This window comes from Camellia sinensis, chromosome 3, assembly GCF_055761805.1.
Source record: "Camellia sinensis isolate YWXY chromosome 3, ASM5576180v1, whole genome shotgun sequence".
Lineage (NCBI taxonomy): Eukaryota > Viridiplantae > Streptophyta > Magnoliopsida > Ericales > Theaceae > Camellia > Camellia sinensis.
Genome location: NC_138963.1, coordinates 53778211 through 53850299, shown reverse-complemented (window position 1 = coordinate 53850299; position 72089 = coordinate 53778211). Strand labels below are relative to the sequence as shown.

General features: G+C 35.4%; 4 protein-coding genes and 1 long non-coding RNA gene across 5 annotated transcripts; 1 reads left to right on the top strand and 4 right to left on the bottom strand.

The window, feature by feature from the left end:
• Nucleotides 1–12086: 12086 nt before the first annotated feature.
• On the bottom strand, nucleotides 12087–12847 carry LOC114281316 (histone H2B.9). Its single transcript, XM_028223772.2, has one exon. It carries the CDS (start codon nucleotides 12713–12715, stop codon nucleotides 12269–12271), a length of 447 nt encoding a protein of 148 aa, XP_028079573.1. The 5' UTR covers nucleotides 12716–12847; the 3' UTR covers nucleotides 12087–12268.
• Nucleotides 12848–20344: 7497 nt separating this feature from the next.
• Nucleotides 20345–24375, bottom strand: LOC114281317 (actin-depolymerizing factor 2-like). Its single transcript, XM_082917471.1, has 3 exons — nucleotides 24140–24375; nucleotides 20884–21149; nucleotides 20345–20791 (listed from the first exon to the last, which is right to left on the bottom strand). The coding sequence occupies exons 1-3, from the start codon at nucleotides 24140–24142 to the stop codon at nucleotides 20638–20640; spliced, it is 423 nt and encodes a 140-aa protein (XP_082773597.1). The 5' UTR covers nucleotides 24143–24375; the 3' UTR covers nucleotides 20345–20637.
• Nucleotides 24376–26777: 2402 nt separating this feature from the next.
• Nucleotides 26778–32331, top strand: LOC145821524 (protein FAR1-RELATED SEQUENCE 5-like). Its single transcript, XM_082918046.1, has 10 exons — nucleotides 26778–26879; nucleotides 28972–29114; nucleotides 29177–31091; nucleotides 31188–31256; nucleotides 31356–31424; nucleotides 31561–31623; nucleotides 31718–31780; nucleotides 31875–31937; nucleotides 32032–32154; nucleotides 32239–32331. Exons 1-10 carry the CDS (start codon nucleotides 26778–26780, stop codon nucleotides 32329–32331), a joined length of 2703 nt encoding a protein of 900 aa, XP_082774172.1.
• A 766-nt stretch (nucleotides 32332–33097) lies between these two features.
• On the bottom strand, nucleotides 33098–35428 carry LOC114281318 (uncharacterized). The gene is made up of 2 exons (XR_003635872.2): nucleotides 35287–35428; nucleotides 33098–33593 (listed from the first exon to the last, which is right to left on the bottom strand). It is a non-coding gene; the product is annotated as an uncharacterized LOC114281318 (long non-coding RNA).
• Nucleotides 35429–42871: 7443 nt separating this feature from the next.
• LOC114281313 (uncharacterized) lies at nucleotides 42872–51315 on the bottom strand. Its single transcript, XM_028223768.2, has 3 exons — nucleotides 50878–51315; nucleotides 49181–49602; nucleotides 42872–43312 (listed from the first exon to the last, which is right to left on the bottom strand). Exons 2-3 carry the CDS (start codon nucleotides 49577–49579, stop codon nucleotides 43049–43051), a joined length of 663 nt encoding a protein of 220 aa, XP_028079569.2. The 5' UTR covers nucleotides 49580–49602; nucleotides 50878–51315; the 3' UTR covers nucleotides 42872–43048.
• Nucleotides 51316–72089: the final 20774 nt, after the last annotated feature.

Sequence of the window (72089 nt, the reverse complement as noted above, 5' to 3'; positions counted from 1 at the left end):
CGGCTACAGCTCTCCATTGGGCCTTGCATGGCCGACTTATCTAGGGCTAGCTGATGGACCTGGTATGGCCGACATGTACATGGCCAGTTCATGAATCTCTAGATTTCATTTATTCGGCCACCACAATTCTCTCCCGAACATCCGATTAACATCTGTTATTCGGCGTGGTCGACCTCTATACTTTTCGGTATATAAAGTTGCACAGACCTCGAAAGTTGGAAATACGGCGCACGCGCGCCTCTGAGTATTGATACCTCAGATCAGACGCGATACGGAATCATCATTACTTCCCACCTCTTCGTAGTTTGACATTCATTTAATGCGATTTGAAATTTGTATATGTTGAACCTTGGCTCTTTGGCATTCTTCTCACCATTCTTCCTTCCTCTTTACAAGACTCCTGCATTTTTAACTTTGCTCCATATCGCTCATTCGCTTTGCTTCCTCGTTCTCACCTGTAAGTCCCTCGCACTTTTCCACTTTTGTTCGCAATCCAATTTCTTTGGGTATTTTTATTTGTATATCTTCTATTACGTCTAGAATGGCAACTCATTTGAAAGCTCTCCTCTCTAAAGAGCAAGTTTCTGCCTTCCGTCGTCATTTTTTGATCCTAGACAATGTCCACCTATCCCTCATTGTAAATAGTGCGGTTGACATGGAGAGGGTTGATGTGAACACCATTGTCTTCTCTCTCCTATTAATTGCTGAGGGCGAGGTCCATTTCCCCTTACACCCTTTCCTCAAAAATTTTCTGTGTTACTAGGGGCTCAATCTCTCTCAGCCCAATGTGAATTTTTACCATATAATCATGAGCATATTGGAATTGAACCACTGACTTGGTCTTAACCTGGGAATCCCAGCTATTCGGCATTGCTATGTCATGACGAAATCAACTGGTCGTCAGGGCTGTTAGTTTCTTAGAGCTAAGGACATAGATTACCACTTGGTGACTATGCTTGCCAGATCTGGAAAAAGAGTGGACGATGTTATGGTCACCATTCAGAGCAATTGGGAATTCGGCGAGGGAGAAGATTGCCAAGACCCTGTACCGAGAGGGAAGGGCGAGCCAAGTGGTTGAACGTAATTACTAGTTAAACGTTATATTTGGCACTAACAGATTACTAACTAGTTTTGTTGTGCAAGTAACGACTTGAAGAGAGTCATCATATTGACAGACGAAGCTGTTCTTAATCAGGTGAAGACGGTCCTTAGGTACAAAAGGCGCCCCAACCTTCAAGGACAGGGGTGTACTGCGTACATTCTGTTAAGATATGACCCAACCTACTCAATGTTTTCGGCGACAGATCATATTCCCGTACTGAGGGGAGATCAGCAATTTACGGCACTCATATTCCCCAACTTCAAGAGCCTAAGAGAGATTGGCCTTGAGGGTTCAGATGCCGAAGAGGCTAAACTAGAGGGCTGTTTAGAAAAAGAAAGTTCAAACGCCGAAGATGCTGGACAAAGGGGCCATTTAGAAGAACAAGAATTAAACAAGGAAATTGAGTTGGCCTTTGAGCAACTTAACCCAGAGGGCAACGGCCAACCCTCTACTTCTAGCCGAATGGCGATTACTTCTCTAGAGGATGACATCTTTACTGAATTAGGAGATGTACCTGGGGCCGATTTTGAGGAAATAGGTGGAGAGTCACTTGCCCAGTTTTCTAGATGAAGGAATGCCAAGAAGATGATGGCAAGAAGGAGAGCCAGTGTTGGGGAGGACATAGAAACTCCCCCTCCAACGGCCATTCTAGAAACAACACATGAGTTAATTGTGGCCGTTGACGTCCCTGATCCGGTCCCTGATCGGCAACCAATGGAAACTTCAGTCTCAGATCAAACCAATCAAATAGGTGAAAAAGCGCCCTGCCGAATTCCTTGTCGAATCACCAAAAAAACTGGTTGATAAACGGCAAAGGATAGAGGTGCTTTCTCTGGACTCAGCCGAGCCGTTCGTCATCCAACCAAGAATGAAAAGTGCGCCGGTTCTGGCTAATGGGTCGGCCATTAAAGATCCCACTATGGCTTTAAGTGTAGCATCATTGCTTTCGATTCCATCGAACAAAATTGCATTCCATGCTGAGCCAAACGTTATCTCTGTTGCCTTGGCGGCCTAGTCGGCTATATTGGTAAGTAGCATGTACTGGGATGTGTCTTTTTATGCCCTTTTTATGTTGACTAATATGACTACTATATCATGCTTGTTAGGCGGCGGACAAGATAGTAGAAATCGGTCATCGGCACTATGATGTCATGGAGAAACTCAGCGTGATAAAAGGCCAACTTGAGGGTGAAAGAAATAAGGTCGCTGCTGCGATGGCCAATTTGATAGCGGCGACTACAAAGGCAGAGGGCAAAGCCCAAAAAGTAGAAGATGAGTGGGCGAGGGCTGTTGCCGAAGAGAAGAAAGCAAGACATGTTGATTTACTTTGGCGAGCCACCGAGAAAAGGGCTACCTTTATAGACGGCGAGTAGAAGTTGGTCAAAGCAAAGAATGCCAAATTAATAGCCGAATTAGAGGAGTCGAAGAGAACCTAAGAGCGCGTGGAGGCAAAAGCGGCCAAGGCATTTGATGCCGGAGAGCTTAAAGCCAAAGAGTTATATACAAACGAAGCATTGAAGTTTGAAAACTAAGGCTTCAAGCATGGTTGGCTTAAGGCCTTGGCGGCTGCCAAAGTGACTCTCAAACTACCGATTCCATACGAGTAACTGGAAGTTGAACCTCTGGAGTCAGACCCAAAGGACTTTGAAGATAGTTTGTTTATTTTTGTTGTTCTTGAAATTGTATTAGTATTAGTAATGTTTTGTATTAGGGCAGTTTTCATTGATAAAGTGATACTTGTTCGTATATAGTTTATGAATGAAAAATGCCTGTTCTGAGAAGTAACTTGTGAATGAAAATGAAATTAGTAATGTTTTGCATGCTGTGTTTTTGTATGTTGTGTTTGTGTATGTTGTGATTAGATAAGCAGTCCAAAGCACCAAACTAAGCATAAAGCAAGAAACGAACTTCAGAAAATGGTCAGGTGGGGCAGTGAAGTAATTCGGCCTAAGATAAATAAGCCAAACAGATTCACAAATCTGTTTTTGCCCCATTTGAGCATGAGTCCTCCGATGAATACATTGAATGACCTCACTGGTCAAGTGGGGCAGTGGAGTAATTCAACCTAAGATAGATAAGCCGAACAGATTAACAAATCTGCCCTTGCCCCCATTTCAACATGAATCCTCCGCCGAATACATTAAGTAACCTCAATGGTCAAGTGGGCAGTGGAGTAATTCGGCCAAAGATGGATAAGCCGAATAGATTCACATATCTGCCATTGTCCCATTTGAGCATGAGTCCTCCGCTGGATACACTAAATAGCCTTAATGGTCAACTGGGCAGTGGAGTAATTTGGCCAAAGATGGATAAGCCGAATAGATTCACATATCTGCCCTTGCCCAATTTGAGCATGAGTCATCCGCCGAAGACAGACGGGGACGGCGAGCGCGTCATTAGTGGTGCATTTTGTAATTAAACATTTAGGATGGCTGAATAATTGAGATTTAGAGATTCATGAACTAGCCAAGTATAATGGTATTTAATTAAACATTTAGGCCTCGTTTGGGAAGCCGCCGGTTTAGCCAAAAAGTCAAAAAGTTACTAAAAAAATCAAAAAGCCAACAACCCATACGAAAAAGTCAAAGATTCTCTTTTCTCTCTACTTTTTGCACATCTTTTCGTAAAAAGTCAAAAAGTCATCCCAAACATATTAGTTTTTTTTAGCTCATATTTTAGCCAAATAGTCAAAAAGTTACTAAATTAGCTTGTTCCCAAACGAGGCCAGGGTGTCACACCAGGAGTCTCTGTTTTGTCGGCCAACCATTGTGCCTCCTGAGAAGGTTCCGAAAAGAGTTCAATGGTCGAGTTTTGTAAACCAAGACATAGCTTAAGACTTTTGTTGTTTCATGACCTGTTTTTTTGTTCTACTTTGTGTTTAATGACAAGGTTGGATGAACGTATATGATGTCATATATGTTTATATATATACACAAGGTTTTAAATTATCTGTCCCCCGTATGTCTGCATAACTCTATGGACTATGTATGTTTCTATATTTACTTCCTCAGCCCTTTATTACGTGATAATCTGTTCGGAGGCCTTTGGTAATCTGAGGATTACTGGCCGGTTACGACGCTAAACCTATAAGGGCGGGTTTGGGTTGTGACACACAAGTTCATAAACACGCATCTAAATAACCCATTGATTGTCACCTTCAATTTCAATAGAGTTCAAATTAAGAGCTTGAGTCATTAAACAAGCCAACCGAATGGCATGAGCCTCGACTTGGAGAGCAGATAAGGCCTCTATGGATTGAGTCCTTCCCTCGACAAGCTTACCACGCGAATCCTGAACCACAATAGCAATTTTGGCTAAAGAGGAGTGCTTGTAGAAAGCTATATTATAGTTAATTTTAAGATGAGGTTGCCTCCACCTATCAGCAGCAGGTTGATCAGAGGCAGGATGGAAGGAAACACCAGCCCTAGTAGAGTGAAGGCGAAACAGCCTTTCATGCCAGGTTTGTGATATTATGTGACACGTAACAAGTGAATCCATTGGGAGGTGATTGAAACAAATTCATTTCTAGACTTCCAAATAAACCATCCTACAGTGGCCACCTGACTAAAAAGAGTCCTGGTATCTTTTTGAGGCTTATGTTGACAGAGGAAATTATAGGTCCACTGAGCCACATTCGGAATAGAACCTTTAGTAATTCTGAGAGAGAGATTGCTTCCAAACCAAATTGCATGTGTCCAAGAGCAGTCAAAAAGCAGGTGTTCAACTGTTTTAATTCCTTCGAGATAGATAGGACAAGTAGCCATGGGGGTACACCTTTTATGCAACCCAGCTTTGGTGGCTAGAAGGTTTTGACAGGCTCGCCACCAAAAGTGGCGAATTTTAGGAGGTGTATCAAGACTCCAAATGAACCTCCAGAGTGAATCTCTAATGATAGTTGACGAAGAGGGCCTGCAATCTTGAAAAGAGTTACATTCACTTTGAGCCAAGTCATAGCCTGATTTAACTGAATAACAGCTTGAAGAATTTGGATGCCAAATCAGGGTATCCTCTCGATGAACTGCAGCAATATGGATGGCTAGAATAGTGTTTGTTTCCCCTGTAGTGAGATGGTGCTGCAAAGAAGACAGATTCCAAGACTTGTTAGTACGATCAATTGCATCAGCAAAAGTATCTTATGGCCCTTAATAGACGGAATCCAACTATCGTCCCAAAAATTAATGCGCTCACTATTATGAACCTGCCATCAGAGTCCCTTTATTAGAAGATCTCGACCTTTAAGTAAACTAACCCATACCCAAGATGGTGAAGTCCCTCGAGTAGCCTGACGGAAACTGGAGTTTGGGAAATAAAACCCCTTGTATATCTTAGCCCAAAAAGAGTTTGGATTAGTGATAATCCTCCATCCTTGCTTAGCTAGCAGGGCTTGGTTGAAACTGCGAAAATCTCTAAAGCCCATACCTCCCCTAGCTTTCACCCTAGTCATGGTGGACCAATTTGCCCAGTGTATGCCATGATTCTCAGGACCATCTTTCCACCAAAAGTTTCGGATGAACGAATTAAGTTTATGGCAGAGACTTTTAGGTAATTCAAAACATGCCATGGCATAGGTGAGAAGTACTTGTACAACTGATTTTATCAGTACTTCCTTCCCTGCCTGGGATAGCAGTTTTGTCTTCCATTCTTGACGTTTAGCAAGAGCTTTCTCTAACAAGAAGAAGAACATTTGAGCTTTTGATCTACCCCATGACCATGTCAACTTATTTTTGGGGTCCTGTTTTGATAATATAAATGATTCGCATTTTAAGTTTACTGAGTATATTATTTCTATAAAAAAATCAAGTCAATCGAATAATGGGAACCATGTGTTTGGATCAGTTTTGTATAGAAAAAAAAATGGACGGTGAAAAAAAAATGATTCATACAAAATTGATTTGAACACATAGTTTCCATTATCTAATCGACTTGATTTTTTTCAAGAATAATGTACTCGACGAATTCTAAAATGTTAACCGTTTGAATTATCAAAATGGGATTCAAAAATGAGTCCATTGGACCGGACTAGACTATCTAATCTAATTACGAACTAGAGATGGTCCAATCCTAAAAATTATTTGATGGTTTTGGACCAAAGTTCACATGGCACTCCAATTTAATTTTTATTGATTAATATAACGAGACTCAATACTTTTTGTTCAATTTAGGAGAGACAATATGACAAGTATCATTTGTTGAATGGTGGGAAATATTCATAGTGATAGTTTTTGTGAAAATTATTCATGATCCATTGCAATTACTCAAAGAATAGCAAAATATAAGTGCCCTTACAATGGTACACTTCACAAATGGCAAATAAGAAGTGAGGAACCCTTGGGGTGTTTTGGGAACTCGATTTTTAGCCACTTTTTTAGGTTTGTAACAAAAGTTAAAAGTTGATTTTTTTTGTATTTAAAGATATATAGGAAGTTAGTTTTTAGCCACTGGTGAAATTACAATTCTATCCCTTATGGGTCAAAATGTGCTACACGGGTGAAGTTGTAAATATTTTACATTGAATGGGGATAGTTTGGTCATTTTATTGTGATTTGACATCATAAACAAATATTAATCAAAAAATTCAAAAGTAACTTTTTACCAACTTCCCAAATCATTTCTCTAAAAAAACCAAAAGTTTGGTTAAAAGTCAAAAAGTCACTTTTTACCATATTTCCAAAATAGGCATCAAAAAAAAAAAATCGAGTGTAGTTTTATGTTTTTAAAAGTAATTTTTTGAATTTATATTTTTATATTTTTAATAATTTTTAAAATATTTTAATCATTTTTAAAAAAAAAAATTAGATTCACTTAATCTTAATATATGTAAAAAGTTTTAAAAAAATTGTAAAAAAATCTTTAAAAAATTCATTGAATAAACAAAATACGAAAATGTATTGAATTTTTATTTTTATTTTTTTGTACTTTTTGTATTTGGTGAATTTTTTAAATTTTTTTACAAATATAATACTTTTAAAGATATTTAGATTAGGTGTATCTAAAAAATTTTAAAAAAAAATTGCATAAAATATTTTTAAAAAGCACTAAAAATAAAAAAAAATATATATGAAAAATAAAAAATTTAATTTTCTGAAAAGTGAATTTAATTTTTTGAAACCAAACATGGTGGCACTTCACAAGGCATGAAATTGCTTTGATGTGCCCAAACAAAAGGTAAACAATCCATCTCTCCCTCTTTCTTCAAAGAAGAATTTCCAAAGCAACCACAACAACACAAATGTTCACACATAGAAACATTTTTTGAGATTGTTGCTGTAAACACACGCCATTACTTTTATTCTTTGTACAACCCATAATTATGGAATAATCTCCTCAATGAACAAATAACTTTTTATCAAGTAAAAAAAAGTTTCCAAAACAATTCCCCCATTCAAGTGTCCCACTTTCTAGTGGGGTGCAAAAGCAAAACTGACATTTCCGTGATGTTTTTGTATTGCGTGGATTAAAAGTGTTCAACACTCATTGCTGTAGTATTACTCCCCTCCATCAGTTAGAGGTTCAAGTTTGTCATTGAAGACACATAATTCACCAGTACAATCCTTAAATTTGCTTTAAACATATAAAATATGTCTGAATCTACTATTTTCGCTGTGTATTAATTTGCTATAATATGGCTTGAAAGAGAGATTGGAGGAGAATTTGAATTGGTAATTTTCTAGGTGTGACGCCCCCAAAAGTTTTTTTTTTTGGGAACATCATAGGAAATTAAATAACAAAATAACTTATTACATTGAAAATGTAACATCTTAATAGGAAAATTTCCATTCTCAAACAACCAAAAGTTTAACAACACTAATAAATTATAAAAATTAAAAGTCCAAATACAACATTAAGCAATATTATAGCATCCTTAATCATTAATACATAAGATCGTAAAATTTTATTTTGCTAAAGTCATGGCTTCAAGTTAGCCAAGGTTCTATATTGGCAACGGCTCCAATTTCAGTTTCCACTCCTTCCTCATCAAAATCTGGTTAGTTTTTATATTAATCACAAATAATTACAAATTTCAATCACCATAAATGTTATACCATTTCATTAAAATTCTCAATAGAAAATATTACACATATGTTATACAGTAATCAATCAATGTACAATTTGAACCCAAAAAAAATCTTAGTAAGCCCAATTTAAATTTATAAATTTTAATTCTTATTATATTCTAATGTGAATTTACTAATAAGGACAATCTATATTAAACCTTAAAATAATATTTTGAAGCAATCCATCAAAGAGGAGGTAAGCATTCATATAAAAATCAAAATATTTTCTTGATTATCACTTTCCTCCATTGTTTGATTGTTCAAACTTTCGTCTAGGGTTTAGGGTTTTAAAATAATAAACAAACAATGATATTAATGATAATGGTGAGTTTCGATAAGGTGGATTGGAGTTTTGGGGTGAGAAAGAAAAGAAAGAAGAATAATACAAGCTAACTTTGATCTCTTGAGGAAGAAGATGTAGAGATTTAAATAGAAATAATAGATTAGGGTGTACCATGAGAAAAAAAAGAAATTATTTTACGGTTTAATATGAATTGTCCTTATTAGTAAATTCACATTAATATATAATAAGAATTAAAATTTATAAATTTAAATTGGGCATACTAAGATATTTTTTAGGTTCAAATAGAATGCCCCTACAACCACACACTTGCATGGACTACTAATTTATAGGATTTAATTAATTGGACTAGCGCAATATTTATTTTTAGTCCTAATAAATAATTGAAGTAATAAGGTTGGTTCCTTCTCAATTTGCTTAGAAAATTTCAGAACATACTTTTCATAAGTAAAATTATAAATATATTATTTATACAATTCTAAAATTCATGGAATTACATGAAATATTCAACAAACATGTTATGGTAATTTTTCAGAAATAAATTTCCAAAAATAAGTTATAAATAATTCTGTAAAATTTCAAAAAATTCCATGACACAGATTCGTCACATTTTCTTAAAACAATTCCACACTTAAATCTATAAATCAATTCCATAATCTAAAAATTTATTATGAAACTAGGGTTCTCAAATTTCATTTTTTATTTATAAATTACCAGATTTGGTTTAATATAGGATTTTTAATGATTTTTCAAACATGCAGTACAGTTTCAAATTTAATTAAAATTTTGTATAAATTCGTACAAAACTAGAATAATTGTTACAAAAATTCTTGAATGAACTAGACACCATTCTTAACAAATTTGTAGAAGAAATCATCTCAAAATTTTGAGTATAAAATTGTCTAAAAATTCGTACAAGTTTCTGGCAGATTTAAGAATCATATAACTAAATCAAATAAAATTTTTAATCATCTCTTTAATGGCACAAACTACACATGCAAGTCTAATTCCAAAATTTCACCATGATTTTAAGGCTACTAATAACTTTAAAATATTTGATATATAAATCACAAAATTTACATACAACTATAGATAAAATTCTATCTACAATCACATGAACACAAATCTGAAAATTTCAACAAAAAAAAAAAAAAAAAGAGAGAGTTGAAAGAGTTTTTTTACTTAATAGTAGGATTGAAATAGAAAGTTGAAATGGTAGGAAAAACTTCTTTGATCTTCTATTCTTCTACTTCCTACTTTAGTTTACTCACATAAATTTTTTTTATATATTTTATATATTTTTTATTTTATTTTCTCCAATGAGAGAAGAATGCAAGCATATGTATATATATATATAGGAGTTACTGAGGCTCTCTCTCTGTCTTTCTCTCTCTCTCTCTCTCATCATTCTAATAAGTCTCATCATATCTTTCAATTCCAAGATATATAATGAGCCTATTTCCCTACTATTACATGCATGCATACAAGTGTTGGTAATTAATTACCCACACTGCCACCGAATTTCTTTATTTATTTATTTATTTATTTATTTGTGTTGATTTTTTAAAATTAATTAATTCAGATTTGCAACTAAGGTATTTAGTAAAAATAACTATTATGTTAAATCCTCGTTAAATTAAATTATAAATAATAAATATTAAATACTCACAAAATTATTATTCCTAACAATATTTTTGTTAGTGATTGAATTAGATTGGTTTAAAACTAACTTATACATTAACATATATTTTAAATAGACTTTAAATAAAAGTAATTTAATATTCAAATCTTATGATGTAAAATTATTATTATTATTATAATAATAGAATAATTAAATGCGGGTTCTCACAATAGGAACACATGATTTTTCATATTATTTTTTGTTTCTTAATATTATGTTTGATTAAAAAATGTAGATTAAACTTACTATACCATCATATTGCTAGTCTCCCAAACTAGTGAGATTAACAATACCACGTCTCACGACATTGCCCATTCCATGATGGTAAACTCAGTTACATCACTACATTTAAAGACAAAATAATCATTTCTCTCTTATCCCATGCTATATTATAATCAAACACAATACAAATACAGCATATATGATATCATCTTTTGTCCTACTTATTACTAAATTCAATCTTAGTCCCAAAGTATTATCAATATCAAATAACACTAACACCACCTAACACATCAAATCTGTTCCAAGAGATAAATAAAGCAAATACACCATATTCAATAGGGGGGAAAAGGGAAAGCATAATCTGTGCTTTCCTATTTGTTGGGTCACAGCCAGCCAGACACCCAAAGTGAGTAAAAGCAAACATGCAGAGCAGTTGGTTGGGTGAGCTAGCAATTTCTCAAATTTCTAGAAATCAGAAAAAACATGAAGCAAACCCAACAAGCAGCTCATTTTTTCCTCTTCAACAAACAACATTGAATTAAAAGCAACACTGTTGATACAATGGGTCGATTGGCTTCAATCCACTTTAATATTGTTATTCAATTGCACCTCATACCATATTCATAGTGAACTAGTTAAAATTGTTTGTGTTGTGTAGATATGTGCAGAAATAGTACTCAATTTTGTGCAGCATTAGCTTATGTAGTGACTACATGAGTGCTCTAATAGGATAAATTTAGTGTATGATAAAAAAAAAACTCCCAATGACCATTCTACTTTGCAATCCTTACTCCCTCCTACTCAAATTTGAGTAAAAACTCCCACTTCGCCGTATTTCTACTCAAACTATATAGACTCCCCCTGATATAAGAAAGAAAAGTACACTTGGTCATATCACAAAATACTTCATGGAAATTTGAGCTGACAAAAAATCTCCCCGTTCATTTTCAATCCTTATATTTTTTTTTTTTGAATACCCCTTCCATCCCAAAATAATGGTCTTTTTTTGGAGAATTTAACTTTTTTTTGATAGTACAATTATTGAATTTTTAAAAAGTTAACTTTCCAAAATTACCCTTTTGATAATACATTTTTTGAGAAAATCAATGTCATAATTGTACTTTTTATATTATTTATTAATTTTAAAAAAGGACAAAATAAAAAATTTATATTACTTTTGTACTTGATTTTTAAAGAGTGACTAATATTTTAAAACAATAAAAAATAGAATATAAGACTAATATTTTAAGACGGAGGAAGTAAAAATTTGAGAGGGGAAAAAATTGAGCACAATCCACTGTGAAAATTTCAATCAAGGAGATAAGTGGAAAGTTTGAACAAATATGTTCCATGATTTGGGCAAATATTTGAATAAAAGTCAATCAGGAAAGTCGTCCGAGTGGAGGGTGTCTTGCTTAATATTTACCCAAATTCAAATTTGATTATGACTTGAGTTAAAAGATTGAAGATCCCTAATTTCAGTAAATTTTTGCAAATTTTTGCATAACTTTTAAAATGTGTTGCGTTTTTGCCCAAATTTGATTTGATATAGATAAAATGGCTAAGAGTGTTAAGTAATCAACAAAGAAAGCAAGAAACACAATTCCACAAACAATCTACAGATTCAACACGGTAGTTAATCAAAACAACTCTTTTTGAATGCCAAATTCATATTCTACCTCACCTTATCACATACACACATCCATAACAAACGCAACAAAGAGATTAGACAGTAAAATTACTTTCATTCCTGAATGAAAACACCAGTACTTACATGATATCCATTCAATTCAAGAACAAATTAAGAGGGAAAAATTAGACATAGCAACAGTAAATAGTAAATAGTAAACTGAAACACTAACCCTAAATGCCTAGCCCCAAAATCTCCGCAAACAAACCCTAGAGATTCAAGAACTAGTAAACTTCGTCACCGCCTTCGTACCCTCCGACACCGCATGCTTCGCCAATTCACCAGGCAAAACAAGCCTCACCGCAGTCTGAATCTCCCGAGACGTGATCGTAGGCTTCTTGTTATACCTAGCGAGTCTAGAAGACTCCTGAGCGAGCTTCTCGAAGATGTCGTTGATGAAACTGTTCATGATACCCATGGCCTTGCTCGAGATCCCGATGTCAGGATGAACCTGCTTCAGAACCTTGAAGATGTAGATCTTGTAGGTCTCCACACTCTTCTTTGACCTCTTCTTTTTCTTGTCTCCAGCAGCGCCGCCCTCCTTCGGCAGTTTCTTGCCGGCCTTCGGCTTCTTCTCCGCCGGAGCTTTCTCCGCCGCCGTGGTCTTCTTCTCCTCCGCCGGCTTCTTCTCCGCGGGCTTTTTCTCGGCCGTCTTGGGTGCCATCTGAATTTTCTCGGGAAAACAGAGGAATTTGAGAGAGAATAAAAGGGAAATGAAACGCAAAGGAGATTCTTGAGATGATAAAGTAAATGAGTAGCGTTTCGTTTTTTATAGGTGATTGGGATTAGTTTTGATTGGGAGATATAAATCGACACGGATTGATAACCTGGCATCGTTGTGGCCGTTTATTTGATCGATTTTGAAAGTGAGGATCGACGGCTTAGATAGAATGCGTGTTCGTGCGCTGTTCCAAGTCTTTGGCGATGACGTGGTTACGTTTCATTGGGGGAATGACTGCCACCAGGATCGCCGAGCTGAACTTCTACAAATTTACACGCATGGAAACTAATAAATATTAAGGGTTGGTTTAAAGTATTTCAAATAAATATATTTTTTTATTTTTATAAAAGATACGTAAAATAGTAGGGAGAAGATGTTATCAAGCCATTCAAGCAACGAGGGCAATTTGGATAAAGAGTAATTCCACCTTTATGCAAATTCCACTTGATCGAAAAAATATTATGAAGACATTTCTAAACAAATATAGTACCATTTTGGTAGAATCTTAAGCCCCCATAACCAACTCTACAAAGTATTAATTAAGATCTCGTTTGACAAGTGACGTTTTTTAGTTAAAAAATTATTATAAAAATTAAAAAATAAATGATTCATACCAAAAAATTAAAGATTTCATTTTCTCTTTATTTTTTGTACATTTTTTTGTAAAAAATCAAAAAGTTATCTCAAATATATTAATTTTTTTTACATCATATTTTAGCTAAAAATTCAAAAAATTACTAAAAAAACTTGTTCCTAAACAAGACCTAAATGAGGTTGAGATCGAGTATTACTTAATTCCAATGCTTGCAAATAACCTAACTTGATTGTGTACTCCCCAGTTTTAGTAGGAGTATCCTAAATAAATGCTCTTTTTGTCTTTTTAGACTAAAAAGTAGAGGAAAAAAATATGAATATTTGGATTAACTTTTTGACTTTTTACGAAAAAATATGTATTAAAATATTGTATAAAATTGTAAAATTACGAAATTACCCTCGCTGACACAAGCAGAAGTACTGGCAGTGCACTTTCTGTCTCTTTTCAAATTATTTTTTTTTTTAATGGCATGTGTGGCTACAAGTGTGTCACGTTTTCCATTGACTTTGATGTGTGGCTGCACAGTTTTGTGCAGTGCTGTTTTCCCTTTTCGTTTTTTTTCTTTTTTTTCAATTGACAGATTTCTCACCAAAAAAGAAATAAATAGTATAAAATTTTTTACTTTTTTACTAATTTTTAAAAAAAAAATTGATCATACCAAACTAGCCCTTAATTTATCATTTCTACTCTACGTATGTAAATGAATTCCTTGGACACGTGAAAGACATTCAGGATGGAAGAACAAACAAACAAAAAAAATCATGCTCTGGCAATGGGTGTTGCCATCTATAAAGTGAGATCAGGATAAACAAGAGAACTAATGAGATAAATCAATCACACTTACGGATTTAAGACCAATGGGATCCAATGATCTTTCAAGGAATTTATAGATTACCCATCCCCTACTACCTATCTCAAACTTGAAAACAAGAGATCTTTACACAATTAAATTGAACATAACATTTTGCACTTCACATTATACATCCGATCTCACTTTGCTCTGTGGACTTTTAATTGTCTCAATCAATTCCCAAATTTTGAGTCAATTAGTAATTTGGTCCATTTGCATAATGCCATTTTAAAAACTAACTATCACGACCCTAACCTATCCCTAGAAGTTAGGAAGGTAATCGATCAGTAATCCTTGATTACCAAAGGCCTACCTTAACATAACCCAAAAGATTTATGGTGTGCTTGGTTGGAGGATTTGGAGAGGGATTTGCAAAGGGAAAGAGAAAAGGTGTGTGAAACTATGTGAAATTTAGACATGTTTTATTTATATTTCACCTACCTTTTCCATTTCCCTTTCTAAATTCCTCCTCAAATCCCTCAACCAAATACAACATTAATACATTTATATAGGACTAATAAAGGAACATCCATTATTTATTAAGTCCATAGAGCAGTGCATAAGTAATATGAAAAAACACACAACTTTATTGCTTAATTTCTGTAGAATTTACATCATCCACATAACAAAAGAGAAAAGTACAACATATCATCCATAACTACCAAACTTGTTTATATACAAAACTCATATCTCAAAAAAACTTTCTTCCAAAAGGATATAACAAAATAAAAGAAGAAAATAAATAAGGTTTCATAGCGAGTCCACATTCTCTAATGAGTTCCAAACATTTACGAAAATCCATTCCATTTCACAATTCCAAAAACGTTCAAATAGTTCATAATTAAAAGCAGGATAACATGGTACATCCAATAGAATAAACCATCCAACCATACGTGGTTGTCATAAAGAGATCTCAATAATCACCCTGGCACAAAACATAAATGTCCTCCAATGGTTAGGACTCTCTAAAGGATGTCACTACTAGATTTACAGAAATATAGAACATTCATTCATTCCGAATAAAATAAACATTTCATAAACAAGGTACTTTTCATTTAACAAAACACTTTTCAAACTTGACTTTATAGAGATATTACTCATAAATGGCTCGTGGTCGACAAACTCCTTATTAGTTAACTTACCTTTAGTTTTTCTTTCTAAACTCAACTCGATTTAGATTTTGTACGGGAAAGAAATAAACATTCTCGTATAATCCTGTTGATCAAGTCCACGCTCCTCCAAACGTCGTCGCTTTACTCCTTGAAAACACAAACGTGAGCTAGCCGACGGGTGTGTGCCGGATACCTCTCCGATGCCTAAGTCAGCAAAATAGACAAATAGACAAAAAGCTCTATGTATTCGGGAATCAAAGTTGTGTTACCTCTCCATAGGTGATGTTATGAGCTTTTATAGGTTCCGTGTGGCACAATCCTAGTAGGACTTTTACTTCTCCATGTAGAGTCCTCCTAGGAATCACATTCTTGAAAGATAATGCTTATCCTTCAACACCCCCCTCACTGCTTAAACCAAGTGAGATGGTTCTACCATGGTTGGATGTCCATACGACTGAGATAACATGGCCACGCTAAAGCTGCAGACTAGACCGAGCTCCAGCTAGCTCGGTTCTTTCTTTCATTGAACGTGTACCTCGCCTGACACTCCAACTGGGTTGTCCGAAACTGTGCTATCCACCATGAGCTTGGACCGAGCTAACCAGTAGCAAGGTTCTGAGGAAAGCTCAACATACCTCGGCCCAACATAGTATGACCGAACTAACTGCAATATGCCACGACCGAGCTATTTCTGCGTGTGGTGACCAAGCTACCTGTAAAGCTCTCATGGACCGAGCTTAACTCCGAAGCTCTCTCTGGACCGGGCTATCTCCAAGCCTTTTTTACTATGGCCCACAACGGCCCATTACCCAGCTCGGTCCAATTTACCTATAAATTACCCTCTCAGATTTGTTTCTAGATGTACAAGAGTATCCGAGGGTCAAAGAAAACGAAATGGGCAAAAGCCCTAAAATCTGCACGTGCAATTTATGCAATCTCAAATTTGGTTTCTGGGTTAGGTTGCCACACATGCGGGGACCAATTCCACATGTACAAGGAATCTGCCGCACATACAGGAAAACTGGGCAATTTGGGGATTGGCTATTCTCGAGTGTTCTTGGCCTTCAAAACCTATTTTTCATACTTTCAAAACCCAAAACATGTTCCATAACATCCTAATATGCATATATATGATGTAAAACTAATCAAAACTCATGTATATGTATTGATTTTGAGATTAAAACAAGTAAAAGATGGATTTAATTCCTATTTCTCCTCTTTTCAAAACTTCTCTTAGTTCATTTGTTTTCAACATCCTAGGACAAGATTTGAAGGCTTGTAAGTATAAGAAAATGGTGTAGGTTTATGTTGTAACATTTGTATTACTCAAGTCTGTGGCAAAAACAACTCAAAACACAATTGTTCAATCAAATCTTCAAACCTTTTTCTTGTTTTCAAACTTTTCCTTTTCCTTCCAAAACTTGTTTCTAATGAATTTTCCTCTAGGTTTTGATATCAATTTATGGAAGAGGAGTGAGTTTATTACCTTGTAGAGATTTTCTTGGGATTTCTAGGATCAAACCTTAGCTCCTTTGAATGTTTCTTTGATTTTCTCTATTTTTCTCTTCTTTTCTCCCTTGATCTCTTTCCTAGCTCAAGAACTCTCAAATGCTCTCCAACTCTCTCAAATCTTCTAACTTTGCAGGATAGAATTAGATTAGTTGTTAATTACCTCATTAGGTTAGTTAATTAAGCTTAAGTCTAATTAACCTTTGCTTAATCTTAATATTGGTTAACCTAATTAACCTTACTTAGGTTTATGCTAATCTTGTATAATTTTTGCTAATCCTACTTAATTTTTGCTAATCTTGTTTAATTTTATGCTAATCTTAATTTTTGTTTAATTTTTATAAGTTATCTAGGCATTCAATAATCCAATTCAAACAAATTCCCTAACTTTCCATTGTTGCCTAGTTTTCCATCCTTAAGGGGTGTTTTGGGAAATTGGTAAAAAGCTGACTTTTGATTTTTTACCAAGCTTTTTAGCTTTTTGGAAAGTGATTTGGGAAGTTGGTAAAAAGTTGGCTTTTTGCTCTTTAGTTTAATATTTATTTATGGTGGCAAATCAAATTAAAATGACTAAAATACCCTTACTCAACATAAGAATTTTTTTATTTTTTATTTTCATAAGCCCTAATTTGTAATTTTACACTTGCGTTTTTGGACATTTTGTCCAAAAACGTGACTTTTTATTTTGTTCCCAAAACGGCACTTAGTCTTCGTATTCAAGTCCTTCAAAATTTACTAAGGTTTCCTACTCACACTCAACAAAACCCAATTCCTAACATAACAAACATATCATATGCATTATGCACAAGCAATACAAGTATTTCTTAGCATATGAATGTATTATGCATGCTCGGCTAACAAACTAACAGAGAACAACCATGTGGTGGTATTAATTACACTTTACACTCTGCATTTTTATTAAAATTTTACTTTAGTCCTTCCATGTTAACACCCTTGTACTTTTATCAAAATATCACTTTAGCTTTTATATCTTAGTTTTCTTAAATGACATTATTCCACTAAACCCAATTGTAACTTGGTTAGAAGTGTAAGGAATCAACTGAGATAACCAAAAAGTCAGAGCATAAAATGAGATTAGATGTGAAATATAATGGTGCAAATTGTAATTTGCCCTAAAAGATGTCATGGATACACCCATGAACTCTTGATTTATTTTGTCTTCCACTCCAATTGCTAGTTATAAATAAGATTAAATTATAAATATGTCTCCCGAAGTTGACAGAAAAATTAAAATTCGTAACTATCAATAAGCAAAAATGTTAATTGAAATATATTGTTAACTAGCATAAGCATGGGTATAAATAATCAAAAACTAATTTTTAAAATTAAATAATAATCTAAAAAATTTATCTAGAATATTTAGCAAAAATAATTTAGAATCAATTAAATTTTATTCATTTTTATCACAGTTACATATAAATTTTTTTTTTTTTCATTCTTATGTCATTAATTGTGTGCTCTAAGTTCTTAATAATAAATACATGTCATAATTTAATTGGTAAAAATTAAAAAATAAATCACAAAAATTATATTTATGATAATTGACTTAATGATTGATTAATGAAAAGGGTTATTTGCCATGCGACTTGAAATTTTTAAGGGACTGGACGTAATTTATAAAATCATGGGGAATAATTAGTATTTTTAAACAAATCTTAAGAGATGTATTATAATTCACCCTATAAATAATGAGTGCCACTAGCATCAACTCACTCACAGTGAACACAAATTTAGGCGAAAACTTGAGGAGCAAATCTTTGAATGTTGGCACAATAACATGTTAGTCTATGCGAAGGTAAAATCTCACCTCGGATAAAGAGTAAAAGAGACGAGTCTTAATATACATTAGATAGACTTTCCACTTATAGGCTTAAGCTATTAAATAGGTATAAGTTCTAAATAATGTTTGTTGGGCCTTGATGTGGCGTCTATGGACTTTACAATTTCTCCCTATAGATTAGGATGGTATTGATGTGCACTTGTAGGCTCTCTGATTCCCTAACAACTGTCCTGATTCCCTAACAAATGATATTAGAGCCAATAGCAGACGATCTATGGGAAAACTCTTCCGAAGTATCGATGTTGGTGGACTTGGGCTTGCACAGAGACTCTTGATGGAGCAAGAAAAATCCATAGTGACTCTTGATGGAGTAAAGAAAATTCCTAGTGCACGTAAGGTTGGACCGCAACAAAGTGGCTCTCAATAGAGTATGATGGCTCACGACGACGTGTGTGCAAGTGGCTCAAGGTAGACTCAATATTGGAGAGTTATAAATCAAGATTAAGGTGGAGTGTGTAATGATCTACGATAAACTTGCTGATGATAGATCAAGACTCGAGAGGGAGTAAGGCAAGACCTAATATTTGGTTCACACATGAATGGGTACATTGTTGGAGCATATGTGAAGATAAAGTTTCATATCGGATAAAGAGTAAAAGAGATAAATCATAGTATACATTAGATGAATTCTCCACTTATAAGCTTAAATTTTTAAGTGAGTATAAGTTTTAAATAATGTATATTGGGCCTTGATATGACGTTTGTGAACTCTAAAATTTCTCCTCAATAAATTGAACTGATATTATTATACACTTGTAGACTCCCTAATTCCTTAGCACTAGCCATTTACAAAGACTACCCACAGTAGGCCTTGTTTGCCATGATCTAAAAAAGTCAAAAAATCACTATCATATTTAAGTCACATCACTTCTCTACCACATCACTTCAAACCCAATCCATATTTCATAAAAAGTTAAAAAATACACTTATTTAGAACATCCCAAACCACCCCTCAAACTCACAGAATAAAAAGTCTCAAACCAAGAAAAAAACAAAAAACAAAAAAAATGATGACATATTTGTCAACTTTTCCACCATCAACTTTGCCTTACATACACCCTTCCTTGTCTTTCGCATCAACTTTGCCTTGCATACACCCTACCTTGCCTTTAGGTACCCAAGCATCCGCCATAAGCCCTTCCTTGTTTGAATGATTATAGCAAAGATTTATATTTGTTTATAAACTCTCTTGCCAGATAAGTCACACCTGGAGTATGCAATTTGTGTATATATATTCTAGATGAGTGAAAAATATATATATTTATATTATCAATAAAAAGAGTAGATATAAGATGTTTAATCAAAATTAATGAATCGGTGAAACCAGTTGGAGGTCCCATTGGAGTTCTTGGTTATGCCTGGCTCACCCCCTATATCTTTGGTGGAGTTTTGACCCAATCTCCACAACAACAACAACAACAAAAAAGGCCCACATACACAAAAATATAACAGGGTAAAAAACTAATCCAGCTGCGATGATGGCTAAAAATACCCATACTCATCCATCCTCTGTTCTATTAACCTAAAGAACAGAGAGGAAAAGCAAACACAAGAATCACATCTGTTAATTATCCATCTTGGTGCAAACTCAGCCAAACAGCAATCTAAAAAGGAAAGGGCTTCCCTTCATGGGAAATCGGAAGGATTATGAAAAGGGTCATACATTCATTGCAAAGTAGAAAGAAGAACAAAACAAAAAATGTCAACCAGCCCAGATAATGATACACACTATCTTGTAAATGACACTCCTCTCATAAGTTCCGCACAAAATGAAATCATCAAATAAGCTCAAAATCACTGAAATTGTTCATATTATAACGTAAAACTCGAACAACAAACCAATATCATATCTTAATCAGGTTCCACTGTCCCACAACTATTAACATTTATCTCTAGTAAGGCATATAGCATGTCGGACTCAATTGCAAGACCAGATAACTATTTATCAACGCGGCTTTTAATAACATCAAGACCAATTTCAGTTGGGTCAGTTGCTTGCAGCTCCACCTGAATGCCATCTAGTTCCCTCTTGAATCTGTCCTTGGAGCTTGCATAAATCATTTTGCTCCTCACCCGTGATGTATCAGGGGACCTTTGTGCAAACAATAAATAAATCAAACATAAACGATAATGGTAATAGAATCAGGGCTCCAGAAAAGGAACAAACTGATAAGATAACATTACCACGCAATGAAGAAAATCCGGCTCTTTTGGCAATTCTCTTCTGTCACAAAGTCATAATCATAGACAGCATACCGACACTCATCAGCAGGAAGGCTTGCAGTGAAATCCTCATAGCTCTCAGCTGGCTCGCCAACCTTTTCCACAATAACCTGCTTTTGCTTCTCCTCAATCTTGAATACTATGAACCGATAAGTTCTTTTTGCCTTTAACTCCAGAAACTTCAGCTTGCAGTCATCATGCACAGCCATCCCTGACGCTGCATTAGCCTGTACACAGGATGGACAAAAGCCAATATGACAACGAAAATGCAAATGAGTACACTAAATTTGCAAAGTAAGCTTCCCACAAGTTCTCTATGATACTGCCAAATCAACTTCCCATTAGTAAATAACATTGATCTCCCTCAATCCTTTGTTTTAATCAACATCTACATCATTCTGTTTCATTTTTATTTATTCCTTCCTTAAAAAAAAAATTGTTTTTCCTTTTTTCTTATCCTCAATGATGGCGTGAGCAGTGAAGAATCAAACAACCTCATATGATGTATTTTAGTACCTAAATCAATTGACTTAATTACAGCAGAAGAAAGCAAATGCAGAGTTGAAACACAAGGGGATTCAATTTTTGTTATCTTCCAATACCGTTCTGACAACAAACTGAGATGCGAGGAAAATTCTCAAAAGATGAGGAACATAGAAAGAAATTAGGATTTGGTTTTCAAGGACAATAAAAAGTACTGCTGACACCACACCAGATAACTACTCCAAAAAGGCTCAAAAGACGGTACAATTTTTTTAATTGGTTATAAATCACAAAATAAGTAGAAGTTTTTTGTTCACAAAGTCTACAGTTGACCCTTTTTTTCTCCAAAAAACCCAACTTCAAAATCTCTAGCTCTTTCAACATGTAACCAAACTCCAAAGGTATAAAAATATATGTATCCTAGTGTGGACATTTGTATTACATCTATGCCTCTTACTATGTACAAAATATATTAAAAACTGTTATAAACTAATCCAACTCCATTTCCTACTAAACAAAAGCTGGGGGCCTACAATATCACATTGTAAAGGGTAGCCATTTTGCCCAAATAATTATAGTACATAGAGATGAAGGAAATTTCAACGCCTAAGAACAAGGAACTAGAAAGATTGAACTGCAGGCCCCTAAGCAAATCATGTTCACACTGATTTTAATTTTTTCTTTCTACAACTTACTAATTTAATCAGTCAGCCAATTAATTAATCAAGAAAGTTAAAAAAAAAATAATTTGTTTCCACTTTGTCAGTTCAAATTTTACAAGTGCAGGCCTGTCCTCACAAAATTTCCATATCTTCCACCTAAGAAGTACCAACACGGATACAGATGCGGACACGGATGCGAACATGGGACATGGATGCGGACACGGGACACGGCGGGGACATGCCAATAAAATATGTTTTCGTATACTTTTATTTACTATCTAGGTTAGTATTACATACACAAATAATCAATATTAACAAAAACTAACAGTAAATTCTATATTTTTTTTAAAAAATGCACTTTTACATTAACACTTAAAGTTTTATATCCTTTTTTAGGGATCATCTATTAAGTATTTAAATATAAGAAAGTAATAATAAACATTCAACATCCAACATTCATCAAAAGCACTAAAGAAATACGAGTTTTTGTATATTGAAATCATTGCATAATTGTCACATTACAGTGTTATCAAACACCTCATTTTTCAATGTATGTGATAAAACAATTATTCATCCATTAATCGATCTCCTGTTCGATTGTACAATCAAATCTTTATAAATTTCATGCTAAAAAGTCTCTAATGCCTCGTTTGGGAACATATTTTTTTAGTAACTTTTTGACTAAAATATGATGTAAAAAAAATTAGTATGTTTGGGATGGCTTTTTTATTTTTTATGAAAAGAAGTGCAAAAATTAGAGAGAAAATGAATCTCTGACTTTTTGTATAGATTGTTAGCTTTTTGATTTTTTTTAGTGACTTTTTGACTTTCAGACTAAAAAGTGATGTTGCCGAGGCCTGAAGAGATAGACCCTTTGTATCCAATGTCCCCTATCATCTTGTTCTAAACATTCTCTCTATCACATGATCAATCTCTTGAACACTAATTATGTGGTGGTTTTGAATTAGAAACACAGAAGAGAATGGGATAGAGATGATTTGTACGGTTAAGAAAAGCTAATTTCATAATCAAGTAATTGAAACTTAAAAAAAATTGGTTTTGACTCTTTGTAGTGGGTTCAATTTGTATAAATTAGCCGAGTCAATTTTACTTTAAAATATAAATTTTTTTTAAAAAAATCTACTGATTTTTCAAAACCTAGTGGGGTCAATTGACACCACGACACCACAACTCCATGGTGTATAAATTTTAATATAATTGTTGTTATTTTATTAAACAAACTAAAATCATATAATTTATATTTTCAAGTTATAGAGGTAACACAATACAAAACTTACAAGTTACAACTACATATAAAAATTATGTTCAATCTTTAATGTTGAGTGAACAAATAAAAAACTAGAAGTTGAAAGATGAGAGAATGAACAAAAAATTGACCTTTAAATGTACTCGTCACCACCGTTACAAAACAGCTGTAACATCCCATTATTCGCATTACGTAAGGGTGGTGGCTGTTACGGCTATGAAATTCAAACACACTGCTATAACGGCTGTAATAGGCAGCGGTAACTAGCAATATGGTCATGTAATGGTTACAGCCCACTTATAAAACCATAACAGAATTGAACCATATAAAATTGAATTCAGATACAAAATCAAACGTTTCCAACAACAAGAATCACAAAGAAAATCAACTTCGTTTCCTAATAGTCATAGAACTAGTAAGTCCATCGAGTAACAATCAAATCTAAAATATACATATCTACTATACGAAATATACACCTAAAGTCAAAATCAACCCATAAATCCCAACAAACCCCATCATACAAATCTGAATTAACACGACATTGAGATCAACGGCCAAAACTAGTTCAAATCATATCTATGAGCTGAAAATTGAAGTTATACACAATCAATCAAGGCCGAATCAGAGAAGTATTTTTAGGGTTTCTCGGTACAAACCACGGAGATCACAGATCAACAAGAAAAACACCAACAAATTCAAAGTACTAATATGCCTACATAAAGATTATTAGCATATGTACATACAGCATACACATTTAGCAGAAAAAAAAGATGTTAAATGCGCCGTTATAGTTCGAAAGACTCACCATGGTGTAGAGTTGTGATCGGAGAAGATCGAGGGGTCGATTGAATGGAAATGGAGAGAGAAAATTTAGGGCAAAGATGATATGGAAATGTAGAGAGAGAGAAAGAGACAGTTTGAGTTGTTCTCACAGATAACACAGGGAGAGAGAGAGAGAGAGAGAGAGAGAGAGAGGACTCTGGAATTCAGGTCTTGGCTTTCGGTGGCTCACCTATATCATGAATCATGATGGTGGATGGTGGTCACAACAGCAACAATAGAGAACCGTAGGGCCAATGGGAATGGAACACGTGGTCAAAGGTTAAATGTCGAATATACCCCTAACCCCGTTTGTTTTCCAGAATAGAATTGTGGGAAATGTTAATGAAATGATTAAGGGGTCTTTTGGGAACACATTAAAAAAGTTAATTTTTTGATTTTTTAATTTTTTAACTTAAAAAAGTCAAATCTTTTACTTAAAACAATTCAGTTTTTTGTCAAAAAAAAATCAAAAATTAAAAAGTCAATATTTTACTAACTTTTCAAAACATCACTAAATAAAATTATATTTGTTTTTGATAATAGTGGTTAGTTTAGTGATGGTTAAATTATTACTTTATAAAAGAAATATAAAATATTAAAACAAATAAAATTATAATTTTTACTTAACAAAAAATATAAAAATATTAAATATTAATGTTTAAAAAAATGCCCAATATATAAAAAATAAAAAAGCGAAACGGAGGACTAATTTCTTAATACCACCTCCAACTATTCCATCTCAATCCCAACACCAAGATTCATCCTAATCCCATGAGATTATGAATCATCTCTTCATCTCCCAAAATAAACACAAGTCTCACCTCCATCTCAATCTCATTCTCACATCTATCTTCCAAAATAAACGGGCCTAGAGAAGAGAATGTGCTCCATGACCATGATTGTTTTGCTTCCTGGTAAAAAAATATAAAATATTAAAAAAATAAAATTATAATTTTTACTTAACAAAAAATATAAAAACATTAAACATTAATGTTAAAAAAAATATCCAACATGTAAAAAATAAAAAACCTAAACTAGATGACTAATTTCCTAATACTATCTACACATCTTCCGTCTCAATCCCAATACCAAGACCCATCTTAATCTAATGAGATTATGAATCTACTTTTTATCTCCCAAAATAAACACAACATATGGTGATTTTTACCTCTATTTTAATCCCATTCTCGCATCTATCTCCCAAAATAAACCGGGGCTGGAGAAGAGGATATGCTCCATGACCATGATTGCTTTGCTTGTTCAATTTGGCTTCTGATTTGGAACCAAGAAAAGGATAAGGAAATGAAAAAGATTTAGGGAAAATATAAAAAATATTGTAGGTAGAGAAACTAATTATAAATAGGTGAAATCTTTTTTAAATTGTAATAGAGGTGGGATGGGAGAAAAATAATTATAAATAGATGGAATTTTTCTTTTCTTTTTTCTTTTATCTCTATCCGTCTCTCTAGTAACCAATGTGTATCCTGCTCTTATTACCCTTATTCTCATGAAAATATAAATTGATGTAACAATAACATTATTTTACGTAGTGTCACCAGGTAATACAAAAAAAGGTTATTTACATTAATAGTCCTTATAGTTTGGGACTTATATCACTTTATTTTTTGACTTTTCAATTGTGACACATTTGACCTTGAATTTTAAATTTTGTTCCAAATAAAGACAATTGAAAATATCATTAGATTTTTCAAAGGTAAAATTGTCAATTTGATAAAATATAAACTAATTTGACAAAAATAAATATCAAAAAAATATTTTTAACTTTTTAAAAATTATTTTTATCCACCAATGATAAAATTATGTAAAATTAATAAAAATTACATGATTAATGTTTTTAAATTAATTTTACATGATCATCATCCAAATACATAATAAAAATTAATTTGATAAAAATAAATAAATGTCTAAAAGATTTATCAATTTTACATAATTTTATTTTTAGTAGGTAGAAATAATTTTTAGAAATTTAAAAATATTTGTCTGACACTTATTTTTGTCAAATTAGTTTATATTTTATCAAATTGACAATTTTACTCTTGAAAAATCTAATGATATCTTCAATTGTCCTTATTTGAAATAAGATTCAAAATTCAGTGGTGCTTCTAATTGAACACACCTAATTCACTTTTTACACATCCTTCTTAGTTCACACACCTTAAAAAAATAAATAAATAAATAAAATTTACTTATTACACACACTTTTATTCCAATTATATCCTCATACACACAATTTCCAACCCTCCCAATCCACACACCTTCCACACCAACGATCACCTCGCCGGCGGCGACGCAGCACCACCGTTCCCTTTCACTTCCAGTCGTCATCCCCACCCCTTCCTCCACCACCGGCGACACTACCGCGACCCTCACTTCATCCCCTCTCTCTCTCAGTCACTAAAATGGGGTTTCGGAGGTTGATAGTCGAACCAAATTCGTCTTCTTTCAGATTTAGGTTCTCCTCTCTCTCTCTCTCTCTCTCTCTCTCTCTCTCTATGTGGGTGTGCCGAATTGAGGGTCGCGAAGGGATGGGAGTTGCGGCGGCGATGGTGTTATGTTCCGAAGTGAGAGGTTATGGGGGTGGTGGGGAGGGTGAGTGAGCGATGAACGATAGGGTGGCGTGGGGCTTCGATTCAAGAAGAGGGAGGCTGGAGGGAGGGACGGTGTTGAGGAAGGAGATGACCGAAGGGGAGGGATTGTGTTGGGTATTAGGGTTAGGGTTTTGATTGAAGAAGAAAGGGATATTTTGGTAATTTTATTTTATGATGGAAATGTAATAAAAAAAAATATCATTAAGTGTGTGAGGAGAGAGGAAGTGGTGTGTGTAAATAGAAGCTCCCAAAATTCAGGGTCAAATGTGTCACAATTGAAAAGAAATGGACCAAAGTGACACAAGCCCTAAACTATAGAGACTATTTGTGAAACTTGCCCTAAAAAAAAATCATTTCTCATATACATCTGTAAGTGTTAACCATATGTGGGTCATTACCCTTATCACATGCATGTGTACATGTATTACACTTACATTGCACCATGTTTCTGCAATGCAGATCCTCGGTCGCCCTTTCCTGCGGCCCTCCCTGCCGCCCTCTGCAAAACGACGCCGTTTTGACCAAAACGACGTCATTTTGGTTGAATAGTTATTATTTTTATTTTTTTTTTAATTTCTTCCCCAAAAATTGAATTTCCCGTTTCTTTCATCTTCACCCAACAACTCTATGTTTTGTTTTGTTTAGTCCTGGCGAACTGAGAAAGAAACGGTAAACGAAGAGAGAGAGAGAGATAGTGGACGGGTGCAATGGCGATAGCTACGGCGAAGGACGAAGGATAGTAGAGGGGTGCGACGGCGAAGGATGAAAGATGGCGGAGGGAGGAGATGACGACCATGGCGAAGGACGGAGAATGGCGGAGGCAGGCGACGGCACGACGAGGTAATATCGCGGCGATGACGAGGTAAAATAAGCAACAGAAAATAACAGCCCATTTCATTAATCACGATCATCATTTCAGATTTTTATCGCTGATATATACATATATATAGATATCTATATATTTGTCTTTGTTGTCGGAAATTTCTGAGATTTCCAAAGCTATGTGTGCATTTTTGTGTTATTTGTGATCGCCATTCATGGGTATTGTTTGATTATATTGTGATTTTCCATTTGAATTAAGCCTAAAAAAAATAAACCAAACACTACTTGCACAGTTATCCACCGAAAAAAACAGAGCTCAAGCATATATATATATATATAATTATGCATATACTCCATTATTTTAATACTATAATAATATTCAAATAACATTTTGATTTGTGGAATAAATTATTAATTATGCTCAAGAGTTGGGTAGGATTTATTAATAATATTCAAATAATATATTAATTATGCTTGAGCTCTGTTATACAACGTAAAACTGAACTAAAATGTTATAATATTAAAATAAATGGCTTGAGTGTTTCTGATGAGCTTAAGCTCTGTAATAATATTCAAATAAATTTTTGATGAACTAAAATGTAATAATATTCAAATAAATTTGTGATATGCTTCAGTTCTGTTTGACTATGCTTCAGCTCTATTTCTGATGAGCTCTTTTGATATGCTTGAGTGTCAATTATGTGAATGTGGCTACAAACACAAGACAAAAACAAAATAACTACACAGTTCCTCAGCTTTAATGACAAATTTCAACAAAGGCCAGCGTAGGTGGTATGAAAATTATAACTGGAAGCAGCTGTTTTATATGTATACAAACCCGTAGGCCAAGAAAATTCTCTAAGAATCAGCATGGTGGGACAAATCAAATTTGTAGTCATTAAATCAAGTTGCTATAAAGTTTCCCAACTCAAATGAATTGCTAAAAACAATCCAAGGAAATTATGAATACAAAAAGGCAATTAAAGCAAAAACTCAATTCAACATATCGAGATTTTGTAGGTTTGATAATTTTCAAAATCACAAACTTTGACTTCACCTGATTTTATTATCATAATACTGGATGAACTGATGTAATCTTAACAGACTCAATGTCAAGCCTAGAGTTCCACTAGTGGACCATGAAAAGTAGTACATCAGTTTATTCTTTTGTTTCATCCTCATTTCTTCTGATTATCTTACTTCCCATATCTTTTAGTTTATTTCTCAATTTAATCAATTTCATGATGGCTTTAAATCTGAATTGTTTCTTACAAATAGAGTTACATAATCTTTTGTTTTATTTGTAGGCCCGCTTCTAAAAAATCCTATCCATCAATTTTTGGGAATTAGCTTATCTTATTAGTTGTATGGTACTCAATTATAGGTAATGGAAGAAAATAATGTTGTTGATGAGTTGGGTAATTGTGGTTGGAAGCCAAAATTGGGCATGCCATTTGACTCTGAACAAGCTGCGTATGAGTTTTACAATAACTATGGCGGAAAGGTGGGCTTTGGTATTAGGAAGTCGTATGTACACAAGAACAAACAAACTAAGGAACTAACTTCACGGACTTTTGTATATTATAAAGAGGGAAGTCGGGTATTGATAAGCGAGACCCACTAGTCAAATTTCCGAGACAAGAGGTGAGATGTGGTTGTGGTGCCCGGTTGAGCATCAAGTTAGATAGAAATTTAGGAAAATATGTTGCAATTGATTTTGTTGAACATCATAATCATGAGCTTATGCGTCAAGAGTGCATTCATATGTTGTCATCCCAAAGAAAAATATCTACCACCCAAGCAATTGAAGTAGAATTGGCTTCAGAATCTGGAATTCCTCTTAGGTCTGCTTATGAGCTATTGGGTAGAGAATCTGGTAAAAGAGCATCACTTGGCTTCACCAAATTGGACCAAAAAAATTATTTGAGATCGAAGAGACAAAAAGATTTGGAATATGGAGAAGCGGGTACTGTGTTGCAATACTTTTGTAAGAAAACTATGAAAAATCCATCCTTTTATTATGCAGTCCAATTAGATTGTGAAGAGCGAATAACTAATATATTTTGGGCCGATGCTCAAATGATAATGGACTATGCTCAATTTGGTGATGTAGTGACCTTTGACGCTACTTACAAATTAAATAACGAGTATAGACCTTTTGGGACCTTTGTTGGATTTAATCATCATCGAGAAATAGTTATATTCGGTGTAGCGTTGATGTATGATGAGACTGCCGAATCATTCATATGGTTGTTTCAGATTTTTTTGGAGGCAATGTCAAACAAAGCTCCAAAAACTATTTTCACAGATCAAGATGCTGCGATGGCTAAGGCCATTCCAATTGTCATGCCTTATACAAACCACCGACTTTGCACATGGCATTTGATGCAAAATGCTATGAAGCATGTAAGTTCTCTTTTTGGAGATGTAGGGGTGAAGGGTGTGTTTTCAAAATTTATGCATGAAATTGATGATGAAGAAGAATTTAGAATACAATGGGACCAAATGCTTGATAGGTATGATGTACACAACAATAATTGGTTAAAGCAAACTTTTGGTGTGAAGGACAAATGGGGATGGCCATATATTATGAATTCTTGGGCAGCTGAAATGAGTACTACTCAACTAAGTGAATCATTCAATGCATGTTTGAAGGATTATATCAATTGTGATCATAACTTGATGAAATTTTTCACGCATTTTGAGACGGTGCTCTATGACAAGAGGTATAAAGAATTGGAAGCCGAATATAATTTGTCCCAAAAATTGTCAAGGGTTTCCATTCCAACTTTGATGTTAAAGCAAATGGCAGATATTTACACGAAAATAATTTTTGAGGAATTCCAAAATGAGTACGTGCAATCCATTGAAGCATCCATTGTAGGCACTCGTAATGATGGTGAGAGTACCATATTCACAATTCGAACGATGGTAGATGGAAAAAAAGATAAGAATGTGATAATGGATAGAGATGGTTCTTTGAGTTGTAGTTGCAAGAAGTTTGAAGTGAAGGGCATAGTGTGTCGACATTGTTTGAAGGTGCTTAGAGATATATTTAATGCAACGGACCTTCCTGCACAATACATATTGAAACGATGGACTAAAAAAGTAAGGGCTAAAAGTGTGAAAGATAGCCGTGGGTATGACGTCAAGACCGATGTGAAACTACATCAAAGCGATCGATATAGGTCATTGATGAATATGTTTAGAGCAATAGCAAGTAGAGCCGCTAAAAGTGAAGAAGCTTATCATTTGTTACTTGCAAAAGGTAAACAATTAAGTGTAATGGTTGAAGACAAATTAAGTATGCACACTTGTGGTCAAGTCGAGGTCACTGAATTGAGAAATTCCTCAACTAACACATGCCCACAGAGTGATGAAATAGATTGTCCAATCCAAGCTAAGAGACTAAAGAAAAGACAAGCAACTAGTAAGGGAAGGAGGAGGATCAAGGGCGGGATGGAAAAATCTATTGCAAGGAAGAAAAGAATGCAATCTAACCATGTAATTAATTTTGTTATTTGTTATGTGATATGTGTTATCAATTTTGTGTTATGTGTGTTTGGAAAATAATGAATTAAATAAATTGGTTGTTTGCAGGGTGATGGTTTTTGTACTCCTGAAGGTCAATCTGAGCCTCATGTCACCATGGGTAATATTTGTAGTCAGGTAATATTTACTATTGTGTGCAACTTTGTATCAATCTTGTTGGATTGGTATTTTATGCAACTAGTAATATTTAATTTGGGTCTTTTGTGATACATGCAGGGTGGTTCTTTTTCTGCTTCTCAAGGTCAATCTCAACCTTCTTTATCATTGGGTAATCATTCAATACAAGTAATATTTAATTTTGTATGCAACCTTTGACATGCATAGACCTAAGGGAAATTGAACCTCATACGGAAATTGAACCTCATGTGAATTTTGTATGCAACCTTTCACTTATTTGTTTCTTTATGTTGGTTTACTTTAGGGTGTTTACACTGCACAAGGCCAATCTCGACCTCTTTTTGCCATGGGTAGTAATTATGTTGAGGTAATATATCATATTGTTGGTTTTTTAAAATGAAAATGCATTATTAATTTTTTTTCATTTCACTTATTCTTTTCTTTATGTTGGTTTACTTTAGGGTGTTTACACTGCACAAGGTCAATCTCGACCTCCTTTTGCCATGGGTAGTAATTATGTTGAGGTAATATATCATATTGTTGGTTTTTTAAAATGAAAATGCATTATTAATTTTTTTTCATTTCACTTATTCTTTTCTTTATGTTGGTTTACTTTAGGGTGTTTACACTGCACAAGGTCAATCTCGACCTCATTTTGCCATGGGTAGTAATTATGTTGAAGTAATATATCGTATTGTTTGTTTTTTAAAATGAAAATGCATTATTAATTTTTTTTCATTTCACTTATTCTTTTCTTTATGTTATTTTACTTTAGGGTCATGGTCGTGCAATCTATATTTCTCAATGTCAATCCCAATCTCGACCTGAATCCCAATCTCAACCTCCCTTTGCCATGGGTCGTACAAGTGTTCATGATGTCGTGTATCCTACATATGATGTGAGTTGTAATTGCTTACATACTTTACATTGAAATGGTAGTATAGATTCTATAAATATTTTAATAAATGTACCACTATTGCAGGGAAATAACACGCCTCAGTCCAATGCCGCCTCATTCAATGCCTTTAGTGTATCCCACTCACACATCGTTTCAGGAGTTGCTTTGAGGTACTAGTGTCCAACTGTTGCAAGCTTCACATAGTCCTGCTGACAGTCATGTGGATGGACATCCTTGGAAGGCTTGCACCGAACAATGATCTTATTATATTTGTGGATTTGGGTGTATTTTTTTATATTTGGTGGGATTTGGATATTTTTCATGGACATCTTCTGTATATATTTAATGTTTGGTGGGATTTTGAATTTTTGATTGACATCTTCTGTATGTATTTTTAATGTTTGGTGGGATTTTGAATTTTTGATGGACATCTTTTGTATGTATTTTTAATACTTGGTGGGATTTGGATATTCTTGATGGACATCTTTTGTATATATTTTTAATGTTTGGTGGGAATTTAATATTTGTTATGGACATCTTTTTCAAGTATTTTTAATGTTTGGGAACAATGTTCTTTTGTTCATGTGTATGCATATATAAAGTTCTTATTATTTTCGTCTACAATGCTTTTATTGTGAGGATCACATTAATGTTTGTTTTAGTCAATATTTTGTAGTGGTTGGTGATTAGGGAAGTTGGACAGGTTAAATTCCTTGTGGCACAGGTTCAATTCAAGTGGTACAGATTCAATTCCTTGTTGTTTGTACAAGCAGGCTTTGCCTTCATTTCCTGTTATTTTGCTTGTCTGAACTTGTTACTGTTTCACAGCATGGACAAATGTTTAGGAGTTGAAGAAGCTAGGCATTTTATGATTTCACATAACATCACATTCACTTTCTTTTCATAGCATCAATCTTCATACATCATATACATGACACCCAATTTCATTAATTAACACAATTGACATAGCATAGTAACTTCATTAAATAAACATTGTTTGGATTTTACATGCACATATAAAAGTTTCAAAACTAAATACAAGTTCTACAAGTAGTGGCTTACACTCAGTACAAATACAAGTTCACTTAAACAGCACCACTAGCATGATAAAACCAAGCATCACTATGGTTGTCAACATCATGAATTTGATAGCTTCAAGTCGTTCTCGTTGGTTTGCGTCAAGTCGTTCCAAGATATTCACAACTTCATTGTTTCTAGCAAAATCATAATCATCCCCGCTCTTTTGGATATTTGATCCATTCCCAGTAGGAGGCACTCCCCACGCAAAGTAGTCACAAGCCTTATTTGCACACTTGAAATACAACTTCCCTGGATTTTTCTCTGATTCTGATATGTACACTCCTGTTTTTTCCCCAAATTTGCATCTTTTATTTTGAAAGAATCCAGCATCATTGTTTGAACTCGTTGACATGTCAATCCTAATTACAAGTAAACACAAAAGTCAATTTCAAATGCAACACAGATCTAACCACAGTTGAAGTTAAGAGATGTAGGTAACAAGCATAAGATCATATAACTTCATATTACTAGCCATCAGTTTTCATCAACATCAGTTTTCATAAGCATACTCCTTTACTCTTGGATTTCCTAAACGTAGACTGTCATGTATTTCTAATGTTAGACTGCCAACTCTAGTTTTCATAAGTTTTCATCAAGATTTTTATCAAATGTATTAATTTTTATAAGTATAAGCATAAGCATAAGTTTTCATAATGTTAGACTGTCATGTATTAATTTTTATCAAATGTATAAATGGTGACAAAAGTGATCTCAAGATTGTCATGTGTTTATAGCTGAGTTAGTTGCATTTACAAACTGGAGAGACAGAGCCATCAGAATGCAACAGCTACATCAGAAAAAGAAAAATGGAAAGAAAAAAAAAAGGGCCGTTTCCATCAATTAATTCTTCCAATATTTAGCAGTTGGCATGTCTGCTATCAATCTCTCAGTATTGGTAGGTGATCACGGTCAAGAATCTTTGTCCACAACGTCTCTCTATGTCAAAATATTCACAGCCATTAGATCAAACTGAATTAAATATGATTAACATTTATAAAATTGTTGATTATAAAATTATCAATCCCATTAGCTTGACCTGGAAGAGAGTAAGTTATCCAATTAATTTGAACCTGCCCTTAGTTCCCATTTTGTATCCCCAACCTTGTACCAACATAATCTCAAATCCATGTAAGTTCAAACATAATCTAAGCGATAGGGAGACAAAAATTTAGGGAAAAAAATGTGGATAGTTGGTCACTGAAAAACTCTACTGAGAATTCAAAGTGAAAGACTCTACTGAGAATTCAGTGGCTACTGAGAGTCACCATGCTTGAACTTGCTCAGGTAAATTGGTTCTTGAATTATATATTCACATTCTCATCAATTTCACAAATTTATTCATATATTGTTGGAAGAACAGATATGAAATTTAAATTAGCAGAAAATAATGCAATCTGAACCATGTTGTGCTCACCATGCATTTTTGGGAACTTAATGAAGCATCATTACATTATCATTAAATATTCATACTGAATCGATGTTGTTGAAGCAATCATCACCACCATTCTATTATGGAAAAATCGATTTTTTCAGGTTTTTTTACACAAAGAATTCATGACCAGAGTGATGGAACAGTGAGTGACATTTTCTTAAAATTCAAGCCATTTTGATGACCCTTTTCTACTAAAGTGACAAAATCAACATTTGCCCTGTTTTGTATTGATTTTCTTTACATTTTCTTGGGGGGTATAGCATTACTATTATATTATATATTTGATGATTCTAAAACTGCTAACAATATACACCATGGTTCCTTTCTATCTCAATCATGTTATATCACATTCCTCAGCTTTGATCAGCAAAAAAATTCAGATTAACAGCCGAAGAGCACTTTGATAACAGCCCACAAAAATCAACACATAACAGCCAATCAACACAAAAATTCACAAAAATCAACACATCACAAAATTATGCTTCTAAACCTGTGGAATAACTGACTTAACTCAACCCAACAGCCACAATTTCGAGATAAATTTTAGATTAAGTGTTACAAAAGTTGAATCAAACCAATTAATCATAGAAGAAGGGAAGAGAGAAAGAGATGAAATGAACCTCGTCAAACCAAATGTGTGTTCGTCCATCGCTTCTCTGCCTTCGTCTCTCGCCCTCGCGTTCGTCGACTCTCCCGTTCGATTTGTCCAGCTCTGTTCGTCTCTATTTATCAGAGGGGCAAGGGCACAACGAAAAGGGGCTGAAAAATAAGAGGTGAAAAAAAATATATATATATATATATATCAAGACGACGTCGTTTTGATGCGCCGCAGGGACGACCGCAGGAAAGGACAACCGAAGATCTGAATTCCATGTTTCTGAACAACTGAAGTAAAGGGTGGGTCAAAAAAGGAGGGTAGGGGTTGGGTGGCAATAGTATCCAAGGTTGGAGGTTGTTGGATGCTGAAAGAAAGGTTAGAAGTGGTAGACGGAATACCAATGGTGATAAGGAGGGTTGTGATGGTGATGTAGGAGAGGACTGGGGGTGGAGAGGAAATGTGGTGGTAGCTGAAAATTGTGAAACTTAGTAGTTGCCCAAACACCAAAATTAGGACTCTTTTCAATAGTAGTCTTTCACAACACAAATTGTGAAATTTCACAATTTCAATTTTGTAACTAATTTTGATGGGAAATTTTATGATACACACCCGTTTTGGAATGTGTACCGTATGCTCCAATTACAACATTGGTAGTATTTACTTATAACCTATTATGATGTTAGTTGACTCATTGTTGTGTTTCTCATGATTCATTACGGTGATAATTATGACATATTATAATTATTATATTGGCTATGATTCAAAAAAAAAAATTATTATACATTGTGTTATGTTTAATTATGACTCATTATTTTTTAGTTATGACAAAAAAAAATTTAATTATAATATTTATAATAATTAATATTATAAATATCATAATTTATCTATTCTAAGAATGTGTAGCATAAGAGCATCTCCAACGGTGTAACAAATGTTTCACCAAATCTGAGTCGAAAATGGGTCATTTCCTTAATTTGATACTTCGCGCTCCAACGGTTCAACATCGAATCCATTTCATCAAATTTGCGTTGGTCAACCGGTTGGTTGACCGGCCGGTCGACCGGCCGGTCAACCGGTAACGGCAAAAAATTATTATTATTATTATTTTTTTTTTACCTGTTTGAACCTTTTTTTTTGAATTTTTTGAACTTTTGGTGGTCGACCGGGTGGTCAACCGGCCGGTCGACCGGGTGGTCGACCACCTAGGCAAAAAATTATTATTTTTTTTTTTGAATGGTTTGAACCTTTTTGTGAACTGTCTGAACTTTCTCCGGGGCGACCGGTTGGTTAACCGGTTGGTCAACCGGATGGTCGACCCGTTCCTCTCATCCCAACGGTTAGGAACAGTGCTTTGGTGAAATGCTTCGCCTGCACTCAGTTTGGTACCATTTTTGCTGAATTCTGGATTTGATATCGATTTGGTGAAACCGTTGGAGCTTAAAAAAGTGACTTTTTCACCAAATTTTAAATTTGATGCCAGATTTGGTTCACCGTTGGAGATGGTCTAAGATAATAATATATCAAAACTTTTTCAAAAGCATGAGTTGTCTAAAACTTTTTTTTTTTTTTTTTTGGTGGTAAAACTGTCATCAAGTACTCAAAGTGCATAAAACCTTACGTGGATGGTTTACTTTATGATTATATAATCTAACATTTAAAATGTCTTGACTTTCTTTTTAAGGGAGAAAAGGCAATACGTTGAAAATGTGCAAGCCAGCCAGCCCCCTATTTGGATCAGCTTTATGAGTTAGAAAATTAAATTAAAATGGGTATTTATTAATTATAATAATTTTTATAATAATATTTTACGTAAATTTTTATGATTGATTTTAAAAATATCAAAAAAATAATAATTAGTGTGTTTAATTTTAATTTTTTGAATTTAATTTTTTGAAAATTGAGTTTTTTTATTTTTCGTATTTTTTTGTTTTTAGTGAATATTTTTTAAATTTTAAATAATTTTTTTACTTTTTTAAATGCACCTTATTTAGATGTATCTAAATAGTAAAATATTTATAAAAAATTAATAAATACACAAAAATACAAAAAATATACTGAATTTTTGTTTTTTTTTTTTGTTGTATTTTTTGGTATTTAATGTATTTTCTAAATATTTTTTTCACAAATATTATACTTTTTAAGTGTATTTATGTTAAATGTGTCTAAAAATTTAAAAAAAAAACTACTTAAAATATTAAAAGAAATCATTCAAAACATTAAAATACGAAAAATAAAAAAAATAAATTTTCTGAAAACTGAAAACTAACAAACTGAATGTTATTTGTAACTAATGTATCATGGACGATACAAAAACAAATGGATATAAGCCTTAAAATAAATTATATAATGATAAATTATTTTTTGATACAAAATTTGATTAAAAATTCAATATAATGGTAATACCACGTTATCATTGGTATGTGATATCACTTATTAATGGTAAATAAACACATAAAGAGTGAACCTCACATGTCAAATGTAACTAACAATCTAATAAATTTTATTTCTTTATAGAGATTACTTATACCTAGGGGTGTGCATAATACCGCCGAAACCGCCAAAACCGCACCGAACCGCACCGCCAAGGCAAATTCGTTATTATTTGTCAATCGAACCGCCGGTTTTTGGTAAGAAAAATGACAAATTTTAGTGACACTTTTATCAATCCGCCGGTTTCTATTTTTCTTCCAAACCGCACCGACCCGCACCGCTATTAAATCATGTTTTATAGGATTCTAAAAATTCTTTTTTATTTAAGTTTGCTTATTGTTCTATACCTTAGAATATAGTATTACATTACTGCTCGAGGGGAATTTTATGTATTGTATTTGATCATTGTAGCTTCCACAGATGCTTGTAATGAACTGATGGCATAGTCGTTGATATTATCATGTTGTTGCTACACTTGCTGCATCAGAAGAAAGCTTCGCAAGATGCTTAACATCACGATATCTCTCGTCTTTTTTTTACTCTTTGATTTAAATTTTGTAATTTGAATTATATTTTTTATAAACCGCCAATCCGCCCGAACCGCCAAGGCAAATCCGCCATTATTTGCCAACCGAACCGCCGGTTTTTGATAAGAAAAATGGCAAATTCTAGTGACACTTTTATCAATCCGCCACCCGCCATACGGTTTCTATTTTTCTCTCAAACCGCACCGACCCGCACCGCGCACACCCCTACTTATACCTACATATCACTAATAATGACATCGCCTTTACATTCAAAAAATTTCATAACTAATATGGTTTATTTATAATAGAATCTTCATTTTCAATCAAAATAAGTATTATTATTTTCGTAATTTTTAAAATGTCATTATAATGTTTTATTTAAAATATTTTTTTTATATTTATAAAAAAAAAAATCTCAAAATTCAGGGGCGCGTGACCCCTCCGCCACTAGTTTTATTTATTTATTTTTTTTCTGCTCCCAGTTTTCCAAACCTTTTTCAACTTTCTTTTTTATTTATTGCCATATCGAGCCAAATCTTATTCGACAAACCCCAAAAGCCAGCTTTTTCTATTTGGATATATTTTTTTTAACACATCAGCTTTTGTATACTAATATGTATTTATTTCTTTTAAAAAAAAACCCGAAACTTTTTAGCAACTTTTTGTTTCTCATAACCAAAGTCAATCTAATTTGACAAATGTTTTGTAAGGAGATCTTCAACCTTTACTCATGTTTTTACTTAAACTTAAATAAAATTTTGAATAAAAAACTTCATGTGCATGTAAGTGCCAAAATTGTAAATTTAAAAGTGATTAAATAGTCTGTACCCAAAATATATATATATATATATATATGTAAAAAATAAATTGATAGAGAGAGAATAAATTGTATGTATTATTTATTGATTGATTTAATGTTATATTTATTACAATGATTCATGATTCCTATATATAGAAGAGGGTGAGTGTGTAGTAGGTAAGGAGTAGGTGAAGTGGAGGTGGTAGTAGTGTAGTGGGTTAGGTTTAGTGGAGTAGGTTTAAGTGGGTGAAGTAGGTGATAGGTTTTAACAGCCCCCCGCAAACTCAAGGGGGATAGGAACTAGCCAACTTGAGTTTGGAGAGAGTAACAAAACAAGAAAATAGACGAATACATAAAAGAAAAGAGGATAGGAGACACTGTATGGTCGTGTCAGACCGATGGTGAAGACACTGTATGGTGGTGTCATAACGTTGTAGAGGACACTGGATGGTTGTATCAGACCGATGTAGAAGACAGTTTATGGGGTCATGTCAGACCGTTGTAGCAGACAATGTTGTGATAGTTGTTGTGACAGTTTACGGAGTCTTGCTGGACCCTTGTAGAAACTAACCGAAATCAATGTCGGGACAGTTTACAGAGTCTTGTCGGACCCATGAAGGAGCTAACCGGAATCAATGTCGGGACAGTTTACAGAGTCTTGTCGGACCCTTGAAGGAGCTAACCGGAATCAATGTCGGGACAGTTTACAGAGTCTTGTCGGACCCTTAAAAAATACACTGTATGATGGTGTATATAGGCTGCCCAAATATATATATATATATGGATATATATAGTGAGCCCTCAAAAGTCGCGCCCTCAAAAGGCGCGCCCACTTCATCAAAAGGCGTGCCTGACAGAAAGCGTCGAGCCATCAAAAGGTGAGCCGGAGACGCGGCGAGGCACGTGAGCGACAAAGTGGCGTGTCGGCCTCGGCTATTTAACCAAGGTTGAGGCGGAGACTGTGCAAACCAGTCTGAAACCGCCGAAAAACCTTTGAAAAAACTCTTCCGTTTCTGAGAAAGAGATCCTGGAACACTCTGTTGCCATTCTGTAACCAACCTTTCTCTGAAACACTCAGCAACCCATAACATGGCCTCGTCTTCCCGTTCAGCTACCCAGAATATGGCCTCTTCGTCGCGTGGTCTCCTCACTCTTTTTTCCGACCTCAACGAGTCAACAAGAGAGATAACTGGTGCGGTGGCCAGTGAACCTCAACCAAGCGCCTCTGGTTTTGCTCCGTTGAACTTTCCGATGCGGTCGGTGGAGCAAAAAATGGCGGTGCAAACTGATATTGAGGCCAATCAGTATACTTTGAAGTCATGTGTGGAGACCATGACGGCGGTCACAAACCTGTCGCACCGGCTGCAGAGTAGGACAAATGAGGTGCAGCAGTTAAACGCCCAACTGGCTCTGCTCCAGCGTATGTATAAGGATGCGGGGGCAGAGATAAGTGTGCTAAAGGCGGAAAATAAGGAGCTGAAGCGGAAGGCCACCGTTATGTTCCGATTTGGAGGTCCGCCATATGCTGCAGTGGAGGAGTATGGGGGAGTGAACGTGCTCGGCGGCGTAGAAAACACGGAGGCAGCACCGGCAAGGGCCGCCCAAGACGGAGGCAAGAAGAAGAGACCAGCGACAGAGTAGAGAAGGGATGTCGGTGTGTGGCCGTCTGCAGAAAAGAAAAACAAAGCCGTTGTTGTTGTGGGTGTTGGATTTGCGGGTTTTTTTTTTTTTTTTTTTCCGCTGTAAAATTCTGATCGGGGTTGATCCCCGGCATGAAGAAACAACAAGTTTGTGGAATGATGAATTTTTTTTTTTTTTTTTTGTGAAAAGTAAGGGAATCAAATAATAAAACAAAATATGGAGATGGTGATGAAATGATAAGCATGGTGATGATGAATATATAAGAATGAATAAAAATAATAAAGGATGGAGTGGGGAACAAGACGAATAGTTTTATAATAAAAAATAAAATTTGAGCGATGGATGCAAGAATGGCCACGCCTCTGTGTATCAGTGTGTGATAGGAGAGTGAAGGAAAGTGCAGCTTTTTTTATTTATTTATTTATTTATTTATTGATTTATTTATTTATTTATTTATATTTTTTTTTGGAGAGACCAAGAGAGAGAGCACATGTCTCTGTATCTCTCTATGTGTGCTGTTTTTTTTTTTTTTTTTTTTTTTCACCAGAGAGAGATAAGGTTGAGAGAGAGTTGCTTTGGTGGGTTCATTTTCCCTGAATGTTCTCCCTCTCTAAACCGAGAGAGAGAGAGAATGGATTTAATCGCAAACGAAGACCTGAGAGGGCAATCGCCAGGCCTCGGATTTGGAAAAGCACATGTCATCGAGAGCTTCGCTGCGGCACCAGCGGCACTTGTTGGAGTACTGAGAGCAGTGCGATTTCAAGGCCATCTCGCTACTGTCCACGATCCGATTGTTCCTCTGATTGCTTCGCAAGCTCCGAATCGAAGCACCATCGCCGACGATTCCACCGTGTGTTGGTTCGAAGAGCGACGCGACGAGAAGTAACAGCAGCAGAAGAGTGACGAAGTGCGAGAATCTCGATAGAGCAGTTGCCATAGTGTAATAATATGCTGCTGTAGCTTTAGCTTCCGTTCGAGTAATTGTTCGAGTAATAATATGCTGCTGTAGCTTCAGATTCAATTCGCAGAATTCAAGCAATGGACTAAACTCAAGACACCTCAAATCTGTTGACAAGAAGAGCAGATTCAATTCGCAGATAACTGGGCTTCAAGCCTCTCCACCCGGGCCTCTAATCTTGATATGTCAGACATGAGTCGTTGTCTCTGCTCATTAGCAGACTCCCGAAATTCAATATCACGTTGCCTCTGCTGTAACAGTGCATATACACAATTGCAAGTGCGCGCAATCGAAACCGGATCACTTGCAAATAGATCAAGCGACGCCGGAAATCCGAAGGTAACGAGCGTCTGGTTCAGGTATTTGGCGCAATGCTCCAAGTTTCCCACATCGGCAAATGTGTACTCGCTGATTCCGAAACTGGACTGACTTGAGGATCTGAGATCGAAGTCTACTTCAGTTGAAAGCAGTGTTGAGAGCTTCTGCAGAGATGGCAATGGTGGCTTTGTTTTGGCGAGGTATGTGTAAAAAACAAATCATAGCGGACTAGGTTGAGGTCCGGCGGACGGCTAAGGGGAGGTTGCCGCCCGCCGGTGAAGCGAAAAATACTAGGTGCTAAACCTGCTCTGATACCATGTAAAAAATAAATTGATAGAGAGAGAATAAATTGTATGTATTATTTATTGATTGATCTAATGTTATATTTATTACAATGATTCATGATTCCTATATATAGAAGAGGGTGAGTGTATAGTAGGTAAGGAGTAGGTGAAGTGGAGGTGGTAGTGGTGTAGTGGGTTAGGTTTAGTAGAGTAGGTTTAAGTGAGTGATGTAGGTGATAGGTTTTAACAATATATATTAATTTTAGTAAAAAAATTAAATAAACCTCCTTTTAGTATGAGTTCGAGTAAAAGAGTAAAGAAAGATCTGAAGGTTTTTACTCAATTAAATTTGATCTGGATAAAGAGCTCCATCCAAAATTTCAAAAATTAATATCATATTAAATTTTTTGAAGGCTTAAGTGACCTATATATATATATTTGATATTTTTTTAAAAATAAGTAATTCAATTGACATGTCAAATTTATTATTTTATTATATTTTTTTTTAACTTTGTAAAATTTGTATACCAAATTTTCTTGTGAGTCTCATATAATAAAGAAGTCAGAAAAAAAAAAATTCACAAATTTGGCATAGGTAATGACATTAATGTCACGTGGACATTTGATCATTCGGTTAGAGATTGTTGAAGTACTGAAGAAAGGCATCAAACCTGTACTCATTCATCTTGCATAGTAGAAAGGCATCAAACAAGTTGGCTGCAAAAGTATAACATACTCTGCACAAACGCTTTAAATATTATCCATTCTTGTGTATTCTGTGATCGTAGAACAACCGACGACCAAATCACCGAACAACATTCTATCACTTAGTAGCTGGCAGCTTTCGATGAGCTATTCCTTTTCCGGTGGCGTTGTTTCTTGTCAATGTTGCTACTTCGTGAAGATTTTGCTTTGTGCTGCTTGTGCTTGTGCTGATGACTCTTCTTGCTCATCTGTCTTGTCACTGTGTGCGATTGGGATATAGGAGGCGGGTCGTACACATCAGCAGCCCAACTGACACTCATCTTCTCAACTTGGAGTCCTTGTTTCTCACGACTCCCTTTCATAGCAGAGACAACATTCAAAGAAGTCTGACGAAAGACAAAGGCGGATTATTTATTAGTCAACATATGAGATACCTGGAAAACTATGCTAATACTAGGGTCGTCATGAAATTGCATAAATTTGCATCAAAAAGTCACTTTAACAAAAATGCTACAAAAAATAAACAGGTTCAAGGAAAATGTATCGACTCCTGTAAGATGCAATGCATAATTCGTGTTCAACAGAACATCCAAATACCCTGTCCATACAACTTGGGAACAGGAAACAGATCATCAAATTGAATTTCTTTTCAAGAATATAATATGCACAAGATGGACTTAAAGCTCCATAAAACATGAAATTTCAAAATGTGTATTCATTGAGTATAATTAAAAGAATGAAATATTATTAGAACTGAATTAAAACTATAATCTGAGTTGCATAATGATAGATATAGAGGCACAGAAAGAAGAAGCAAAACAAGTGTACGGGCGGGAAAGTTAAAGGCTATTTTTAAGAAAAATATCACCACACTAAGGCCTAGTTTGGAAAGATTGAAAAAAGACAAAAAGTCAAAAAGTCACTATCCTATTTAAGTCACATCATCTTATTTAAGTCACATCACCTCTCTAATACATCATTTCAAACCCAACCCAAACCCAACTCATATTTCATAAAAAGTCAAAAAGTGCACTTATTTAGTCTTCCCAAACTAGGCCTAAGAAGAAAATGAACGCTTCATTTCATCAGCTGGAAGAAAGAGACGAAAAAGAAAAGGAGCTTTTTTGTTTGTTGGGGAAGAAGAAGAGCTTAGAGTAAAATCTAATAAGTTTGGCTTAATAAATCACCAATAATTGGCCAAATGTGACTGATGACTAAAGCTAGTGGCTTGATTTGTGGATTCCATGTTTCAGAATTCATCCTCCAAACATCATATGAGAAAGGATATATGACATGAAATGTAAAGGAACTCTCAAGTTCAGTCAAGATCTCCTAACATCAAAGACAGAATAACAGCAAATTTCTTGCACTGCACTGAATGTACAAATCTTAATTTGATAACAAACCTTGGAGGACAGCTGGTTTGAAAACAGTGCTACCTTGTCCGGGATATCCAGGGATTCTATCACTGAAAAGGTTCTTTGATTGAGGCCAAACTGTATATCATTGAGGCCAACAACTAAGATTTCTTAACCTTATTCTCTATTCATACACTTTACTTCGGTTTAATGTCAATTAGGTTGGATGCAATGAAAGCACAAAATGAGCAAAAACAAAACATTTTAGCCATAAAAGTACTCCAATGAAGCCAAACAAAGACTGCAAAAATTACACGTGCAGAGGTTCACCGGATGGAGAGGAGATGGTGCGCCAGTGGTGAGGTGCCGGTGGTGAGTAGAGATGGGGTGAAGGTTGGAGGAAAAAGGGTTGGTGATGGTGGGGTTTGAGTGAGTAGAGATGGGGTGAGTCAGCATTTAATTTATTTAATCTTTATTCTTTTTGAAAAATCCGACACGCCAAGGACTTGCCGCACATGCGGCCACTCTCGCGCACGAGCCCCTGCTCATGCAATTAAAACAGTAGCGAACTTTTGTCTAAGCAATTTTTCCGCACGTACGGGAGCCAAGCCGCATGTGTGGCTCGTTTGCCGCACCAACCCTCCGCACTTGCAATTAAAACAGTAGCCAAATGGGGGACCTGGTGTTTTGCCGCACGTGCAGGAAACCAAATACTCCCCCAGCCCAACTTCTACCTCTATTTCACATTAGAAATAAGAATAGCACTTCAAAAACATCTAAATGCTCCACAAAGATAATCTTCACGTGAAAACCATGAGTACTACTTTTCTCCCTAACCACGTTTGTAACTTTCCCTATTCTCCAACAGGGTGATAGACTAGGTTGATTTGGTATCCAAAATCAAGGCACCTAAAGCTAACTCAACCTATGGGACTACCATACAAAGTTCAAGCCGAGGCGGTTTTAAAGCAATCTCCACACCCCTGAGTATTTAAACCAGACTTTAGTCTTGAAAATTCTAAGCTTTTGCGTTCTAGGCTTTGCCGTTCGAACTGTGATTTCCACTGTCTCAATTGGTCTCCTGGGAACTCACTACAAACACAGTTAGGTGACTATACCAGACCGCCAGATCCCGTTCGGGGCACGACTAACACCAAAGGAATTACACCATTAGAGGATTTAAAATCTCCCAGACATCAAGCACAGGATAGCAAGAATAAAATTCAGGAAAGAAAGAAAGCAAAACAAAACAAAACAAGAATTTCATATCTCAATCATAATAAAATGGGTCCATCAAAACAATGGACTCAATCATATCTCCATTCTCAATCCTCTCTATCTAAGGTTTCAATCGTTGGCCATTCACCTTGAAGGTGTGGCCATTCTGTGGATCTTGCACCCCAACGGCGCTATGGATGAACGCCTCGATGACCACATAGAGGCCATCCCATCTTGACCTAAGCTTACCCGAAAAGAGTCTCAATTTCAAATTAAAGAGCCATGCTTTTTGGCCAGGCTCAAATGATTTGCGATTAATATGTTTATCATCAAATTCCTTAATCCGAGCCTTAAAGATTTTCGAGCTCTCATATGCATCATTTCTAATCTCTTCTAACTCATTGAGTTGCAATTTCAGATTAATTCTAACTACGACCATATCAAAGTTAAACTTTTTTATGGCCCACAATGCTCGATGCTCAAGTTCAATTTGGAGGTGACAAACTTTGCCAAACACCACCCTATATGGTGTCATCCCAATGAGTGTCTTATAAGCAATGCGGTAGGCCCATAAAGTATCAATTAAACGTTTTAACCAATCTTTTCTATCCGGCCTAACCGTTTTCTCAATGATGTTCTTCACCTCCCTATTGAATCCACTAGTTTGAGGGTGGTATGGAGTGCCAACTTTATGAGTGATGAAGTATTTTTTGACTACCAACTCAAAGGATTGATTACAAAAATATGCACCCTGATCACTTATTATAGTCCTAGGAAACCCAAAACGACTAAAAATGTTTTCATGCAAAAACTTTATTACCACTTTATAATCGTTTGTTTGGATAGCTATAGCCTTCACCCATTTTGAAACATAGTCTACCGCCAAGAAAATATACTCGAAACCAAACGATGACGGGAAAGGTCCCATGGAATCAATACCCCAAGCATCAAAAATCTCAACTACTAAGGACATTGGCATCATATCTCGACAAGACACCGAACCAATTTGCTGACAGCGCAAACAAGTTCTACACAATTGATGGGCATCTTTGAAAATGGTGGGCCAATAAAACCCGCTCTATAAAACCTTGGTGGCCATTTTATGCCCACTGAAATGACCACCACATACAGAAGAATGACAAAATGTAAGAATGTTATGCATCTCACTGGTATTGTTTGGTGCAACTTATATTAAGCTAAAAGCTGATAATCAAAAAACGGAAACCAAAAGCACTCCTTCCCCAGCTTCTAAATAATCAGCCTTTTTCAGCTTATATAAGTTATTTCTATTTAAAAAGCTGTAAGCAGAAATTGCACCAAACAATCTGACACAGATTCCCAAATTAAAATAAGCTATAATCACTCCCTATAATCCATACCAAACACCCTCACTCTCTAGCGCACTGCCGGATCACTTGATCGGGACAATATTTAAACAACTATGGATCCTCCCAAAAATAACACCTGGCTTGTGAGAAAAAATCAGTCTTTGTCTTGCTTAGACCAATTCGTAGGAATCTGCCCAATGGCTAAGTAATTTACAATATGAGCAAACCACGGGAGGTTCGCTCGTGACACCACAAGAAGTTGTTTGTCCATAAACGAATCATGTAAAGCTAAAAGGTCACTAGTGTGCTCAACAAGGACTCAGGAGAGATGATCCGCCACCATATTCTCAGACCCTTTCTTGTCTCAAATTTCTAGGTCAAACTCTTGAAGGAATAGAATCCATCTAATCAACTTAGGTTTTGTCTCTTTTTTTGATAATAAGTACCGCAAAACGGCGTGTTCAATGAAAACTATAACCTTGAAACCTAGGAGATTGGACCGGAATTTGTCCAAGGCAAACACCAAGACAAGCAACTCTTTCTCGGTGGTAGTGTAGTTCAATTGTGCATCCGAGAGAGTGCGACTAGCATAATAAATAACATAGGATGCTCGATTCACCTTTTGGCCCAACACAGTCCCGACAGCATAGTCCGAGGCATCACAAACTTTATTTATGTAATTAGTAGTGAATTCATTGCCCTAAGATTTTTTTCCAAAAATCAGTATCGCAAACTTTATTTTTAATTGTCAATTTAATTTCTTAGTTCATTTTAATTATCATTAGTCTATGAACCATCAATCTTGTTATCAAAATTAATTTAGGAATTTAACAATTAAATTAGTTTAATTTCACATTTGCCCCTGTAGATTGACACTTGGATTTACCGGTATTCTAAGGAATTAGGAACAGTTTAGTGTTTATTTTTGTTGTGTAAAACGACCGATCATTCTTCGTAACTCTTGAATATGGCTGTGATTTGTGTCTTGTTTTTACGATGCATTTAAAATACAATTAAAAATGAAACAAGTAAAGAACTGGAAAGAGAAGATTTTTGACACAACATGTGAATCCAAACTAAGATATGAACTTACACAAACTAATTACTATTACCATATGACCCTTAGTCTTACTTGCATAGTTGTGTTATAGACAAAACATAGCCGATATCCGAATAAGGTACTTCTGTCAGTACTGGAATCATAATAATATAAATACCCCCTCCATGACCCTTATGTTTTCATGCTCACCTAATGAAAGTTGGATTAGAGATAGTAATGAGAAGCATTGATATTAAATGCATTCAAAAAATGAGTCCATCAAGATTTAAAAAGGATGACCCAATGCACGAGACTCCCACTAAAGCGGTGTATGGGAAAGGCAAAATGTGCATAGCCATACCCCATCAAGATTGTACACAAAAATTTTATATTATCATTTCATGGATGTTAAATGCAAAATATAAGAAGCTCAAGGAAGAGTAAATTAAAAAAAGTTGCAATATTTAAAAATTGGCATAATTTTCAAAGAAAAATTGATAGGAACCATTCATGATCATGTGTCTAGTATTATTAGAGTCTTATTTTATCATTACTTTATATTTTCTAGAATTTGTAGGTTAGGGGTATTTTGATAATTTTCATATTTGTTGAGATGGGTTATAGGAATCACCCATGGATCAAATTATTTAATTAGATTTTATTTATTTTTCTTATTTGGTCTTAAATTGGTTTTGGAAATCGAAGATATTTTAATAGCTTCATTTTTTTGTTCTAGTTGGTTTAAGAGGTATCCTAGTTCTATATAAAGCCATATAATGCTTATAATTTAATAGAGTCAATATTTAAGAGAATTTTAGGAGTTTTGAAGCTCCTTTATAGATTGTGTGATGCAATCAAAACTCTAAGTGTGATTCCTAAATCTATCTTCTTCTTTTCTTTTCTCTTCCTTGAATATCAGCACTTTCACAAGTACTGTTCACAGCACCCCAAAACAGCCCCTAAGCGGTGTCAAATCATCCCCAAAAGCCCACTGCTGTGTCTGTCTTTAATCGTCCTACATCAGGCTTCATTACTAGTTCCGGCCATGCGGTTGAATTTGAAAATAAACTACCCTGTCTGACTATGCTTCTAAGTTTTTAGCATTTTAATAATCTGTGTTGATATGAAGTCCAAACAGAGTCTGAAATGAGTAAAGTTGATGCAGTCCAGTTCATCTCTAATGAAATGCAGGTATTATAGTATGGGCCTGGAGAGACGACATGGACAATGACGAGTTGAAAAAACCAGTAAACAATATTAAACAAAGTACTTCATCAACTATAAAGTTTGATTTATGAATCAGGATCTTACAGGAAGAGACATTGGATTGCCAGATTCTAAAGAACAATGTTCATCCAATGCTGCATTTGATATCTTGTCGTTACCATTCACACGTACATCATGGAAAAGCAAATTTCCGGAGCATGGTAATGACACATTCTCTCCCAATTTTGTATTAGATGTTAACATCAAAGGTTCATCTTGATTAATAATCAACTCCCCACAATCTTTGTTCTTTTCTACAAAACAAACCTCACACCCCTCCAAGTGTGGAGCTGAAGTAGATAGCAAAATTAGAGCATCTTCAAGAGCACTTCCCAGCTCTGCCACCAAATCAACTTCCTTAAAGTTACTCCATATCTGCCCCCAGTCATTGAGGCCAAATAAATCTTCCTTAACTGGATCAGGATATTGAACTGAGACACCCATTAGTGAAATCTGGCACTTCTAACCTTAAAAGAAGAAAGAGGAGAGAAAAAAGGAAAGATATGGAATCGAAAATCCACCAAAAGCAAACACAACCAGATATCCACAAATAAGTCTTCATTAATGTTGTGAAGATAAAAATTGTAGGTAGCTCAATTGACATGTACAAGTACATTAACTTGAATTCTCAAATAGCAGCATAAGCATGATTCTTTTATGAAAGAATGAACACACAGATATACATTCACAACTGAATTAATCTGCCATGATTCTTTAGTCATAATAAGTGCTAGCAGTTTCAATTTAATTTAATATCTATGCAGTACAAGACTGCAAATGTAGATCAATATACAAAAAGATTCTAGGCTCAGAGAGTAGGCAAAAGAAAAGATGAAGAACTGAATTAACAATCACAAGAATTATGTGACACAGCAATCCGGAGTTAGTGGGATCTGCACACAGTTAGGGAAAGGGTAACAAACATATTTTTATACAACGGTCATTCATATTATGCGAAGCAAATAACTAATTTGTTTGATTTGTTAAAGGTTTTATCAATTACATAACTTGAAAGACTAAAGTTGAATCACATAACACACTATATCCAATACAATAATATTTCTACATCTTCTCATCCTTATTGTAATCTTTTACTTTCAACTAAATTATTTTTTCTCTTTAAAAGGATTAAGTCATGGCCAAAAGATTGTGAGTTTTCATCATTATTTATGCTAAGGTGTAACTTACAAAGAATTTACGGTAAATCACACCGACAAGTCCTGTAATTTATCTCATTTATCAACTTGGTCATGTATTTCCAATTGTATCAATTTTGCATTAGTTTTTCACATTGTGAGGGTAAAATAATCCGTTCAAAAGGGAATGGTCCATTTCAAATTGGATAATAACCCTTAATCACTTTGAGGAGCGCGTGAATGAACTGTTTTATATTTCAATCCAATTTATAAAGAGGCATTATCAATTGAACTAACTGACACGATATGAAAAAATTAAGGATACACATTAATATTTACATGATCTGACATTGGTATCACCGTCTGTCACGCTGAAATCTGAAATCTGACTACCCTTTATGAAATCTTTGATGTCCTAATGTTTGCATTATGTATTAGTTTCGTTTTCTTAAATTCTTAAATTCTTGGTCAAATTACAGCCATAGTCTCTGTAATTTATCTCTTCAATTAATTTGGTCCATATAATTTTAATTGCATACAAAGCTACAAATACAGAGCCCAAACAAATGAACACTTGCAAACAGTAAATTTATGAGAGACAAGTACCTCAACTCAACGGCGATGATTTGAGCTTAGAACCAGAATCAAGAGCCTCCAAATCCACCAAACAGAAGTCAAATCAAAATCCAAACCAATCCACGTTACAAAACCCTAGCCCTAACCACCAGATCAAAATTCAAACACAAAAAAGAAGCCCTAGAAACGAATGGAAGCTGAACGTCAACTCAAAAAACCGTGGCCAATCCACTGCTTGAGACGATGGGAGCAGGAACCGCCATTGAAAGAAGCAGTGAATGGAGTCATGATGATGATGATGGTGTTGCCGGAGGAGCTGTGGAAGAGCGATGCGAACACAACAGAACGCAACTACTCCCCGTTTGTTTTGAGGGCAGAACGAACGGGATTAATAGCGAGAAATTGGTAGCGAATGAACTGACAGGGTGGGAATTAAATAAAATTGTGTTTATTTTGTTAACAGTTGTTAGTGTAAGATTTGTTAGATTATTTTTATATAAAATAATAAAATAAATATAAAAATATTAAATATTAATGTTTTAAAATAATATCTAACATGTAAAAATATTTAAAAAAATAAAAATAAAATAAAAAATTTCTAAAAAATATAAAATAATGATTTTTACTTAACAAAAAAATAAAAAAATTAAACATTAATGTTTAAAAAAATGCTCAATATGTTAAAAAATAAAATAAAAAATAAATAAAATTTAGTCCGTCGAATTATTTTTTTAATACCAAATCCTGGAGGTCCATTCGAATTTTTTTAGAGAGGTCTATCATAATCCAGAGCTCACTATCAACCTCCTTTCCATCTCTTAAAATAAGCATAATATTAACCGATCTTATTTCACTGCTCAATCTCTCTTCTAACTTTTCAAATAAACGGAGCCCTAATCTAATATAATCTAATCAAAATTTTCAGCATTTAGAAGAATCCAAATTTATCTCGAAAATTGTTCAACATTTGGGGTTTGTTGGATTTGGATATTTTTTAGTATGAGATGAGATGATAGATAGATGGATAAGCTTGGATTCAAAATGGAAATGGATTAACAAAAATATAGGAGAGGGAGTGAGAAGGAATAGGTGGTTGGAGTTTTGGAAGGTGATGCTGGTGTGCGCGTTGACTGGGTAATATGGGATTATTTGAGATTATTTAAATAAGTATATTTTTTTATTTTTATGAAAAAAATTATAAAATATGAGTTGAGTTTGAAATGATGTGGTAGAGATATAATATGATTTAAATAAAATTATGTAATTTAAATAAAATAATAATTTTTTTATTTTTTAATTTTTTTAAGTTATGTCAAACCAAACCTAATTTGACATCAACATGAAACAGGTAGATAGATAGAGTATAGGGCAAATTATAGGGCAAATTATTAAAGCCCCGTTTCGACACATCATGGGGCTTAAAATAGTTATATAACATAAAATAGATTATTTTAATTAAATGAGATAAATGTTACATTTAATTTATAATTATTTTATTTTTTTAGTAAAGTTAAAAATTTTATTTTAAACGAGATTTTTCAATTTCAAGTTAAGACAGTTAAAAAATTTAAAAATTAATTCACATTTCAAACGGAGCTTAAGACTTGTTTTCGGGTGTTTTTTTAAATATATAAAAAATAATAATAATACAATTTAAATAAGTTAATCTTTTTCATGATTTCAGAAAAAAGCCCAAGTGCTCTTGTGTGGTTATTTACATGTGGATGTGGTTTCTTAAATTGGATAAATGAGCATGGTCTCGATGATATTTTTAGAATTTTCAACAAATATTTAATTAAGTGTGTGTTTGGAGTTTGTTTGTTTGATTTTTTTTTTCTCATTTTTAAAGGATTTTTTTTAAGTTTTAAAAAATTTAAATTTCTAAATTTAATTTGATGAGACGAACTGAAAAATTTTAAAAATTTCAAAAAAAAATAGCTTTTTTATTTTTTTCTAGAAATTTTCAAAAAAAAAATTAATTTATATTCGTCTATAAAAGACGTACGGAGAAAGTAAAATATTGTTACATAAAAATAAATTTTGAAAACAAAAGTCACCAAAAACAAAAATAAAATAATTTTTTAAAAAAAGGTGATTTATTTAACTCACCCCAAACAACTCCTTAGTTTTACTTATTAATTATGTGACATATTGTTATTAAAAAATTGGTTTAAGCCCTATCAACAGGAATTGATAGACAAGCATAAACAAATTTCTAAATAAACATAAAAGGATCTGGTTTTGTGGTTGAATTCTATACTTTAAACAGATTAAGAACTTCCCTGAAGGTAATTAGGTAAAAAAAGAATGAAAAATAACAAAATATGTATTTATTTAATTAACTTGTCATTTGTTACTAGTTACAAGAACAAATGAATAAAAAAATACGATAATTGACAAAAAGAAAAGAAATAAGGGTTGGAGAAAACTATCACTAATCTACTCCTAACAATTGTTAAATTAAAGTACTCCTAAATAATTCTTCACGATTTGTGGGTGGTTATTGATGATTGATTGATTGATCTTTATATCTCTCTTGGCCTATTTATAGGCTCAATCACATGAGATAAAAAAATAACCTAAGCCCACGATTTCCTCAATATTATCCATATCCCATATTTGATATGAACAATTTTACATATTTGGTGTTTGATTTGATATTGACTTGTTAATCTCAATAATTAACTTTCAAAATGCTGCAAGTGCAAACTTTCTGGCTCTTCTTTTAATATATCATCATTCTATGTCATTAACACATCTGTCACGTCACATTAACATGCATGTCGACATAAATAATAATAATAAAAACAAATATAGTTAAGGTTTTTCTTTGAAAATAGTTTATGATTTCAATTGACAAACCATAATCGAACTTGGCATAATTAATACGCCACAATGAACAGAAAAATAAAATATGACGTAAAAACAGATAAATAAGATTTTAGAATTTAAATAGAACTCACTTCAATAATGTGCATAAAAAATAAAATTTTAGAATATAAACCATACCTTACTTTAATAGATATCATGAATAATAAAATTTTGGAAAAAAGATTCGGAACTCTAATTTATGGGCTGTAAGAGTTCTAATGAGAAGTGGACCCCATTGTGATGTAATATTTTGGTCTTTTTAAAATTTTTTAATTTTTAATGTCATTAAAGCTCAATTAGGGCATCCACAATGGATGTGTTAAAGTGTGTCATATGACAAAAAATATTAAAAGTGGGGCCAAAAAATGTGTGGTAAGAGTTTGTTAATTTAGTGAGTGAATATTGAATGAATGGTGATACAATTGATGTGTTAAGGATGTATTAAGGTGTATGTTAAGAATATATATATATATATATATATGTGTGTATATAATAAATAAAATAAATAAATAATTTAGTTTAATCAAAAATTTCAAGCCCAAAAAAAAATCCTAACAAGTAAAAAAAAAAAAAATTTGTCGTTGACCAGTCAACCGATCAAACCAATTTTTTTTTTTTCTCTTTTCTTGAAGGGTCCGAACATCCGAGGTGAACTTCCGGTCGGACGTCTGGGAGAACTTCCTTCAGGCACACTCCTCTCTCTTCTTCGCTGGCTAAAACGCTCGCTGCAGTTAACAAACAATCTAACAGCTGATACTACCACACAACACTAACACATTCATTGCAGCACCCAACAATATTTTTGACTGGCCAAAAACTAACACCTGACACTAACAAACTCATTACCGCATCCATTTTGGATGCTCTTAAAGTTCTAAATATATCATTGTTGAAAATTTTGTAAGCTATTATTATTGTTTTTTTTAAATCTTTGCAAATTTACCCTAAATTGAATTTTAGACAATAAACCAATGACATGTGGCAAGCTGCCTTGATTAAATTTGAATGTTAGAGGAATAACATAGGGCTCATTTGGGATGAAAATTTGGGCTAAAATAGTCATATAAGATAAAAATATACTATTTTAGTCAAATAGAACAAGATGTCACATCCAATGTATAATCATTTCATTTTTCTCTCAAAAACGTCAAAAAGTCTATCCCAAACGAGACTTTTTAACCTTGAATCAAGTCAACTCATATCTCAAACGAGCTCATACAAGGGGTGGGCGCCGATCGATTGCGGCCACGGAACCTTGAATCCGCTATCCGTTCGTCAGATGGACGGATTGGAGAAAATCAATCTGCATATGTCCGTCAGATTGGCGGATGAATGCGAATCAGTTTGGCGGTTTAAAATTTTATAAATTTTCAACATAACTCAACTTGTGCACTTTCTCAAAAAAAAAAAAAAAAAAAAAAAGAAAAGTATTAAAGTCAATGGCTTAAAAAAGTATTATAATCACTACATGCAGTATCCATATATTATAATTACAGCATGTCTCATCCATATAGAGTATTACATAAAATATTATAATCTGTGGTTCTTAAAATATAAAAGCAACTCAAATCACCAAAACCATGAAACGAGCAGTAACAAAGATTGTATGCATTTGTATTGTTACATCTATATCTGTTTTTAAAAACAAAAACCAACCATCATATATCATCTTTTTTATTTATTATTTTTAGAGTTAGATTTAAAAACCAAAAAATATAGATAAATAATACATTTATTTTTTCAATTCAACAAATATATTTAAGTTGAAAACTCTTTTTTAACAGAATATTTAAACTCTTTTTCGATTGAAAACACAAATAAAATATCTAAACAAATTGAAAACACAAAGTCTTACAAATTATTAAAGGTGCTCGCGGTTTAGCAGTTCGGTTGCGGCCAAATGAATCTCAAATCCGCCATTCATCCAAAACTAGGCGGATTGAAAAAAAATCAATTCGCAATCGTTCGCTCTTTATCACGGATCTGTCCAAAATGCGACGGATTGATTCAGTTCGATCGGTTTAAACGAATCGATATATCTGTTGCTCACTCCTAGCTCATAGTATTGGAGAATGGTAGATAGCTCTTTCTTATCTATCTAGTTTTTCTTTTCTTTTTTCTCTTTTATATTGAATTGTTTCACTTATTCAAGCCCAAAAACCATAATTGGGTGTTTGGGAAATTGTTATTCTAATAGGTTATTTTAGAGCTCGTTTGAGATGTGGGTTGACTTTTTGGCTACTTTAGGCCTCGTTTGGGAATAGACGTTTTTAGTAACTTTTTTGTTAAAATGTGATATAAAAAAACTAGTATGTTTGGGATGACTTTTTGGATTTTTACGAAAAGATGTGCAAAAAATAGAGAGAAAGAGAATCTTTGAATTTTTGGTATGGATTGGCTTTTTAGATTTTTTAATAACTTTTTGACTTTTTGACTAAAAGGGATACTTGCCAAACGAGACCTTAGTCAGAGGCTAAAAAGTCTCGTTTGAGATAAATTTTTGGCCTTTTTGACTTTTTTGAGAGAAAAAATGAAATGATTATGGGTTGAATGTGACATTTTATCTTATTTAGTTAAAATAACTTATTTTATCTTATACGGCTATTTGGATGTGATATTTGTGAAAGAAAAACTGAAATGATTATGAGTTTGATGAAACATTTTATCTTATTAACTATTTTAACCTATTTTATTTTTTTACAAATTTTAACTAAAAAAAAAAAACATTTGCCAAACACCCCTATGTCTCTATATTTTTATTCTCGTTATAGTGTTGGTTGTGTACTTGAGGAATGGAACAAAATATTTTAATAAAATTTGTTTTTTTTTTTTTTTCCGTCAGTTGACAATCATAAGATAATTCGAGGGATAGTGGAGACCTCGTTGAGTAAAAATCAAAATAAGGTGTGATTAAGTTTGCACGAACTTAAAAGTGAAGGTGGTACATATTAAAATGATGGTAAATTGAAAGCTTACGCAAAAGAAGATAAAAATATGATAAAATTTCAAAATCTATCTGTCTTAATCAAGTTTTAATATTAAATTATAACTTGATTTCAAATTATCTAAATTTGTTTTTCAAAAATGATTGAGGCCTCAAATTTTTTTGCTCAAATTTGACTCGAATTTGCTTTTTTTTTTTTTTTTTTTTTTTTTTTTGCTGGGTTGATGCTTTGCTTATTATTATTATTATTATTTTTATTTATTTTTTTCTGTAATGATTTAGCCCAGAAAAAACAAACAAAAAAAAAAAAAAAAAAAAATTGCATTCGAGGCAATTTCGAGGCAGGATTTCGAGGCCTCAATCACGGTTGTTTATTTTTTATACTCTCTTCATCTCAAAATATTAGCCCATTATTCAATTTTTTATTGTCTCAAAATATTAGTTCCTTTTCAAAAATTAAGTACAAAAATAATATAAATTTTTTATTCTGCTATTCTTTTAAATTCATTAACAACACAAAAAATATAATTATAACATTGGTATTTCTCAAAAAATGTACTATCCAAAAGTAATTTCGAAAAATTAATTTTTTTAAAATGCAATAATTGTACTATCAAAAAAAAGTTAAATTTTTTAAAAGAGACTATTATTTTGAGACGGAGAGAATATTGTGCAATACATCGATGTTTCACATTGTCTTTACAGTGTTGAAACATTTAATAACACTATAAACGTTGATAATTAATCTTCATATCAATCAATATCAAAAAAATTAAAAAATAGATCACAAGTGAGACTTTGTTATTTGTGTTTCAATTATATTGTTCATGTGTGGATAATTTAACGGTATATTTATATGTAATAATATTTTATGAATTAAGATGATAAAATACTTTATTGGCCATAAATAATAAATTACATATAGAATCCCCTCATGCAAAATATAAATTACCCATACCAGTCAACCTATCCACAATCAATAATTTCGTCTTCCAAGCATTACATAACTCACAAAATTTAAGTTTACAATGATGTATTACCATGGGCCAGCTCTTTCTAGAGGTGCAGTAGAATATTTTTGTCTACAAAAGTGATTGGTAGCTCGAAAAAGAGGCCTCTGAATCCCCCCCCAAATTAAAAAACGACGTCATTTCGTCGTTTTGAATTTTTTTTTTTTTTCAATCAGAAAAGAAGAAAAAGAAAGAAGAAGAGAAGAAGAAGAAGAAGAAGATCTGCGAAGATCTGCGACGAGCTGCAACGATCGGTCGAGCTACGGCGGGGCTGCGGCGAGCTGCTGCGACGATCGGCCGGTTGATCGATCGGCGGCGGCGGAAGCGGAAGAGGGGCCCTCTCTGTCTTTCTATTCCCTCTCTTTCTCTCTTTCTCTTTCTCTTTCTCTTTCGGGCTGTTCGGGGGGGCTCAAAATCGGGAAAAAAATCATTTTTCTTTTTGTCTATGAGGCACTTGAATTCCATCAAGTTGTCAAACCCGTCTAAATTCTCCTTTACCATCGATTGTTAAATCTTAACCTATCATGTCAAATGCAAGCTCAAATCTTAGGCCTTTGGGAACAAGTTTTTTTTAGTAACTTTTTGACTTTTTAGTTAAAATGTGATGTAAAAAAAAAAAAACTAGTATGTTTGGAATGACTTTTTAACTTTTTAAGAAAAGATGTGCAAAAAGTAGAAAGAAAATGAAATCTTTAACTTTTTTATATGAATTGTTGACTTTTTGATTTTTTTAATAACTTTTTAACTAAATCGATCGCTTCCCAAACGAGGCCTTAATCTAGTAAAAACAACTCATGCCACAAGTAGGCTAAACGCCCATAAATGCATGTCTTATGTCGCTTTATGACATCAAACTCGCCCTTGAATACGTGTTCGCCCAATTGAAATCCAACTCAATTAAGACGCCATGCTCATAAATTAAATTCCTTTCAATACATTCCTTATACATTTTTCAATAATGAATAACATTTAATTCAACAAAACATACTTCAATAAGAGCTAAATTATTTATTTTCAATAATTTGCAACCACATGACAAAATTAAAATATAATGTTTAAGAAAAACATTTTTTTGAAATTTTATTTTTGAGAATTTACAAGAGCAAAGGATTTGACATTTTTTAATATGCGTCTGTTGGCTACACATTTTGTACTAAGCCAGTGACAATTCGACGCGTGGCAAAGTGAGGGTAATATGGGGAGACCAGATAGGTCTTCGATCCTGATCATACACGTGGCAATTAATATTGGTCGTTATAAGATCTGAGTAGTAGCGAATCAACAAAGAGACGTACAGTGACGTGGCTTCAACGGTTGCTCACATTCAAATTCGAATATAAGGGGGAAGCCTAACTGCAAGTGAAGGCATAGTGGAGCTACTTATAAGGTAGCATGATCAGCGATTACGGAGGGGCAGTTCGACGGTTTGAAGTGCAATTCGATGGTTATCTTCCGAAAGTATAAATAGCAGGAAGGACTTCAGAGAATAGAGGAAGAAAAATCTAAAGAATCACTTTACATATTCCAGTGTTACTTCCTGTCCTTTATATTCCTGTACTTTAAGTTTCTGCGCTGCACTTCATTTGTAGGAGTAGTTGTCGAGTATATTGCCGCTGTAATTCTCTACGGAACTAAGATCATTGTAAGTTTTTCATACTAATGAAATACTTCAGTTTATTTAACTGTTCTTATGCTCAAGTTTTCTGAAGTCAAATTACCAGTAAGCCACCAGTAAAAGTCCTCTTTATTGAGGCCGAAAGAACCATAACACAATCATCTGAATAATTGTTTGGCAATTACAATTCTGTAAGGACTGATTGATCCTTGCCGGCACGCTCATAATTACGAAAGTAACCTTCGAAAGCCAAAAAAGCCAACATATATTTTTGGCACGCCCAATGGGACCTTTTAAAAAATGGCTAGACGTAGGAGACAAGGAGAAAATGAACGTTTGGAAGAAGGCGTGGAAGGAGAAGTGGAGACATCCAATCCGGAGGATAATGTGATAACACATCCTGTGGAGACTCCTATCCTATCGGAACCCATGGTCGAACAGACCAATACTTCAGAGCAAATACCATTTGTTCGTAATAGTGGACGAGACCAAGGAATTGGACCATCCAGTGTCCCATCTACTCAGCCTGTCAATCCGTGGGGCGGCTTGGTATATGCCATGGGACAGCAATTAATAAACACAATGGAAAGGTGGGCAGTATCCTTTTTGGATCGAATAAATAACCACCAACCAACGAATGTAAGACACATAGAGGAGGTGAATGTCCCTCAGCAAAGATTGGCTAGAGACAAACAGCCTATGCAAGCTAATGAACATTCTAATGGTCAAACCAGTAATCAGATTCATGAAAGATTACCACCTCAGTCTTGGTACGAACCCATTTCGAGGCCTGTAGCAGGCCAGAATGCCTCAATGTTCAACAGTGAAGCCATGCAGATTGGTGGATCTGGCCTGGTACAAGAAAATGGCATAAGAATATTCCAAATCCCACATTCGAAGCCATACCTGGCACCAGGGGGTACAATAATCCCGTATTCGAATTTATACCCGGGGGGTTGGAAGGTTTTCCTACAAGTGGAAGGGATACAATACCTGTTCCAGCACCTTTTGTGGGTACTTTCGCAGGACAGGCTCAAAGAGGTTACCAACACCCCCAGCAGCACCCTCTACCATAGGGACAGCCAGTCCCAAATGTACCACCTTATGGACCAAGAGGACCACAAGCACAAGTTTGTCCACCAAATCCTATGTTTGTTCCCCCAGTGGTGGTTCAGCAGGCGCAAAATATGGTCCCTAGGGACCAGATCACTAAGATAGTTAGGGAGTTGTGTGGACCAATGGCTCGGAGGGTCCAGACCCCTGTGTATAGAAAACCATACCCAGAATGGGTCGATAGGGTACATGAATATCCAAGAGGTTTCAGGATACCAGATTTTGTCCTCTTTCATGGGAACGGAAACCAATCCACAGTAGAACATATTGCTAGGTTTGCCGTTCAATGTGGTGAATTTACCAATCATGACTATATAAAGTTGAGACTATTCCCAAATTCTCTAACCGGAGGAGCATTTGTATGGTATATTAACCTTCCACCTGGCTCCATCCAGACTTGGCAGCAAATGGAAGAGGCAGTTCATGCCCAGTTCTTCCAATCAGAGCCAGAAGTTTCCATGGCAGACTTGGCCAGATTGAGTCAAAGGCCTGAAGAGAAGGCTACTCAGTTTATTTCCAGATTTAAGAGGGCTCGAAATAAATGTAGAGTAATCTTGCCAGAAACTGAATTTGTAAGATTGGCCCAAAATGGCCTAGAGTTCAGGCTTCGAAAGAAGCTTGATTCAACAGAGTTTAGAGATTTAGTGGAACTGACTTATAAAGTATCTAGATATGAAGCATTACTAGAAGAGGAACAGGATCGAAATAATGCATCATATAGGACATACTACAAAGATCCTAATTATGAGATTGATGCAGCAGAGATTGTGGGAAAAGAGCCTATGATCTGTGAAGCATTAATCCATAAAGATACAACAATTGACCAGCAGTTTAAAAAGAAAGATCTCCACAGGAAATATTTTTTCGATTTAACTAAGGCAGATGACATTTTTGATCATTTGCTTGCGGCCAACTTCCTTAAGTTACCAAAGGGTGTTAAAATTCCATCTCTTGATGAACTTAAAGGAAAAATATATTGCAAATGGCATAATTCTTGGTCTCACTCGACTAAAAACTGTGTTGTTTTTCGAGACAGGATCCAAGAACAAATTCGGAAGGGGAGTTTGAAGTTCCCAGCCAAAGCTGAAAAAGCCATGGGGATCGATAGCAATCCATTTCCAGAAATGGAGAGGTGGCAGCCAATGTCATTATGTCAGACTTTCAGAACTTGTCTCTGAAAGAATTGGAGGAAGTCAATGTACAGATGCATGTGGCCAACCAGACAGCAACCAAAAAAGACCTTAGAAGTCCACCAGCCATGGGACGAGATTTCCCACATCAGAGGGAAGACTCTGATGAAGAAGCACTGGATGATGACTCCCTAGAGGCAGCCGTAATACAACAAATGTGTCCCAGGTGCAGACTGAGTTATAAGTGGTTGAAAGGCCTTCCAGTCGATGGGAAGCAGTATTACAGGGATGTGCAGAGGCGTCCCAAACCAACCAATGCTTATAACAAAAGGCCGTATCCGGCTAATGTTAGGCAGCAGCCATTAGTGGTTGAACCTGCAGTTGATAGAATGTATGCTAAAGGCAAGAGGCCCTTCTATGAGTCCAGATCACCTAACTATTACAGGTTGGAGAGTAGTCATTCTGAAAGAAGGCTGGAGAAGAGTTCAGGTTTTGGTATCAAAGCCAGGAATTGGCCCCTTGGGCCAGCTTCACGAAGGACAGAAAATGATCACCATCACCGAGAACCTGAATCAGGCTCAAAGCTTGGAGACAGGGCCAAACAATTGTCTTCACAGCCAGCCTCGAAGGTGACCTCGAAAGAAGAAAGAGGCGGTTCAACGTCTAGGTCAGTAAGTTCGTGGGTACCTGGAGTCCCAGATTGGTTTGTGATGTAAAACAAACCTAGGGAAATGCCTTCCCAAAGGAATTTTGGAAATCAAAGTAGGATGGTTAAGCCTCCTTTGGTGGCCCCCAATAACTAGGTATTGCTGAAACACCCGAGAACGAGGGAACCAGATATGGTCCCCGTTATTTCCAGATCACAAAGGAGAAAAATTCAACGTAGCTACACCCAATACCAGAGAGACCTGAAAGAAAGTGGAAAGAGTTCTTCGATGATCCAGATAGGAGAAAAGAAGAATCGAAAGTCAGACCATAATTCAAAGCCAGTTATACAAAACGAGGTGGACCGCAGCAGAGAACAGTTGGCCAAGGTTCATTCTGAACTAAAGGCCAGAGAGAAGGAAAGTCTAGCAGGGATGGAGAAAGCTCTGATGGAGAGTGGTAGCGAAACGGAAGAAGATAGTGGCGTAAGCCAGAAGAAAGAAATGGTGGAAGAAGAAATGTTCGAAGCCTTCATGGCTGAGCAAACATTTCTGGTTGGAAAGCCAGCTGAGGAAAATCATTCGAAGGGACCTGTTAGCAATGAAATACTAGAATGCATCATGCAGGATGTTTCTGAAGAAATTGACCAAGAGGGGAAACAGGTACAGCCAGCCATCCAGTTTGGCTCGTTTCTCCCGGTATCAGTGAACATGGTACACATACTACCACAGGAATTCCAAGCTGGAGATGAGAATCAAGAGAGGCAGGAAGCTGATCCAATTCCGATCTCTAGTGAAGATTCACAAGCGAGTATAGTGCAAGATAATTTCGAAATGGTTACCCCAATGGAAGCTGAATATGAGAGCGAGGAAGTGGTAAGCATTAACCTCTCATATCCATTCGAATATCCCTCGAATTCCATGACGCAGCATGTTAAGCCTTTGTACATTAAGGCCTTCTTCGATGGGGTTCAGTTAAACCGAGTCTTGGTGGATAATGGAGCGGCGGTGAACTTATTACCAAAATCCTCCTTGAAGAAATTAGGAAAGAGGAATCCCAGGTTAATCCCAACCAGTACAACCATCGCTGGTTTTGCCGGAGACAAGCAGATGGCCCAGGAAATTCTACCCATCAACCTAAGTGTGGGAACCAAGGACTGCATGACGGCGTTTTTCGTCATCGATAGCAATGCCAAGTACAATGCTTTACTTGGTAGAGATTGGATCCACACTAATAAATGTGTGCCTTCCTCTTTGCATCAAAAAATGATAATAGCTCTAGGCAATGGGAAGACGAAGGAAATTAATGCAGATCCTCAACCTTTCATAGCCTGTGCTGATTTCGCAGAAGCCAAGTTGTATATTGACGGCGTGGCACCCCTCAGTATACTGATGGAATTCGATGGTTCAGCCGAAGAAACGGCTGATAAGGAAGTAGCACACCTGAAGCATTTAGTCCAGGAGAGTGCTGGTGAAGAGCTAGAGGTTAAAGATGACAATGATGCCTAGTTATAGGCAGCAAGATGAAGCACCAGAAGCCCGGTCTTTGGCTTTAATCAAATTTTCAATATTGGATATAAAGTCAATAGTCCAGAAAGTTCGAGAGCAGGAGGAAGAAGTCATGATGATTGGCTGCAAGCGGGAGCAGCAACAAGCCAGAATTTCAACTCTTGATAAATACTGTGCATTGGACATAGAAACAAAAGTCCAAGAAATACAGGAAGAAGAATCCTTTTGGACAGATTTTGTCCATGAGGAGGAGAATAAAGAGGAGGAATCAAAGAGCCTGGAAGCAGAACACAGCAAGGAGATTCCTGCGAAGTCAGAGAAGATCAAAGAAGGGGTTCCAGTAAGTACTCAGATACAAGACCCCTTAGAAGAAATAAATTTAGGGGAAGATTCTGTACAACAACCCATTTATATAAGTGCTTGGTTAAGTTCTCCTGATAAGGACCAGTTGTTGGTTATTCTGAGAAGATATAAAGATTGTTTTGCATGGTCATACAATGAACTACCAGGATTGGATAGGTCATTAGTGGAACATAGGCTTCCCATGAAGCCTAACTTCAAGCCATACAAACAAAAACCAAGAAGAATGGGTTCAGAGGTGATCCAGAAAGTCAAGGAAGAAATTCTTAGACTACTCAAGGCAGGCTTTATCAGAACAGCCAGGTATGTTGAGTGGCTATCTAATATTGTACCTGTAGTCAAGAAAAATGGCAAAATGAGAGTATGCATTGATTTTAGAAACTTAAATCTGGCAACTCCAAAAGATGAATATCCTATGCCTATAGTAGATTTGTTGGTAGATAGCGCAGCATGACATCACATTTTATCAATGATGGATGGACACTCAGGCTATAACCAAATCTGCATTGCGGAGGAAGATGTTCACAAGACAGCATTTAGGTGCCCTGGGAATATTGGGACCTTCGAATGGGTTAAAATGCCGTTTGGCCTGAAAAATGCTGGGGCCACATATCAGAGGGCTTTGAACACTATCTTTCATGACCTTATTGGTGGGTATTTGGAATGTTATATTGATGACATTGTGGTTAAATCCCAATCCATGGAGGAACATTTGTTTCACTTAGAGACAGCCTTTGAAAGAATGAGAAGGTTCAAATTGAAGCTTAATCCTCTTAAGTGTGCTTTTGGCATATCATCTGGAAACTTCTTGGGCTATGTAGTACACAAGAAAGGAATACAGATCGACCAGAATAAAGCCAAAGCCATCATTGAAGTCAGACCTCCATCAAGTAAGAAAGAATTACAAAAGTTCCTTGGTCAGGTTAATTTTCTTCGAAGATTCATTTCTAACACTGCAGGGAAAACTAAAATTTTTTCTTCTTTATTAAGGCTGAAAGATGAAGAGGAATTTGTGTGGACAACGGAGCATCAAAGTGCTTTCGATGGAATCAAAGCCTACTTGGCCAACCCTCCGGTACTAATGCCACCAAATGGCGTTAAGCCTTTGAAGTTGTACATAGCCGCAGCAGAAGATTCATTGGGAGCTTTTTTGGCCCAAGACAATGAGGAATGCAAGGAGCAAGCTGTGTATTACCTTAGTAGGTTTTTAAATTCTTGCGAATGTAAATATTCAGCTGTAGAAAAGCTTTGCCTTGCATTGTATTTTGCTGTAATGAAATTAAGATATTACCTTTTGCCTACAACTGTCTTGGTAATTGCAACCACAGATTTGGTTAAATACATGTTATCTAGACCTATGTTGAGGGGAAGAATTGGCAAATGGGTATTAGCCCTGTCAGAATTTCACTTAGAATATGTGCCCCAAAGGGCAGTGAAAGGACAAGTTTTAGCCAATTTTTTGGCAGACCATCCATCTCAAACAGAGAGTCCAAAAATAATGGAACTCAGTATGGCTAGTGTCGAGCCATGGCAAATGTGGTTCGATGGATCGAAAGCCAATAGCCTAATTGGAATTGGTATAGTAATCAAGTCACCACGGGGAATCGAAACTACACATGGTTTCAGAATAGATGAAACTGCTTGTTCTAATAATCAAGCTGAATATGAAGCTTTGATAGTAGGATTGGAAATTCTTATTGGATTACAAGTACATGCAGTTGACATATTTGGAGACTCCCAATTGGTCGTTAACCAAGTAAAAGGGATTTTTAAATGTCAAAGTATAAGTATGCTGCCATATTATGTCGTCGCATTATATTTGCTCTCTCAATTTGAAATAGTAAATGTAACTTATGTCCCGAGATTCTTGAATAATAAAGCTAACGATGTGGCGCAGAAAGCTTCAAATTTCAAGAGAAAAGATGGTACTCATTGGGATGTAAGCCAAACGACATACCAAAAACTTATACCACCTTTAAGCAAGAGGAACATGGTCCTGGAAATCAATTATAATGATCTGCAGGAACAGGATTGGAGACATCCAATAATACAATACTTGGCTGGCCCATCCTCGAAAGCCAGCAGAAGAGTTAAATTGCAATCCGTGCAATATATCATATATAACAATGATCTCTACAAAAGAGGGGGAGATGGTCTATTGTTAGAATGTTTAGGGCCAAAAGAAGCATTAGTAGCTATGGCTGAAGTTCACGAAGGTATCTGTGGTGCGCATCAGCCTGGTGTAAAAATGAGATGGCTGCTTCGAAGACATTCCTATTATTGGCCAACTATCCTTAAAGACTGCATAGAATATGCAAAGGGCTGCCAGGCATGTCAAAAGCATGGTACGATAAGGCATGTGCCCATAACTGATCTACATGCAGTAGTAAAGCCTTGGCCATTTAGAGGATGGGCCATGGATATGATGGGGAAAATACACCCTCCCTCTTCGAAGCATCATTGTTTTATTTTGGTGGCTACTGATTATTTCACCAAATGGGTCGAAGCCAAACCATATAAAGCTGTAGATCAGACGGAGGTTATTGGGTTCATTAAAGATTTGATCCATAGATTTGGCATCCCACAAACGATAACGGTCGATAATGGGACTGTTTTTGATGGGAAAATGGTAAAGTCTTTTGTGGCTGAGTTCGGGATTAGCCTTGTGAATTCCACTCCATATTACGCACAAGCCAATGGACAAGCTGAGTCATCTAACAAGTCCTTAAAAAAGGGAATACAAAAGGTTGTGGAAGATAATCCGAGAGATTGGCACAACTTATTGTTAGATGTATTGTGGGCTTATAGAACTTCCCCAAGGTCAAGCACAGGAGTCACTCCTTATGCCTTAGTTTATGGGCATGATGCAGTGTTACCAGTGGAGATCAATGTTAAATCCTTAAGGGTAAGATGCCAAGACCAGTTGGATCCTGAGCAGTACTATCAAAGTATGTTCTTGGAATTAGAAGATATAGATGAAGCTAAAATTTTTGCATTAAATAGCATTCTCTTTCAGAAGAAGAAAGCAGCCAAAAATTATAACAAGAAAGTCAAACACATTGGCTTCGATGAAGGTGATTTGGTGTGGAAGACAATACTCCCAATAGAGATTAAAAGCCATAGATTTGGCAAATGGTCACCTAACTGGGAAGGACCATATCAAATTCATAAAGTTTTGCTTTTCAGGGCATACCATTTGAAAGATTTGAGTGGTTATGTGCACCCCAAAAAGATTAATGGCAGATATTTAAAACCTTATTTTCCAACTATTTGGGAAACACAGGGAATAAAACAAATACTGAGTACAAGAACATAAAATAGTAAACAAGGAAGTGTTTTATAAAGAGTCAAGTACATTGTGCCACAAGTTGGCCCAAAAATCATTACAATGTTTTAGCTGTTTTTGTACAACAGATTTCCTATTGGTAAACGACGAAAACAATTGAATAGCTACAGCCATATCTTTCTTTTGATCAGCCAGTCCTTGATTGGTGATTTGCAGTTTGAAGTCAGTTCGGAGTAAGGCTTGATTCACTGCAGAAAGCTCCTCTTCGAGTTGAGCTTTCCTCTCTAGCAGTTGAGTTCGGAAGTGAGAGGCAGAGGAGTGTTGTTCTTTAAGCGTCGATACTTCAGTATGCACTTGAGAAACAAAACTTTGATCTCTGACCAATTTCTCATCTGCGGCCTTGGCAGCATGACAGATGCTGATGTAAAAATCGATGGTAGCTGCTGCCTGGGATAGGTGGTTAGAGACATCCATACCAGACTGCTCAACAAGTTTGCAGCATTGAAGAAACCCGTTTTTAATTATGGGCCTTTGTAGAGCTTCGAAGGGAATCCTCGAAAAAGAAATTAGCAAGTCTAGACAGGTGTCCAAATCTATCGAAGGCACAGAAGGCTGGCTGCTGGAGGAAGGAGAACTCTCAAAAATTTCCAGCAAAGAATCAGCTAAAACTAATGGCTCAGCCTCCTCATCGAATGTCGGAAAAGTAGAAGTGATGTCAAAAAGACTAGCTAATCTCGCTTCAAAAATATCAATCTCATCAGTAGACATGAGGGGAGCAGAGAGAGTCGCTATAGGAGACACAGAAGATTGCATAGCAATAGGAGAAATGGGTGGAGCATCTTTGATGGTCTCTATGGTCCTAGTCACTAATGAATCAAGAGAAGAAGGGCTGGAGCTAGGTAAAGGTGGTAAATCACGAATTGGGGAACTGTCAGCACCCATCAAAGACAAGGTAGCACTTGGAATCTCCTTGGAAGGAGAGAGAGGAGCAAGACTCGGTAAAGAAGTAAATTGAGGAAAGTCAAGAGTCAAGTAAGAAAGATAGGGCGTCAAACCAAGAGGAAAAGGTGCAGGAATGCTTGCCCTCAGGAAAAGTGTAGAAAGTGCAGACCCTAAAAATGAAAGTATGGTCTGAGTAGTCCCTGCATTCTGGATCTGATCTACCTCGAATGAAACTGAGAGAGGTTCCATCGGAAAGATGAGCTCAGAAGTTGCTGCTGCATGAAGAAGAAATGTAAGGCAATATTAAACCTCGATACCAAAGGCTAACAGAGGAAAAATCGCAAAAGCATAAAATTACTTGCTCCAGAAGTATTGGCGATAATGGGGGAACTACGAAGGGTGTAATCTCTGGCAGTCTGTTGTCTTCTTACAGTTTCCCTTTGTAATATGTCAGCAGCAGCAGGTTCATCTCTCAGAAACTGTTGCTGACGTCTCTTCTCAGCTCTTTCAAAGACAATCATGGCTTTAGGATGTTCTTGCTCTATTGTCTTGACGGCTGCTTTATGGATGGTATCTTCGACTGAGATAGGAGCAGAAGCAGACACCTTTTTTCTCTTCTCTATGGCTTTGGCGATTGTCTCAGAATCAGAGTCTTCGACCATATCGGAAGGAGAAACAGTCATCTTTCTTTTTCTTTTCCTCTATATTGGCAGGGTCTGTTTTTTCTCAATTTCTTTCTCAACTTTTCCCTCAAGTTCTTCAGGCTGCGATCTAGATTCCAAAGAAATGAATTCATCTTCTGACTCTCTAGCAGTTACCGGGTCAGATGAAAAGACGATCGCCTTTTTCTTTCTTTTCAAAAATAACTCTTCCTCTTCATCTGATTCTTCCTTTTCTTCCCCTTGAATATTGGATGTTCCCTTCTCGAGTTCAAAGAGGCTCCTTTTCTTTTGTGATTGACCACCTCCACAAAAGAAGAATTAAAGATAAGGCAAAATGCATTATGAAAGACAAAAGGAGAAGAGACAAGGGTATACCTTTCTTCGAGGCAGCCCGAGTGACTCTGGGAGGAATTGAAGCAGCAGGAGCAGCATGTGCCAATTCTGAAACAGTGGAAGAAGGTACATCCCCAGTTTCTTTGGGCTTGGTCACATCTAACACTGTTAGTAGGCTTAAAGGTGGAATGGCCAAATAAATCTCAATGTTAGTCACCCACCAGTTTTGGTACCTCTTCAACACGGTACCTTGAGGAATGAAAGGGGTGTATTCAAAGTTGGCCAAGTCATCTACAAATTTCAAAGTTGCCTCTTCTAGCCTGGATTTCCGGACTTTCAAATCCCTTCTGGTGAGGCTGAGGTTTGTGTTGCTACAAAGGGGTATTGGGACCCCTTGTGAAAGGCCAAATCGTCTAGCAAACTGAGCTAGACAGTAAGGTTCAGCAATGCATTTGTATGCCTTCGGGTTCAAAGTCCCGATAAATAACTCTCTGGGAATCAGAATGGAAGCCCATATATCCTTGTGAGCAAGCGAAGTACAAGACTTGTCACTTAGAAAATTCCTCAACCAAGATGGACCAATGGAAGGTTCGAAGGGACGAAAGCAATAAGTAGAAAGGGAGATTGGAAGCTGGTGAAAGAAAGAGAAGTAAAAGGCAAAGGTAGAAGGGTAAAGTGAAGCATTGGCCATCCTTATGCCATGAGTAAGATGGTCTGTCTCAGAAAATTTAAGGCATTTGGATTGTAATTCAGTAAAATAGGCGAAAAGCCAAAACTGAAGGATCCAGAATGGCCCCCCTTGATTAGCATCTAAGGGTTTCTCACAAAAAATGGAGCAGACTCTATATACGTGCCCTAGAACATGTGGGGCTAAGGCCACCTTTTTCTGTAAGACAAAGGCTTTGGCAAGAGGGGCAAATTCAGGCATAATTCTCTGAGAGGAAGTGCAAAAAAGGAATTTGCAAAGCCAATACAATAAGAAAGAAAAGAATTCCCTGTCAGTCACAGGGCCCTCTCTTTTATTTTCAGCCCTAGCGAAATCACTATAAGATGAGTTAAGGGAGGGGAGAGAGAAAGGGACTGCTAAATCAGGATAATCTGGTCCAAAAGGGGTGCCAATGGGAGATAGTCCCAGTAAATGGCAAATATCAAGAACAGTAGGGGCCATCATCCCACATCTAAATTGGAAAAAGTTAGAGACAGGATTCCAAAAACATAGAGCAGCAGGAACAAAGAAAGGGTCCTCTGAAATAGTTACCCTAGATAGTCTAAGAGCATCGAGGAGGCAGAGTTCTTGGAGGTCCAGGGTCCTAGCAGGAATAACCCGATCATACCATTCTTGCCACTCTGGCCTCACCGTGGGCTAGCATCGGTGGGGGCGATTCATCCTCCATTTCCTCCAGTCAAGACCACCTTCATAGAGAAGACATTGGTTTTCCAGTCGGGGATACAGGGCTGGGAGTTCAGTGAGGACTTCTTTGAATATGGGCCCGAGCACATAGTTTGACTGCACATGGCGACGAGGGACAAAGATGCGTCCATCAATAGCGCTCTTCTCCCCAGCTTTGTACTTTTCGCATTCCGATCAATAATTCTCTTCAGGGCCACAGATGGGCTCATACGCTCTACGACTGATACTGAAGGAGAAGCCATTGACGGTATGCTTTTCTTCGGGAAAGGAAGTAGAGAGAAGCCGACAATTGGTAATGAGAGGAGTTTGTGCGATTAAAAAAGCAGGTGATTTCAGAACACAAAACAAAAGGGTTTTTAAAGCCCTCGTATTTGAAAATATATTACATGAGCTGTTAAGTATTAAAAGTACGAGTACAAAAGCTTCCTTCAACATTGATGCTTTTGGAGGGAAAAACAAAGCCCGGTTGTTAAGGCTAGCTTCGAAGTAAGATATTTTGCTTCGAAGCCGAGTCAAACGGCTTCGAAAACAGAGAAGCCAGCTTCGAAGTGGGTTGCCCTACCCAAAAAATAAAATACTCGAGTATTTATTTTAAAAGGGCTTAAAGACCTGTTTTTAGAGTTTTTAACAAAGATAATGTCCTTCGAAGCAAAACTTGAGTTTCTTTAACAAAGGTTTGAGTTTCTTTAAAGATGGGATTTGGTGTTCGAAACATCAAAAGCAATAATGACAATGACTAGATGTTGACTATGGTCAAAACAGGTTTTGAATGTAAGATTGCTAGATTCGAAGCACTGTTTCCAATTGAAAATCAGCCAAAACTCTATTCCACAAATTGGAAAGGTTACAATTGGCTCATTCAGTGTTTTATTTAAAACAATTAAGTCCAGATTCAAATGATGAAATTATTCGAAGTTCGAAGCTCTGAGTTGACTTTTAAAACACAAGTAAAAATACAAGTGAAGACAGGGTCAAACAAAGACAAATTTTGTTTATATTAAGATCAGAGCGATTACATCAGCTGACCCTATCTCGGTATAAACTCGAGCTCATAAAAATAAGGAATGGAATAAATAACAAGATCATGAAATTTAGTCCAACAATGATCAATGAACTTTTGTTCTTTCCTTATTCTATCTTCTAAATTTTCTAGCATTGGCTGCATAAGTTGATGTGCTCTCACTTCATAGTAGAGCTCTTCAGCCTTTATTTCGAAGGCCACCTCTCTTAACCCTTGTTCCAATTAATCAATGTCTAAGTCATCCCAATACGCAGAATCTTTATTCTTGAAATCATTGAATTCTTCAATAAAGTTCTCTGCTTCGTACTGAGCATGAATTCGAAGGGACAAAAGTTGGTCTAAAGATTGTGTAGTAGCCATAGAATTACGATGCCAGTGAAGAAGTGGAAGT

Bases quoted from the DNA above. Each gene is read 5' to 3' on its own strand.
- LOC114281316 (XM_028223772.2), bottom strand. From the start codon at position 12,715: ATGGCACCCAAGACGGCCGAGAAAAAGCCCGCGGAGAAGAAGCCGGCG.
- LOC114281313 (XM_028223768.2), bottom strand. From the start codon at position 49,579: ATGGGTGTCTCAGTTCAATATCCTGATCCAGTTAAGGAAGATTTATTT. The intron at 43,313-49,180 runs GTAAGATCCTGA...GTCTTTCGTCAG, and splicing joins GCAATCCAATGTCTCTTCCT to ACTTCTTTGAATGTTGTCTC.
- LOC114281317 (XM_082917471.1), bottom strand. The intron at 20,792-20,883 runs GTAATGTTATCT...GTTTGCACAAAG, and splicing joins CGGATTTTCTTCATTGCGTG to GTCCCCTGATACATCACGGG.
- LOC145821524 (XM_082918046.1), top strand. From the start codon at position 26,778: ATGAACGATAGGGTGGCGTGGGGCTTCGATTCAAGAAGAGGGAGGCTG. The intron at 31,938-32,031 runs GTAATATATCGT...ATTTTACTTTAG, and splicing joins TGGGTAGTAATTATGTTGAA to GGTCATGGTCGTGCAATCTA. The intron at 32,155-32,238 runs GTGAGTTGTAAT...CCACTATTGCAG, and splicing joins TCGTGTATCCTACATATGAT to GGAAATAACACGCCTCAGTC.